The 72,089-nt window shown below is 41.1% G+C and overlaps 3 protein-coding genes across 5 annotated transcripts; all 3 read left to right on the plus strand.

Annotated features, from left to right (window-relative positions):
* The first annotated feature begins 17,271 nt into the window (after positions 1-17,271).
* LOC125695270 (uncharacterized) lies at positions 17,272-19,033 on the plus strand. The gene has a single exon (XM_048949485.1). It carries the CDS (start codon positions 17,486-17,488, stop codon positions 19,031-19,033), a length of 1,548 nt encoding a protein of 515 aa, XP_048805442.1. The 5' UTR covers positions 17,272-17,485.
* Positions 19,034-36,232: 17,199 nt separating this feature from the next.
* On the plus strand, positions 36,233-38,612 carry LOC125695232 (uncharacterized). The gene is made up of 2 exons (XM_048949426.1): positions 36,233-37,414; positions 37,595-38,612. The coding sequence occupies exons 1-2, from the start codon at positions 36,856-36,858 to the stop codon at positions 37,750-37,752; spliced, it is 717 nt and encodes a 238-aa protein (XP_048805383.1). The 5' UTR covers positions 36,233-36,855; the 3' UTR covers positions 37,753-38,612.
* Positions 38,613-38,631: 19 nt separating this feature from the next.
* LOC125695231 (uncharacterized) lies at positions 38,632-44,625 on the plus strand. Of its 3 annotated transcripts, XR_007377880.1 has the most exons (4): positions 38,632-39,496; positions 41,767-43,482; positions 43,597-43,669; positions 43,855-44,625. XR_007377880.1 is itself a non-coding variant. In XM_048949425.1 (3 exons), the coding sequence occupies exons 1-3, from the start codon at positions 38,938-38,940 to the stop codon at positions 44,010-44,012; spliced, it is 603 nt and encodes a 200-aa protein (XP_048805382.1). In that variant the 5' UTR covers positions 38,632-38,937; the 3' UTR covers positions 44,013-44,625. The 3 variants fall into 3 exon arrangements, 2 of the variants coding, with proteins under 2 accessions (XP_048805382.1, XP_048805381.1); XM_048949425.1 differs by lacking the exon at positions 41,767-43,482 and having other exon boundaries at positions 38,632-39,309; XM_048949424.1 differs by lacking the exons at positions 41,767-43,482; positions 43,597-43,669; positions 43,855-44,625 and adding an exon at positions 39,681-40,362.
* Positions 44,626-72,089: the final 27,464 nt, after the last annotated feature.

The following is a 72,089-nucleotide window of genomic DNA, read 5'->3' on the forward strand; positions in this document are numbered from 1 at the left end:
TCAAGTAAGTTACAAAAAGCTTTAATTATACTTCTGATTAATGGAGTAGTTCTGTTTCTCAAAATTGCATTCTCCTAAATTAAAAGCAGCAATGTTGTATTCTAATAACGTCCATAGGATTTTCAAAGTAAAAAAAGGTATTTATTAGCCAACAGCCCCTTTAGTCTTACAGTTTCTTAATGCAGCTTCCAACGTTTATTATACTCTTTGCTGACACTTCTCCATCTCGCTATATCTCTAGCATGAAATCCTTTTAGAAAATGAATTCCATTTAAATCAGCCATTAAGAAGTCACCAAAACTTTCACTTCCACAGCGGAGATATCATGTATAGTTAACTTGAAAAATATATCAGTTAATGAGTTGTATTTTGTTTAGATGTACCTAAGTCCTACATCTGTCCAGCAGCTGTATTTGGTAGAATCATAAAATCACCAATATTGGAAAAGACACACACAATCGTCTAGTCCAACCATCAACTTACCACAAATATTTCCACGCTATATCATGTCCCTCAGTACAACATCTAAATGCTTCTTGAACACTTCCAGGGGATGACTGGGCCCATTCCAGGATCTCATCACTCCTTCAGAGAATAAATTTTTCCTAGTACATAACTTTTTCCTAGTATGTAACTTATTTTTTCCTCTGTAACTTGATGCTATTCCCTCTAGTCCTGTTGCTACTTACACAGGAGAAGAGGATAATATCTCCCTCGCCACATCCCTCTTTCAGGTATTTATAGAGTGATATGGTTTCCTCCTCTTCCACAAACAAAAAAATCCCAGTTCCATCAGCAGTTCCTCACAAGACTTCCAGCTGTAAACACCTGAAGAATCCCAGAGACTATAAAGTAGATTTTTAATGAATGCACTTGAAATTATTTATGAAAGTTCCACTCCATCTGCATGTCCTTCATCACAGTCAGTTCTTCCCTACTTTTGCCCTTTTTGAAACAGTGAAAAATTAGACAGGATCCTTCTACCAGCTCATGGTCATGGTCTGAAGTTACTTTACAGGTAAATTTTAACTGGCCACACATGACTCCATTTGAACAGCTACATATTGCTGTTTCTAAAATATGCTGCACTTATAGAACACCTAAAACATGAAAGAGAGGTGTACTTTTTCTCTCTATAAAGGAATGCAACAGTATGCCATAGTTTTTTTTTTATCAAGCTATGCCACTGCACCATCTAACTAACCTTGATTTTTTTTCCTGTGCACAACAAACTGGGGTACCTTATGTTCTAAATCAGTATTTCAGTATTTAGACATAAACATTCTTGCTTTTCAAACATATAAAGAGAAATCAATGTGTTTTGATTTTTTTCTTGTTTTAAGGCCTCAATGGTTTAAATTTCTGCCTGCAATCGTCTGAGAAATAGGTGAGAAAGCACAGTATATAGCAATGCCAATCCACAGACTCATTTACAAATAAATTAAAGATATTTTTAGCTACCTAATAAACACTGCTTACCTACATCCACCAGCTCATTACTCTTGCTTTCAGATATAACTGAGATGCAGTTTACATTCAGCAAGTACATTCCTTTATTGTACGCCCATCTAGGGCTTCAAAACAATAAAAACAAAGACAAGTTCAAGAGTCCTAATGAAAACCATTTACAACAGACAACATTTCTGTAACACTCTTTCATCCTTTTCCCTTATGATAAGCTAACATTCTCTTTTCCAATACAGATACAAGATATTTTCATTCATCTAGATTCCAGGACCTACAACTCTGGAAAAGCACGGGCTTATCGCTTGGAGAATAAATCAGTGAAGTTTCACAGGCACCTTCTGTAATCAATACGAACGGAGTTTTGTGGATAACTGGGCCATTGTGTAGTACTTTATGACACTAAGCATTGACATACTTCAGGTCAGCACTCCAAAAAGCCCCAAAAATCATCAACAGAAATGCTAAAATAGTTCTCAATTACCACATATTTTACAGAGCTGGTGTATATGAATATTCTGCATTCAATAAAATCCATAAGCAGTACTGAAGGCAACTCAGATGAACCTCTACCAGGGAATGAGCAAGACTTGGCTCACAGTTTATTTTGGAATGTTGTGGGAGGAAAATATCAAAACAAAATAAGTTTGCCTTAAGATTGATAAAGATTAAATGTTTCAATGCTCTGATAAATCGTCTTTCTTTTTCCCTCCCAACTATTTAGCAGATACAACTGAAATTCACAAGTAATATTAAATGAAACTGAAATTTACTATTTGCCTCAGAAATTTTGTCCGGATCCAGTTACGTAACTATTCAGAAAATTCATAACTATATTGATGTAGAAAATTTTAACATGTTAAAGTGACATTTCTTGCAGAGTATTAGCCTGAATACTCACACCATTTTGTATATATTTCACTTATCTATTTAGCAGTTTTAGCATCCGCACATATCTGCCGCAAGAACAATTCAAGATTGGAAAGAAGTCCTAATGCCAGTTGTGAAAGATTTTTCACTCTCATGCATATGAAACAATGAACCTGGAACCCTGCTGCAGAAGTGCTGTATTATAATCTGGGATGGTGGAGGAGCTAGAGTTAGGTAAATTAATGTTGGAACTGACTCAGTTAACTACTGAAACAGTGTGTCTTGGATGAAGGCCAGCTGTCTTCTAAAAACCAACTGGAGTTGAAATCATGGCTAAATACTTCAAGGAGAATGTATTTGAATACATAATTTAGCCCAAGTTGTTAGTACTCTGAGTACATACTTTGCTGGGTTTTTTGATCTTTTATTAGCTCTTTTTCTATGCTTCCATCCCCTTCACAGCTCTCCTACAGTGTGGATTATTATCTCTGAAGTTTCCTACATGACTTATGTCACCTATAGCTTTTATATGGTATTCTATCCCCTGAAAAACAGACATTATTAATGAATGCTGACCTACCAAAGATGAAGTTTTAAATTAGATTATTTTCAGCATAAAAGAAGAGAATATTTGCTAAAAACAAAGCCTACTGTAAGTTAGAACAATGTGTAATGGGTTGAGACTTTAAGTGCTACAAAGGCATCAGCATGAACTTCAGTGAAACAAAGCATACACATACCAGTTTCTCATATTTCTTTGACTTCAAATTCAGTACTGCATTAAAAACCATTAACAATTGCTTTTCAAAGGAAAAAATTAGAACTATTTTTCCTGAAACTCTTTTATTGTTCTTAAATGTATATGGGAAAAGAGGTCCTCAATTGCACTAACTTAAGACTGTCATATATGTCATATATGAAGTTTCTTTTCATATAGTTAACTTGAACTGGTCAGTTTAAAGAAGCTTTACACATGTAGAAAGTTTAAAAAGTTGTTTATTAAATACTTCAGCTGTAATTCATTTTAAAATCCTATTAAGTTTGGTTACACAAGACTGCATTTAATATACTTAAAGATGCAGTACTCCTTAGCTGTGACATATTTATGGACTGAACATTAAAAAGTTTATAAAATAAGGCAATATATTCTCAGTGTCAAACAGCTCTCAATGAAGACAATTATTCAGTCTGTCTGTTTGTAATTAGGTATGAAATAATTTATGATTATAAAGATATGTGAGCTATTTTTTTAGAATATTGTATTTTCTTACAGAAAGGTTTCCAAAAATATAACAAAGCCTCATAAATTACTCATCTTAGACTTTAGGCAGATTTCTTGTGGAATTAAAAAAAACATATGGATTCAATCTCAACAGCATGTCTCAAAAAATAATAAATAGGATAAACGCTGTCAAACTTGAAAGTAAATCTAGGTCTGGGAATTGGTGCAATGGAAATCATTTGAACCCCTTAGAAACGTAATGAGAACCTCAAGATTTACTTCAGATAAGGATTCAAAGGTTGAATGTTTATTTGTTGCGTAGCCAGTTTTATCTGCTAATCTAGAAACTGGACTGGAAACCTTGCATGATCAGATTCTCTAATCAGATTTCTATTGAAATTTCATGTTCTGTATGTTCTATGATATTATAAACCTTTGGTGACAATGAAAATACGCTTAGTAAAAGGTTTTATTTTGACTGTAAGAAAAAAAAAAAAAAATCAAACTTAAAGAAATCTGCAGCTTAAGTAGCATTTTAGTTTATTCAATGCTTGTCCTAGTTTGCCTTTCTCCATATCCACAGAAAAACTCAATCAAGGACACTTTAGCTATGTTTCACAGCCATTCACAAGCAAGGGAGACTGAAACACCATTTCAGCTTCTGTGCTCTACCTGTCTTTCCAGACAATTCCAGCCAGAGCTACTTGTGCAACAGTAGTCAGAATAGCACAAACAAGGAGGAAAGAAAGAGAACGTGGATACTAAAAAGCTCTGCAGAAAGTTGTCATGCTGTTAAAATATACAATAAATAACTTAAATTCTGTAGAGGTCTTCATTTTACATGATGATTAAAATTCCAATAATGTGATTATAATGAAGCCATTTGTTTTTCATGTACAAAAAAATAATATGGAATAATTACTTTTTTTTTTCTTCTTTCTTGCTACTCAAAAAATGCCTAGAAGTAAAGGTATAATAGTAACCATGCTGGAAAAAGTCACATCTGATGTTGAAGTTTCAGAAATTTTACCTAAAACTGCAACTTTTTTTTTTGCTTATAATATTACCTGTTTCAAAGAAGAGGGATACACTGATAATGAATGTGCTTCTTCAACCATGACAATAGTATTGCTACTTCTTTCTCATAATGTTATGGGACTCCAGGCAGTCCAAAACTTCATCCTGAAATGATGGCATATTTCATGATTATGTCCAACTCCGGCAGATAAGAGCATTTATATGCTAATAACGGCAATATGGGTAACTCTGGAATTTTACCATATGTGATGAAGCTTTTAATCACAATAAGCCTCATGGGCTCAATATATCTACTTCCCCACAAAAATTCATAATAGCTACATAGGTGATCCAAAACGTATTTCCTTTAAATCAACTTTTAGGACTCTGTAAAATATGAAATGAATGTGAAAAGAGAATATTTGGTACCTTGAAGAACTGAGTTACTAATACGATGTGGATTATGCATAGCTTTTATTTTCTCTAGTGATTTGAAGTTATGTCATGGTGAATGGGTGCTGTTTGGGAAAAAGAAGAATCAAATGTAATCTAAAAAGCCACTAAACCATCTTCCCACAGGAAGCATTAGTTTACAGTTCACAATTGGAACTTATTCTGACTTTAAAGGAATGAAACTCTGCTTAACACTAGCCATGCTTCCTGTAAAAGTTGCTTGACCTGTTTATACCAGCAACCATTAGGAATGTGCCTTTTTATAGTTGACAGCATTGTGTATCCAGGTGGTCTCAGTGTTTCCATTATACGTTCAGTTCGTTCCTATCTGGAACAGAAACTTTCTTGTAATTCTAGGATCACTTCATTGAAGTCTGACTTAACAACACAATAGCAAGTCAACCTTCCTATCACCGGGGTTGAGGACAATGGTTTGCATTGGGGGGAAAAATACTGGATCTGTGTTTACATTATTTATTACAAATAAACTTAATTTCAGCAAATTTACATCATTTCACCTGTCTCCATTAACTAAGGATGATGCCTCCAACATCCCCCCATGTAAAGATGCAAATTACTCAGTTTTCTGTAACTGTTCTGACATGAGAAAGTGCAGTCCATGGTGCTACTAAATGGATTTGAGGCAGAAGATTTTTCACACGGATGTATGGAGGAAAAACATCTATTTTGGTAATAAAGAAGTGTTGTAGGACTCATTCTTTTCAAACTTTTAATAGACCAGATTTTCTCTTTTTTTGCCCCCCTTGTTTAATAATACAACGTCAAGTCTGCCGATGAAATAATTATCTGCATAGCATATATTCTTTCTAACAAATTCTGCTTCCACTTTAAAGTAGTAGGTTTCTTCCAGATGTCAATTTTTGTTAAATTCTTTCACATACATCAGTGATTAATAACTAAAACATATGCATAATTCCAAAGAGGCTGTTGATTCTCCATACCAAGAATTGAATAAATGTAACAAGTGAAAATGCACATTAAGATTTCTTTTCCAAGTCAGGCTACAGATTCCTGGGAAACTTAGGAGAATATTCCTTCTTTAGAAGTAAATCCAATATTTGTAAGAAGTTTTCAAAGTATATAAACGTATCCAAGTTGTTTTCATGACAATATTTAAGCAGGGTGTCTAACCTGATCTAACCATGCAATGATCCTGCTTGGAGGAACAAGCTGGAATACACACCTCCTGAAATCCCTTCAAACCTGAACTATTCTGTGATGTGACACCATAGTGCTCATCTCTGCCTTCTAGACAGCCATCACTTACACTCCACCTCATACAATAATTTTTGCAACCTGTCCTCTTGTTGCTCTAGGGTTTGATATAGACAGAAAGAGGAGTTGATGGAAAACATTGGGTTCACAGACTCTGGCAGCTGGTATGAGAAAACTGCGGGAGGGTGGCTCACTCTGGGAGTAAAGCAAGCTCTTGCATTGCGTACTGAAATGGTTTAAGAGAACTCAGAGTATAATACAAAACAGTTTTGCAGACTTCATTCACTCTCACAGCCTCCCAGCCAGTTATTGAAACAGATCTATTTCAACTTCAATGTTCACAGTTGCAACAGTAGTCATTGTAGTACCTTTAATTTTCTTTGCAACACTCACGCTTGTAGTAGCTCCCTCTCCTGGCCAAAGAAGTTCATGAAATTTATCTCTGATAAGGCTGTTAATATTTGTTCGTTGTTTGTGGTGTTGTTTAATTCAAACTCTAATCTTATTAATCTTACTAAAAGTTTAGTAAAAGTTTCTGACATGAAAAAAAGTAGTATGGAAAGCAAACACTGAAAGAGAAAGAAGTGACTTTCTCTGAAATGTCCATTTAAAAATGCGATTTAAAAACAGTTCCTGAGCAGTATTCAGATTTTTCTTTTCAGGCCTCTTTACCTGCCTTTCTTCACAGAATATTTTGGATATGCTTTAAAAGTACCCAGTATGTGTGAGAAAAGTTCCAGCAAGAACAGTTTAGTATTGCCTATACAGTGTTAGTATCACATGAAGAATAAAATAAATTCCAAATTCTTTATTTCTAACTTCTGAAGCAAATGATGAATACCCTGTAATTAAATTCCCAAAGAGCACCGTAGACAGCAAACATTGAGAGTTCATCACTTTCATTATATAGATACTAATTCCAGTCTCCTCTAGGAAAGATAATATACAGTAGAGAAAACTAAAACCATAATCAAGATCTTCTGAGGCAAGACAGGGTTTTCTCAGACTCTCATCAGTTTGACTTCCTCCATTAAAAGCTGTTGAAAATTCAGCACTGTATTCCAAATTGTAATTGAAAGAACAGGGTGTTAGTACTTTATCCTTTTACTTCAGGAGATAAAGAACATTAAAAGTGGACTCAAACTACTTCAACCAGCTACGTCCTGAATACAGGCCTGAAGGTTGGGTCTGGAACATCAAGGTGCATTTCCCACCTAACTGTGCAGTTCCTCACAGTAAAAGCAGTAGCAGTACCTAGAGTCTGGCCAAATTTTGAACCAGAACACAGCTGCCTTGTTAGAAGGGCTTCCACTCCATGAATTCCACCAAAGACAAACTGAAATTAGCCTCTTCTAAAATATTAAGCCACCATCCGTTATCTCCAGACTCTAAGGTTTTCAGCTACCATAATAACTGCCACATTACAAGAATCTGGAGAGAATGAAAAGGTTTAGTGTTTACTTTCCAGCTGAACAGCAGCAGGAGTAGCAGAGAGAACTACACACAACAGATGTTCAGCAGGTCATTAATAAAATTCTGAAAGATACTCAGGTATTACAGTGATGTAAGATCTACAGACTTCAGCATCATACAAGGTAAGACAAAACTCTTACTATATGCCCTAGACAATTTTATCTTTATAATATCCTTCAGTGTTCATATATCATGAGTGAGAATTTGATCTTTTTGGTTGCTGTTACTTGGAGGATCATTCCACTTTAAATCAGGCAACAACTGTATAATGTACACAGTTGAACTTCGGTTATCCTTATTAAATAATCTACTAGCAGTCGATGAGAATTTAAAATTAAAATCTTCTGCCTTTTAAATGCATAATTAGAAAACATTTGAAGCAATATTCTCCACGATGAAAGCTACAAAAAAAAAAAGACTTTATTATTTTGAGGAGATAAAAATATGAAAAAGATAAAAGCTCAGAATAAACCAGAGTCAGTTTACTTTTATCCTTTTTTCCCCTGACAGAAGGCATTTCACTAGCAGTACTAGAAATGAACTGAGCTTGTCATAGTCTACAGGTGGCTTTGTTTTAGTTGTCCTTTTTGATGTATTTTAGCCAGAATAAAAATTTATTCTAAATTCCTTTTTGACATAATGGTCTTGTAAACTGAATTCCTATGTAACTAAATGCTTGCAAAGATACATCACAACAAAACACTAACAAAGGTGAAAAGATCGATTTTTTTCAATGCACTTCTCACATGTATAGCCTGCAACTTAACTGTATGTAAATCAACTATAATACAGAATTAATATATCATATTTACTCTGTTATTTTCATTTCCAAATATGAAAATTTCAGTCTTTTTCCTCAGAAACCCCCTCCACAGCCTCTCCCAAAGCCTCTATAGCTAAATTCCTCTGCCCAAGCTAGCTTTCCTGTACTGTTGTTGTACTGCAGTCTTACACATCACTTCATATCTTCCATGTCCATTCCTTTGATTCAATGGAATTTATCCTGAATGCAAGTTATCGGAGGATACTTTAGGCAGAAGTACAACTTCAAAATGAATGCGAGTCAGATGTAACATATATCACACACATACAATATGTTATGAGTCCTGAAGATTCATATTTTTCAATGGAAAAATGGAAAAGTTGTTCCAGCTCACGGATCTATCTAGCAGAAGGCTCGCTCAGAATCATAGAATTCTAATATAGGTAAGGTTGAAACAAAAAAACAATGCTAAGATCATCTAGTCCAACCATCAGCCCCTCACCACCATAAACTGAACCACATCACTCAATGCAACATCTATTCTTTGCTTGAAAACCTCCAGGGTGAAGGCATGCTTTGATCTAGCCAAGCAGTGTGGCCTGAAAGACCTTCAAAGGGTTTTTAAAGGTCTCAGATGATTAATTAATAAAAGCTATTGTGCAGACAAAGGAGAACTGGAGGACATCAGCAAAAGGTAGAGAAATAGAATGATGTAAAAGAATGAAGATTTTTGACACAAATTGAGTGTACAACTTCAAGGTACATATTTTACTCATAGGGTTGCATAAAATAATGTGTACTTGTATTTTTTCTTCAAAAGCACTATTTATTTTTCTCATATCCAAGAACAAATAATTATGCTTCCAGCAATGCTAAAGCATGAAAATTTTAACATAAAATTTCCCACTATTAAGTGAGCAAATTTGAAGTGTTAGAATAAAAATAGTTCTACAAAATTACCTGAAGTGACCACTTCTGCTCCATTAATGAGGAGGTGAATGATAACCCAGTAAATCCCAAATAACTTCTGCTTGTATAGATTAGCAGAAGTATGCACAGCCATGCCTCAGTTGCATGAATGTCACAGATTATCCTGTTCAAGTGATAGATATGTTAGATCTGACATTGCCTTTCCTCAAAGCAAGGCTTAGGGAAAGGTTTGAATCCTTACTACTCTTCACTTTTTTTTTCCCCTTTTGCAAATGATTCAACACTTTCGGAGTCTTTTTGTAGTATTCCAAGCAAGAGAGTATGACTTATGTTTTTTTTCCTAGCTAATACTTTATTGGATGATAACATTTCAAACCCAAGAATTATGGATCTGGCAGGAAAAAAATGTTTATCCTGGAGTCGGCTATTTATTTTATATTTTAGGAGATTGCAGTCCTTAGGAACTACAGTTCTGTGCTTACCCTCTCTGAAGCACATGTCTGAATGAAAACAGGATGGAATCAGCCAAACTGTAGGAAAGAAGAGCCAGATTTTTCTTTGATTTAGAACAGTTTTTAGTGATCTATATTGATATATAGCAGATTATGGTTTGACTTGTGCACTTCTAAAAAAGAAAAATCAATATTTTCATTCTCTGGTTTTACTCTGTGGTGATATAGTGGTATCTGAGGATCTTTATTATAAGCATCTTGTAATTGCCTTTGATACAATTAGTACGTAAAATAAAAATGAAAAATAAATCTACTGGCTTCTTTATTGAAGCAAAACTTCACCTGCCAAATAGCTCACAGAGACCTAGACTGTGCTTCAGGGCCTTTATATCCCTGAGGTTATAGATGGGAAGTTTACTGCTTTTAAACAGAAGTTCCATTGTGGTTTATGGTAAATCAACACCTCCATCTTATAAAACGTGTAAAAGCAGAAAGTGGCTTTTCCTGAAAAAGTGTTTTTCAGCACCATTCTAGCTGATAATCTAAGTCATCAAGCTCACCCATTTTGTAAGTAACATTTCTGTCATGCAGCTTTTCCTTTCAACACAGCTAAAGTGTCTGTCCAAATTCTTGGACAATCAAATCAAGAAGCATCATAATCTCTTGCCTTCTTAAAGACAGTCTTTCTTCTTTTAAATGCACTCATGACTCATCCACAAAGAGTTTCTCCAGATATATCATTTCTTTTTGGTCATTTTTCTACTAATCCTCTTTAATCTACAAAGACATGCCTTCTTACAGTCAATTTTTTCCTCTAACCTTTCTTGTGGCATAACAGAATTGTGCTCAGTGTGTCATACTTTTAATGTTCACCTGTATGCACTGTTTGTTTCTCTTCCACACACCCCCTCCTAGGTCAGGCAGAATCTACCTACCTCTGCAGAAAAGGAGAGTGTTCTTCAAATCCTTCAGCATTTACTGTTCTACCTTGGATCAATGAAGTTTTTTTTTTTAATGACATGTACTTATTATCTGAATTGACTTTCTGGATTTCTTTCCTATATGATGCTAAAGACAGGTTGCTCAGCTTTGTGATTTCAGGAATTTTTTTAGTATGTAATTTTCTTTCCTGATCATCCTGCAATATTAAGTTGTCCTTTAATGGAAGAATGAGTCACCAAAAAACTAAAAAATTTTACTAAAAAAGGTTACATTTAAGGTAAAGACTTCTCTACTTTTTTTTTTTTGAATGTAAACAGTAACTTTGAAAATTGTATTTCTTTATATCTGTTTGTCTATGAAACAGAGAGAAAACAAAAGGAAAGAAAGAACTGAACTTCCAAACTGGCAACTGATGCTAATGCTGCAGCATACTTTGTGCTTCCACTCACCAAGGCAGATTAACACAAATTAAATTTTGCACTAGCTTTGCAAAGCTGTGACTGCTCCATTTGATTTTAGGGGATTTGATTAATTTGAATTATTTTCTGCATGAGTAATACCAAACTAGCTGATTGCACTTTTGATTGAGTTACAGTAAATTTGTATGAGTATATGAAGCCAGTGTTATTATTCTTATATTAAGGCTAAATAAATGTGCCCTTTCATTAGGAAATGTTTTCTATGGTCTTTCATTTGTATCATGTTATTAAATTTTTTTTCTTAGAATACAGTGCTAAAGGGGAAAAAAATAGAGTTTGCTGAGCACCAGTGCTTCAATTAATTAAATTCTGTTTCTGTAAATAGCCTTAAGTGAAAGAATCAAGCTATTATGTTTTGTAGATGAATGATCAGCAAATGCTCAAACTCATCTGTCATGGTCTAGTTTTGTAAACTGACAAGAAAAATGAAGCCAGCATTTTCTGAATTCATAAAAAGTTTGAATTGCAGACTACATAAAATCCACATTTAATTACAACGGATCTAAAGCATAGACTGAATCTCTCATCTATTCGGAAGCAGGGTAAGAAGCTTATCACCTGTCCTTCACAGACATAAAGGTTAATACAAAGTGTATACATGTTTTCATGTCATCTAACCCCTAGATTGATCACGTTCTCAATTTAGTGTAGTGAATCAACATTTCTGCGGTCAGAACATTTCATGAGGGACACATTATTATCCCAAGGGTTTAAATGTTCACTCCGGCCAGTTATTCTGCCAGGATATCCTTTGCCAAATGAGACTGTCAAAATGGAACAGGCAATATGCTAGTGAAGTGAGAATTCATTCTTCCTCTTGGTCTTACTTTTCTTCAAGAGGAAGAAAAATTATTCCGTGGTATTAGATAACTGTGAGTCATTGGGGATTTTTGTAACAGGTGGAATTTTTTCTTGTCTACACTGCTTACAGCACTGTAGCAACATCGTAACTACACTTCCATGAAGCAGCTGTGCTTATCAGCAGATGGATGAGTTCCTTACTTAGATATGATACTCATGAGCAATAGTTTTTTTTTTTTTTAAACAGACCCAGAGCATTCACAAAAGGAGGAAGAAGTGTGAGATCTCAGAATGAGGCTGAAAGTCTGTTATGTCAACAAATCAAACAATCATACATACAGGAATAGCCACTTGTACAGCTTTTGAGGCTAGAATTGTGTTCCTCTGTTCTAATTGTACCCCTACCACCTCTAGTTCTTAAATAGATGCATGTAGTTACATCTTATCTAACAATATGATTATTTACATATACAATTAATGCAATGTATTACAGTATAATACACAAATGACACATGCAATACTTACAAGTATATGCAATATATATTAAAAGACACTATTACTCAATCTCAAGAGTCTTTAAGTAGAACCTTTAAGTTAATAGACAATGGATTTTCAAACCATTCAAAACTTCAAAGAACATTTTCTAAACAGTTAAATATTTCATTAAATTTGTGCTGATGTTTCAGACATCAATGGTAAAAAAAAAAAAGTCCTTCAAGTACTTCAAGATGTAATGCATATACACTAGACTTGGGAATTTTTTTATACTTCTTTAGTTACTTCAAGGGCTGCAAAGTAGTATCTTTAGCTCAGGCAGGAAAGTGAGACAGTTAAGAGTGGGACTAAAGCTTTTTAACCACAAGATAATAGTAACATATATTACAATGCAGGGAGTCAAAGAGAAAAATCAACATCAGTGTTAGAGAGAAACTGCTGAATCCTGATATAAATACAAACACACCAATTTGAATCTCTTTTTCTTTACTCCTTTCAAACTTGATATGGACATTTAACACTAATTGTTCTAAAGTGCAGGAAAAATAAAGCTTCGCTTATATTCCCTCTGTATTCAGTCAACAAATTTTTCACTTCTCTCTGTAGGGCCTATGTCAAGACGTTCAATACCATATACCTGGTCAGGCATTGTCCCAAAATAAAAACTCTTTCCTAAACTTCATGGACTAAATGACTTTGAAATACACTTCTCAATCATAATGATTTTTGTCCTTAAAAAATCCTTTAGGGTCTGTTATAAGCAGCAGTATTGCCTGAAATCCAGCTGCATCAAAAACAGCATGCCTATTCATTTAGAAGATGTAAACATTTTGAGGAAGCATGTCATTGAGAAATTACTGCAGAAGAAACATTTGAGGAAGTAAACATTTGGTAACTGTACTCATTTTTAAATCTACAAAGAGCTGGCTTCACAGAATGTTAAAGCATTCTCATCTAATAGAAAGCCTATGCTTTAAATAAGAGGTAAAATTGAAATAGCATTCAAAGGTTATGTGCCAGATCATAAAAATTCTGGAAATCATATTTTTATAAAAAAGAAAATAATCGTGGGTAGAAGAGGTTAGTTTCTCTCTGATCTCTTGGTCTTTAATACTTAGTTGCACATATTGCAACAAGGAAAAAAAAAAAATCAAACTGCTTTGAATGAAAGGTAACAAAATAGCTACTGGCTTCAGTAATTTCAAAAAGCCCTTGAGGCTCTCCTTTATTCCAGTAACATCATATTTTAACATTTTCCTTGTACATGTAGGCTGGAAGCTCACGTGTTCTGAGTGGTGGCTGAAATTCTCAGACCAGAACCTACCAATTCAGCAGTGTAGTGCCAAGTATCATGAAATTCAGAATAAAATCAAGGGAGCCAGAAACCTTGTTGAGATCTTCATTACTTCGCTTAATCAAATCTCCCATAATCCCCTTCTGCAGCTATAAATGCACCAGTTCTAACAGCAAAGGTGACTTATTCTGGTATTTATTCCACATTGTCTTGAAAGTGCAATGTGGTAAAGGAGATCAATAAATGACAATTCCTGCCCTCCAATGTCTGTCTTCATATTTATGTGTGTAAAGTAGAGATAACAGTAACATGCCCTAATAGTTAGAGAAGATGATGGTTATGATTTTTAAATATTAATCAAAATGGATAGTCCAACAAAAACCTAGCAAACTGGGAGACAAATGGGATAAGATACTGGAATAATCCACAAAATTAAATTTGAAAGCTATCAGTCTGAAAGGAGAGCATCAGTCAGCCTAGAAGAAGGAAATTTTTCTTGGTACACAGTGCTACTGAATTCTACAGGCAGAGATATCAGTTTTTGTGATAGCAACAAGTTGAGGTACTGAGTGGAAAAAAGGGAATAAAGTTCTCTTTCAATAAAAGTGAGTCCATCTTTGTCAAAGCAGATAAAGATCATTAAAAATGAGACAGTTGGATCACAATGTACTGATGACACCACTAGAATTTGTCTTTAGAGAGATGTTTTCAGTAGCTATTTTTTGCCCCATCTGAAGCAGTCAGATGCAATCTGATGGAAGTTTTATTTGCTCAAAGTGATAGACAAACTACTGCAAATTAAAGTATGGCTTGAACACAGTAGGTTGTGTGAAAGTTAACTGGAATCAGTGACATCAACAGTAGTGTCTTGTTATAGGATACTATACTGAAAGAATAATTTGTGTATCTCAAGAGAAAAAACAAAGCTTGGAAATATTCTCTGTTGTCCACTGGATGATTTTGCTAGGTAATAAATTAACTGTAGAATCATAAGTAGAACTACAAAATTAGGAAGAAGGCAATGTTCTAATGCTAAGATCACTTAATGGAAATGACTGTGGAAACCACAGGTTGACTTAAAGTGTACCTTTTCCTTCTTTCATGCAATTCAAGCCATTTTAGGATTGTATAATTCTAGCATTGCCATTCCTCTTTAAGAAGCTGTAACTCCACCATCAGAAGATATCAGTAAAGTTCCGGCACACTCAAATTACAAGGGATGCTCTAAAAGTTACACCTCCTGCGCCTCCAGTATTAGAGGTGGATATCAGTGATAATAGCAGTAACCAATATTCCATTAGTTTTTTGTCACTTTCTGCCAGTACCAATTCAGTTAGCTTTAGGCTCACAAGAATAATTATACAGGCCAAGTGCTTGATGCTCACACTTATAATGGATACTTCCACTGAGCAGAATTTTCCACCAATGAAAATCAAGACAACATACCACAAACAAGCTACCTGTGATCATTATATCTTAAGATTAAAAAAAAAAATCTGTCTTTGCTTCCATACAATTTGAAGCTAATTACAGCACATGTATTCAGATTCTGATCCTGAGAAGCTTAGATAACAGATAGACCATGGTCTCCATACTCACATAAAACAATTACATTTTATAAGCAGCGTTGTAAGAGACTATACTGTTAACTTCTGTGTCTCAAAGCTTGCTGGGGACACAGATGGACTTGTTCAAGTCCGGAGCAAGGATTGTGAAATCCTTTGTTTGAAGGACACAGATGAACAAGTTCAGGCAAGTCCTGGGCAAAGGTTGTGAGATCCTTTGTCTGGGGGAACGCTGATGGACAAGGCCAGGGGCGACGAGAGCGAGATGAACTGCAGCTGAATAGCTGTGAAGTGCTCCTTTGTGTGGGCTTATCTCCGGATGATGGCCATCTCAGGAGGTACTCAATGACTCTTGCTCGAGGCCCATCCTTGTCACGTAGGCAGGAGAACAAGGAGGATAAAAGAGGAACTGAAAACCATGAGGAGAGGTTTTTCTGGCAACAGATTCCTCATGAAGAACGGGAGGTTTTCTGGCAACAGATTCCTCATGAAGAACGGGAGGTTTTCTGGCAACAGATTCCTCATGAAGAACGGGAGGTTTTCTGGCAACAGATTCCTCATGAAGAACGGGAGGTTTCTGACAACAGATTCCTCATGAAGAACGGGAGGTTTCTGACAACAGATTCCTCATGACGAACGTGGGGTTTTTCTGACAAGAGATTCCTCCTGAAGAAGAAGAGGGATTCCTGACGATCAGATTCCTCGTGAGGTGACTCCTGCATGCTGCTGAACTCTCCTGAGCCTGCTGCCTGACCGCTGTTGCTGCTTCAAGACTTGGCTTCTCGACTTCTTCGTCTACCTGCCTGCTGCCCAAGGCCGGCCACGCTGCTGCTCCCCGTCTTCTGCTGCGTTCTGCCTGGGACCTTCAAACACCGTGCAACGGGACCGCTGCTGGATCCTGCTGGTGACTATCCCCGCTTTACGCAACTCCTGCTTCTTTTCCACCTTTTCTATCGCACTCCTTCCCTTCCCTGTCTCCCTGATTAGGTCTTAGTAATAAACTGGATGCAACAACATATGAACCGTTGTTTCTTAATCTCACGCCGGGTATATAGATAATAAAAGAACCTCCTCTCCCTCCTATAAATTGGAGCGAGACATTTTTTATTGGCGTAGTCGGCAGGATACCCGCTGTGAGAGTGTTGTCCTTCCAGATATAGTTTGAAACTTTTTTTTTCTGTGTGCACCTCCTGGAGTTGCAAGGAGCGATAGTTTTGAAAATTTAGACGTGCGTCCTTCTCCAGGAAGACCGCTCCATATTCTGAAACTTTACCTTTTATGTGTGTACCTCTCGGGGACGTATTTTGACTATTTGCATTTTGTTTAATACGTGTGTGCCTCCTCGGGAAGACCTGTCTTGCTTTAGCTTTACATTTCTTGTGCTCCCCCCAAAGAAAGGGAGGAGTGGTTTGAGCTGTGTGCACCTCCTGGAGTTGCAAGGAGCGATAGTTCTGAAAATTTAGATGTGAGTCCTTCTCCAGGAAGACCGCTCCATATTCTGAAACTTTACCTTTTATGTGTGTACCTCTCGGGGATGTATTTTGACTATTTGCATTTTGATTAATACGTGTGTGCCTCCTCGGGAAGACCTCTCTGGTTATTTGGTAACTGGAGTGTGAAATTTGGTGTGTCTGCGTGCTTGCGCCTCTTGGGGAAGTGAGGAAGTGATATTTTGTGACTAAAACGTGTGTGCCTCTCCAAGAAGTTTTATTTACTCTATTGAAACCTAGAAAGTGTTGCTTTAGCTTCACATTTTTTGTGCTCCCCCCCAAAGAAAGGGAGGAGTGGTTTGAGTCGTGTGCACCTCCTGGAGTTGCAAGGAGTGAACTGTAACTTAGGTGTGGTGTTTACAGTTTGTTCTAGCTTCTTGTCTTTGTGTGTTCCTGTCAACAAAAGGGAGGAGTGATTGGAGCATTTGCATTTGTTTAGGTGTGGTGTATCTCCCTGGGAGGAGCGGTGAAGAGTAACTGAGCTTTTGAACACGTGTACCTCCTCCTCCCTTAGTGTAGATCTTTCATTGTATTAAGAAATGAGTAACAGTATTGCCAGTATGAAAAGTGAAGATGTGTTATTTGACCTTTTAGAAAAGCATGGTGCTCGTCCCTCTTTGTCAGGGGTGGACTGGGCACGCCAAAATTGGCATAATTTGCAGAGTGTTTCGGACCGCATTAGTGTCTTACAGAATGAGGCTCGTTCACGAGCTGGGAAAGGAAAGTCGTTTATTTGTGCCATTCTCGGGGCTGCTTTAAAAGCTGCCGTGGAGTTCCGAAATGAAAAGCATTCGGCAGAACTCCAAACCATAGAAGCATTACAGGAGTCGGTTAGAGTTACACAAGAATTCGTAAAAACTCTGCAGAATCAAATAGTTAATCTCGAGGAACAACTGGAAAGAGAGAAACATAATTCGGCCTTGTTGCAGATGGCTTTCAAGGAACTGTTAACACGTAAAGATACTGGCGATACTGTCACCCATAGGTTGCCTCAAGAAAAAACTTTTCCTCAGGAGGAATTACAAGAAATAAAGGAAAGACTAGACAAATTAGAAATCCCAATAGCCCCACTGCGTCCCTTGATAAAAACAGAATATACGTTCGATAACAGTGAGGATCTAGATCCTCAAATGAATGTTAAGGAAATTCCGTTCTCGGCCACCGAACTAGCAAAACTCAAAAAGGACTTTAGCCGCTCTCCAAAGGAATCAGAAGCAGAATATGTATGGAGGGTGAGTCTCACTGGTGGTGATCAGATTCGGTTAACAGAAAAGGAAGCAGAAGGTTATTGGGGACCAGGAGTATTTTTAACTACTGGTAACAATCGTTCTCCCTGGTCATTAACGCAAAGGGCTGCCTATTGGGCAGGTGGTCTCAACCCTTTAGAAAGGGGAGACCCTCTTGCCATTACTGGAACTACTGACCAATTAGTAGAAAGCGTTCAAAAGGCTGCTTGTCTCCAACTGATGTATGATAGAAAGCTGCAGCCACATCATGAATCGCCCATGATGATGCCCGTTGATCCTGAGAGAATGACCCCTTTAATTAGAGGGCTTCCAGAATCACTGAAACCCATAGGCATACAATTACAAGCAAGGATACAAGCTATGTCACAGGGAGAAAGAACCCGGGCAGTGTTAGAAGAAACTGTAACCCCCAACCATCTGCAGTCAGGATGCAAAGTATGGACGTGGGGGGAGGTAGCCCAAGAGTTAATTAATTATGGAAGAAAATATGGGCCGGTGGTTTCTTTTCCCAGTAAATCTGAGCCAAGAGGTGTAAGGCTTGCAACAGCCAGTCTTGCCCCCAGGCCACCTAGCCCAAAACTTAATGGAGCTGAAAAGGGTTTGCCCCCAATAAAAACAGGTAGACGGAGTATTGATCATAAACGTAATGGACTTTGGACTCTGGGCTGGAAAAGGGGTATTCCACGAAATTTGATGGATGGATTGACAACAGATAGGTTAGAGAAATTAGTTAACTGGTGGCCACAACAAAATCTTCAGAATCTCGAAGAGAGCAAAACCCCAGGTCCTAGGGCCTTTCTCAGGGAACCTGAAGGGCTCTCCAAGCCATTAGTAAACTGATGTTTCCGCCCCTCCCAAGTGAGCGGGGTGGGGGTGGTGAAGGGTGGATGTATTAGAAAGCTCACAACAAAGGGGAAACACTTATCGCCTGGGCCAGCCTGTGTTTGGCTCAACTAACCTGAGGCTTGTTTCCCTAACCTTAACGGGATACCTTAACAAATATCCTTGGAAGGCCAAGGACACCACGAAAAAGGAATGTAAAATTAACACTTGCTGGATTGTTCCCTCATTCTTTTTTTTTTTTTTTTTTTTGTTAACCATATTAACAAAGACCCCCCCCTAAAAAGGGGCAAGTCGGTGTCTCGTTTTATTTTTTCAGAATACTCCTATGGACCTTGACTGAACACAGAAAGAACTCTAATGTTTTGTGACAGAAATATTGAAAATGTGATCATGTTAGACATTTTGTATTTTGGTAGCAAAAGTACTATGTTTTGTGTTGTTGTGGGTAGTAATGTTGTATCTCTATTTGTTATATTTATTTGTTATTGGTTATTGCCAAATGTATGGTTGCCTCTTTTCACTTTCTACTTTTTATTCACCATGTAACATTCGTGTCACCACTCCCGAGGTATCACCGAGTGGTGTCTGTGGCAAATTGATATTGTGAGCTGTTGCAACTCTTATGTTTGTTAATTGTATGGTTCCGTGTTTTATAAGATGTGTTGTATCACCTATGTAGATTGTAACCTCCTCTATTGATGGGAAAGTCAAGCACATCAGGGCCCACCCTGATGAATCTCTTGTAATGATTGTATGAAACTTTTGATTCCCTACCCCCCTTCTCCCCCCTTCTTTACCCCTATGCTTGCTATCTTTTTCTCTCACCATCATGGATCATCTGTGTCCCATTTTAAAGCAACCTTTGAGTCACGGGGTGGTGTAAGAGACTATACTGTTAACTTCTGTGTCTCAAAGCTTGCTGGGGACACAGATGGACTTGTTCAAGTCCGGAGCAAGGATTGTGAAATCCTTTGTTTGAAGGACACAGATGAACAAGTTCAGGCAAGTCCTGGGCAAAGGTTGTGAGATCCTTTGTCTGGGGGAACGCTGATGGACAAGGCCAGGGGCGACGAGAGCGAGATGAACTGCAGCTGAATAGCTGTGAAGTGCTCCTTTGTGTGGGCTTATCTCCGGATGATGGCCATCTCAGGAGGTACTCAATGACTCTTGCTCGAGGCCCATCCTTGTCACGTAGGCAGGAGAACAAGGAGGATAAAAGAGGAACTGAAAACCATGAGGAGAGGTTTTTCTGGCAACAGATTCCTCATGAAGAACGGGAGGTTTTCTGGCAACAGATTCCTCATGAAGAACGGGAGGTTTTCTGGCAACAGATTCCTCATGAAGAACGGGAGGTTTTCTGGCAACAGATTCCTCATGAAGAACGGGAGGTTTCTGACAACAGATTCCTCATGAAGAACGGGAGGTTTCTGACAACAGATTCCTCATGACGAACGTGGGGTTTTTCTGACAAGAGATTCCTCCTGAAGAAGAAGAGGGATTCCTGACGATCAGATTCCTCGTGAGGTGACTCCTGCATGCTGCTGAACTCTCCTGAGCCTGCTGCCTGACCGCTGTTGCTGCTTCAAGACTTGGCTTCTCGACTTCTTCGTCTACCTGCCTGCTGCCCAAGGCCGGCCACGCTGCTGCTCCCCGTCTTCTGCTGCGTTCTGCCTGGGACCTTCAAACACCGTGCAACGGGACCGCTGCTGGATCCTGCTGGTGACTATCCCCGCTTTACGCAACTCCTGCTTCTTTTCCACCTTTTCTATCGCACTCCTTCCCTTCCCTGTCTCCCTGATTAGGTCTTAGTAATAAACTGGATGCAACAACATATGAACCGTTGTTTCTTAATCTCACGCCGGGTATATAGATAATAAAAGAACCTCCTCTCCCTCCTATAAATTGGAGCGAGACAAGCGTAGTAGCTACTAATCAGAACATTCAGTCAGAAATCACAGACCACTGTAAATGTTTTCTACACCTGATTACTGAAAGATGAGTATAATAAAGCAAAATTGAAGAGAAGTATAAGGTCCCATTACTGAGTAAAACATAGGAAAAAAGTCTATTTCAGAGTAAGCCAGTATTCCCACCTCCCTTTTTTCTAAAGGAAAGCCAATTGCCATCCAAAATATTCCTGCATGTTCTGGAAAGCTATCCATCACATCAAAACTGCAGTCCTGAACTAAAGTCTCTCTGAGAAACATTAGAAATCTTAACTCAGGAATATATGAAGAAAATAATGAAGACAAAATAATAAAAACATTATCAGGTACCATCACTTTTTGTTGAAAGATACAGTAATTTGTTGCAAAAAGAACTAGATAACTTATCATACACCACTATGCCTACAAGCAAGCATTTTGGGATAATTTTATTTATTTTTCATATCCTTTCATGATTGCTCTAGGCAGGAAAGCACTAGGACAAGTTAGGTTTATTAAGATGAAGTACCCACACCCCAAGCTGAAAAAAAAAAAAAAACTAAAACAAAAAGCAATACTGACCTAAATTTACTTTTTCAGAAATGTGTTCCAATTTACACCATGGTTTTTAATGTTTTGACCTATACTAGACTTACACAAAAATAACCAGAGTAAAAGAATGGAGCTATATCAACCAGGGATAAGATTCATAGAATTACAAGGTTGGAAACTACCTACAAGATCATCCAGTCCAACCATCTCCTCATCACCATTGCCACCACTAGCACTAATCCATATCACACAGCACGTCATCCAGATGCCTCTTGAACACTTCCAGGGGCAGTGACTCCACCACCTCCCGGAGTAGCCATTCCAGTGCCTGACCACTCTCTGAGAGAAAAAGTTCTTCCTTATATCTAATCTAAACCTCCTCTGATACAACTTGCAGCCATTATGTACATGCATTTGAGACAGAAAATATATAATACAGTAGAACTATCAGCCAAACACTCAAGTTGTTCCTAAAGTCAGGTCTCCTGTTTGACAAGTGGCAGATACAACTGAGCAAGGAGATCATGAAAGTTCTTCAACACGTAACACAGAATGTTTCAGTCAGAATTCAATCATATTCAGCAAAATACCAGCCCCAAGAAGCATTTTTTACAGCTGATAACTCCCTTTTTTTCTTCAGTTTGAACTTGTCCTAAGGCTAATAGGTTCTGAGTTTGCAAACCTGAGTCACGCTTCTGGCTTTAGTGAAGCAATTAGGTAGCCTGTTAGTGTCAGTTACACAGCTCTAAAAAAACAAAAAAAAAACAAAAAAAAAAAACAAGAAAACAACCAACATAGTTCTTAAGACAGAAGTATTGCATAGTCAACAAATGTACAGTTAGAAGAGAAGTGCAGTTAGGATAGTACTTCACATATGTTAAAACTGGAAAGACTACCATAGTGTAAAAAAGACAAAAAAAAACCCAAAAAACTCACCCATACCCAAGGATCTAGGCTCACAGTGAAAAACTCCAAGAAGAAGAGATTTCTGGAAAGAGATTTTACTTTACCCAACAGTCAGCCTTTAAATGGGATCTAGGAGCCTGGCTCCACCCCTTCCCATCACACAAGTGATTTGCTTCACCTGTGCTCCCACAGCTGACTCAGTCCTTTTCCTTAAGTATCAATCAGTGGTTCAGGTGGTGACTCAACAGTTACTGTACAGGTATATAGAGAAAAAAAAAAAAAAAAAATAAAAAAACCCCACAAAAAATAGCATATATACTCTCCAAGATAGCTGTTTGAAAAGCAGCAGAAGCACAGACAAGTTTCAAGCAAGTATCCTTAGCAACGGAAAGAACAAAAACGTAAGTATGTAGAAATCAGAGTAGAAGCATAGGCAGCTATTCCAAATATCCTTTAGGCAGCAAGCCAGCAGTAGAAGTGCAGGGAAAAAAAAAACAACCAAATACCTGGAATATGTATTCTGCTGCACCTACTTCAGCTCCATCCTCTATAAATACCTCCTCTTTCGTACTCCATTTTCTTGGAAAAAAGTTCCCTGGCTCTTACTGGGAAAGGGTTAGACCACAAGGCATAGCTACACTCCGCACAAATTAGCATAGGTAGATGTCTGTGGCATTAAAGAGGGCTGAGTGTCCAAAAGCTATAAGATATTTCCAACTATAGCAGTTGGTCTAATATAATATGTCACTCCTTCTACAAATTAATGTGTCTAAGATCACACCCACATGTACTGCCTGCAGTCAGAAAGTCAAGTTAACCTACGCAAAGGTCTTTACAATGGCTTGCTATTAGAGAAAGAAAAAGCAAGATATTTGTACTACCTCTGGAATTGCTGCCTGTTGTAATTTAAGCAACTTTACATACAGTTTTTCCGTTTCATCATCATTTTCATTATATTTCTAAATGGAAGGTAACAACAGCACCTGCCTCTCATAAGTTATTGGTAAGGCAGCAGGGTTATATGAAAGCAATTTGTCAGTGACATTTTGCAGAGACAACCTTAACTTCTTGTGTGTTGATATGACGTATGAAAGGGATAGGGAATGTGGGTTTTTTTGTTTTCTAACTCCCACATCATTTAAAAAAACCAAAACAAAACAAAAAACACAAAAAAACAGAAGATGTTCTTAGAGTATATTTTAAAGAAAAGTTTATCCTATGTTCTTTCACTGAGCATCCATATTCTGTTGCACTTGTAAAGAAACAAGATAGAGTCAGAAATCTCTGCTGCCATCTTCTATTGTTACTTATGCAATCATTGATCAAAAGACAGAAATATTAAAATTCCATTATTTCTGAAAGTGAGTGTAACAAATGAAAGGCTATAAATCAAGAATTAGAGGCACATCACAGAATCACAGAATTTTGGATAGAAAATATCTATTTGAATCATGCTCCACCACTTTCACAGCACAGATTTATCAACTGAGGAAGTTATCTCTCATTACAAGTTTTAAATTCTCCACAAAATCTTCTTTCTCCCTTTATTCCTTTCAAAGCCAGTCTGTTGTCCTGTCATAGGGTAGAGACACATTCTCTAAGTACCTCAACTTATTTTAATGGTATACTAATCCACTTGATCCAAGTCCTTGAAACAAGGACAATATACAATATAGATCCTGAGGCACACTCATCCTCACCTTGTTTTAACAGAAGATTATTTCTCCTCTTCACTAGAAATCTCCTCTAAGATCATTATTACACCTTCATTTTATATGTATTTGGTCAAAGGTCAAACACAGAGAAAAATGTTCTTTACTGAAATACGTAGTTTGTTTTTCTTCCACTGTCCTAATCTATCTTATTAATAATTCTTTCCCTTTAGTGACCTCCCATAAGTTCCTTATCTCTTTAAAACATCAGTCTCACTCACTTTTTGGCTCAAAAAAAGACTCAATACTCTGTTATTGATAGTATTCGGTTGCTTTTGCTAATATCCACATAAAGCAGTGAGATTAATAATGGATTCCAATATCTGAAACTTCATGTTTTTCAAAAGTTGGCTGGAATTACTATTTCCCTATAGGTTAAATTTGTAGTTTATTTGAGTGCAGAAGATACATCATCACATGCTTTTTTAAATCAGAAAGAAAAAAAGGGGGAAAGTATTCACGTTTAAAACATTCCTCTCCATTCAATGGAAGAAATATTTAAAATAAAAACATAATGAGAATAAAATAACAATGAGGAATAAGAAAAAGACTTCACCATTTGATTTTTTTTTTACTTAGTGTCACCATAAGTATCTCAGTGGCATCTCTGGATGTATATGAGTCCTTCTTCAAAATTAATGGCTCCTATTTTATTATGTTGACCCACGATGTTAGAGGTGTATGTTGGTGGTATGACAGTGGAAGTTGAACCTTCCCACCAATATTCTGTTACTTTTTTTTTTTTCTTTTTTTTCTTTTTTTTGTATTATGGATGTTTGCAGAGGGGCAAAATATCTGACATTGAAGTACCTATGAAGCAAAGATGTGTCATTGCATTCTTCCACCCAGAAAAAAAAAAAAGCGTTCACTCAGTAGTGCAAAAACATTCATCAGTGCTTGCTGAACCTTTGTGGGGACCAAACAGTGGATGTTAGCACACTGAGGCAGTGAGTGGTGCATTCAGCAATGATGCTGGCATGGCAGCTGTGAAACTGTGGATCATCCCTTCTGATGGAGGTATTTACAATCATGCCACGCATGATTTTGGTCATTGCTGGTAAAAATGCTTAGCTAATTCTTGTGACTATATTGATTTGTTCATATGGAAATAAATAAAAGGCATTACTTTTGGAATGTCTTAAGTCATTCTTTTCTTAGTCTTCCTTTCTATATAGTTGTAATTTCTTACTATCATTCCTGACATCATCAATAAACATGAATTTCATTCTTTAAGTTTTCATTTGGATGCTTCATCAGGTATCTTGAACTGATTGCCCTGATGACCTAGAAGAAAAAAAATCATCATTGGCACATTGACATCAGATTTTGATGACTTCCTAAAAGACTTCTACTCTCTTCAACGAAAACAACCTTTCTAAAAATAACATCTTTTTTTTTTTTTTTTTTTTTTTTTTTTTTTTTTTTGTATCTGTATTTGTATCTGTTCTTCCTACCAAGACACCTGATGGTTCTTGAAGAATCAATGCTCATCAAATATTTTTAACCGGCTGTTGTGTTCTTGGTCAGAGTTTTTAGCTTTCCTGCAGAATCTGCAGAATTCAGATTTAAACAACTTTTTCCACAAATGTTATAAAGCCTTACAAATACACCTTTAAAAATACAAATATAATATTCAATAGTCTTAGTCATCAAGCATGAAAAAGATCTGCATAAAGAAACACAAGAATATGAGTAGTCAAACATGACTTTATTGTATGTATATTTCAATGTATCTTTCACAGAAGATGACTCAGGTAAATGAAATAGATTTGTAGTCCAATCAGCTAATTTTCTGTCACCTCAGAACCATGAAGCAAAAATCTACCTCTATAACTCTTGGTGTCTGAAAATGTCTTCCAGTTCTTTCAGTCTTATGTTCAGCATCGTTCTGCTTCACTGGAACAACAAAATGCCTTTGGAAAATACATGAGCTTTTCTTGCTTGTTCTCTATTTATCTCTTTTTTAGCTGAAATCTCTAATGATTGAGTCTATTCTACATGAGGAGATATTATTCAGTGGGAACAACCTGTTTTATTTTTAAGCAGGACAGTTTGAGAGACAGACTGATATGAGGCAGGAAAGACTTCTTTAGTCAGCAGGAAGGCAACCAGTTTTGTCCTTTATTTCTGTTGCAGTTTCTACAAAATAGAGTGCATATCATTCTTTCAGATGTGTTTCTACACCATAAGACGACAGACAGCACTGTACCCAATGTAGTATAATATGCAATGAGAAAGGAAGTAAATGAATAACAACAATAACAACAAAAAAAACACAATGTGCACAATTTCTGAGCATCTGTTAAATACAATTCATTTCTTCTATGTAAAAGAAATTGTAAGATATTATTCTGTTAACATCAGTGTCTCAAAGTTTGCTGGGGACACAGATGGACTTGTACAAGTTCAGGCAAATCCTGGGCAAAGGTTGTGAGATCCTTTGTCTGGGGGACACAGATGGACAAGACCAGGGGCAAGGAGAGAGAGATGAGCTGCAGCTAAATAGCCATTAAGTGCTCTTTTGTGTGGACTTATCTCAGGATGATGGCCATCTCAGGGGGGCTCAATGACTCTTGCTCAAGACCCTTCCTTATGACATAGGCAGGAGAACAAGTAGGATAAAAGGGGAATCGAAAACCATGACAAGAGTTTTCTGGCAACAGATTCCTCATGAAGAAGAACTAGGATTTCTGACAACAGATTCCTCATGAAGTGATGCCTGCATGCTGATGTACTCTCCTGGGCCTGCTGCCTGAGTGCTGCTGTTCCCCCCCCCCCCCCCCCCCCGCTGCTTCTGCCTCGTGCCTCGTGCCTCGGACCTTCAAAGCCATTGAATCCCGCTGCTGGATCCTGGTGGTGACTCTCCCCGCTTTACGCAATTCTTGCTTCTTTCCTATCTTTTCTATCGCTCTCCTTCCCTTCCCTGTCTCCCTGATTAGAATTTGTAATAAACTGGTTGGACTAAAATATGAACCATTGTTTCTTAATCTCATGCCGGGTATACAGATAATAAAAGAACCTCATCTCCCTCCTATAAATTGGAGTGAGACAGAAATAAACATAGGAGTTGAAGTATAAGAGCTTACGCAACCTTCAGTAATCAGGGACTTCACAAACATGATTCATTAGGGTTTCTCTGACTTAGATACAATACATTGAAGATCTCTTGTGTGAGCATATCTTGCAGTCATAATGCCACATATCTGAGAACTCTGTCCTCACAAGCAAGCTAGGTTCTTAAAACTGGAGTCTTGTAGAAGCACTTCAGATTTTTTGTCTTGAAATATGTAGGTTAAAAATCATTAATAAAAATGAAGCATTGATATGAATGAAAAAGGAATACATTACAGGTGTGTAATAATTGACTTTTATGTCAGACAAGTGGTCAATTCTTGATTGTCTGAAGAACAAGTAAAACTGTAATTTATGCAGAACAAACAAGCTGAATTTTACTATGAATGAGTATCAGAACATAAATATCCGTGCCACTAGTTTTACCAATTCATTTATTTCTTTCTGCATTAGATGGTAACAAACAGACACGGCTGTTTATCAATAGCAGATTATGAGCACACTCCTTTAGCTGTGCTTATCCTTAGACTTCCTGCCAATAGGCGTTGCCAAACAACATTGGTGGAGTCAGTTACACTCATCTGATTGAACACTGCATATCTCTGTATAAATGCACATCTAGGTGCAGCTTCTCTTTTACTTCTAGTAGTGCTGATTAGTGCCTCAGTAACCACAGTAGTTCCTTTGCCCAATCCAGAGCTGTGAAAAGGTTTACAAGACTTTCCCTTTAAACCACATAATATCTTGCTTTCCCATGGTGATACTATGATTTTGTGATGAACTCTAGATCAGATTCATGCATTTGCTCCAAATAGATTAGAGGAATGCATGAATATTAATTTGTAGTATGTTTTGTAGACTGTTTACAATAATTCTGTGATTACTTTCTGGTAATTGTGTATTACTAATTCTAGTTGTATAGATACAACTTCAAAAACAAACAAGAAAGAGGTTCATTAGTAATGGACTCTTGAGAGTGATTTCATAACAGAAATAAATTTCCTCTATTTAATATGGAGAAGTTGCATATATTTTCAGATACAGTCAGATGTAGCAGCACTAAGACAGCCAGGCAAATAGAGTCAAAAACTCACAAGTATTTTTAACTGCATTAACATCCACCATTGCTTGTGCATTCAACAGAGGTATGTAAGTTAGACACATGGATGTGTTCCACAGTCAGCAGAGATTTGGGCTACAGGAGTTTGGAGAGTGGCACTGAAATCAGAGAGCAGAAATGAAATTAAGGAATCAGGATACAAATCAAAGTTTTTCTGGAAGATCTGAAAGGGGCTTATAACAGCTTTTAATGTATTTCAACAAAAGGAACACTAAAAATTCTTAAGATTAGCATGAATGTCAGTCTTCAGAAGGAAACCACAACAGTCATTCTGAATACAATGCACCTCTCTCTGCATCACTGCACTAGTATATCTGACCAGAAGTGACTCATAAAACTGCATCTTGGAAAAAGGTTCGTGAATGATCCCCAAAAAGAGTGGGGATACTTTCACATGACCAAAACCATCTTAGAATGACACGTGCACTCCTTCACTTACTGTTTGCTTTCTACTTTTTCATGGCTATGCAGCATATTCTTTGCTTTGTGCACCAATCTGATTGCTACTAAGCAGTTGCTCTGCTGTGAGCAATTAAATAGCTGTCTAGGGTGGCAAAATGTGGTGATGGATTAGGCAGTCTCTATCTGTTTACAATTTTGGTCAGTGAAATTTGGAAAGAACTTCAGAATCTTTGGCTGAATGTCCCTCTGCTAATGCCAGTGATTAATTATTAACAAATGTGCTGTTATTATTTTAATAAGCTTCTCAGTATGCTTATGGAGCTGTGGAAATCTTCCATGCTCTGAAGGTAATGCCTCATATTTATTTTCGTGTAACATAGAAAAAGAACCAATAACACTGTTTGATAAAGCAAATTTTCAGCTATAAAACACTGTTTTTCAATATCGTCACCACCATTAGCCAATTTGCACAGCTGAGCAGATCAAGACACATTTCATTTCATGGTATGACAGCTTTGCATGGCTGTCCAGAACATGGCTTGTGGGGGTTAGGGAAATGTTTGGCACTGGAAGGTGGTGGGCATGGAACAGAACCTCCCACTAATGGCAGTGGGCACAGACCCAAGATTTTGTAGCTCAAGTACTGTTTGGACACTGCTCCCAGACCTGGGCTTGGGTGTGTTGTGTGGAGCCAAGAATTGGACTTGGTGATCTCTATGGGTCCCTTCCAGCTTGGGATATTCTTTGATCCTCTGTTTTTAGAAGAAAGTCTCACTGCTTGGCTGTTGGCATGAGGATGGGCTTATAGAATCACGGAATCATTAAGGTAAAATTTATCCTGGAATAAAATAGAAGCGAGTACACGTCTAAGGCTTTGAATAAATTCAAAGGCGTTCTTTCAATGCCTCTGAATTTCCCAAGCCATCAGACAATTTCCTCCTTTATGAAAGTATTTATAATAGATCACCTCCTTTGTCAGCTAAATTCACAATAAAAGTGTCCCATATTCCTATAATCAATGATGTCTGAATATAAATTAACCTCTGAATAGAAATTAATCAAATTTGTTGAAACACTATGGGCATCCATGACAACATAATGAAGAACTGCTGCAGCACAGTTTTACATAGCTCCAGGTCTGGCTCTCCTGTTGCTTGAAGAGTGGCTGTTCCAAACTAAACTCAGTCAGAAGCAGTCCCAAATGCCTGTGCTCCATCTAAATATTAGATGTGATATGTGTTTACCTTCTTCATTACAAGGAACTCAGTTTGAAAGCTTCCTGAAGAAAGAAAAATAGAATAGTATTTCTTGGGTGTTTGTACTGTGAAATGATCTACAGAAAGCTGAAGTGACATGTAAGAAAGAGTTCAGTGTGTGTTTACATGTTCTACCAAACCCTGCTCAGTACCTTACAGAATTAGAGACAGTTAAGGGTTAAAAATTTGTTTAGGGAGAAGAGATTTGAAAGTTTTTCAGCTCCAATCATTGTAATATTAACCAATGAGGGCCTACTGCTTGATCTTGAGTTTTCTGGTAGCATCAGTAAGGATATTTCAATATGCTTTTGGTCAGGTGTTTAAGGTCTCTGAATTAAGTAGAGAGCAGAGCAACAGGCAAGTGGAAATGGTGGTTGTAAAGAATCTGCGTCCAATTTCTGAAAACTAAAGTAATTTATTTGCAGCCATGTATCAAGCTAAGTAATATCAACCAATTTAAATCACAACCAGTAAGGAATAATTTCTGGAGCACAATTTCCTCTATCCTACTCAGACAACAACAGTGATAAAATAGTAATTATGATGATAAGGCTCAAAATTCATTTGAGTTTGTTTGAGTTGTGGTTATTTGTTTTTTGATGGAGTTCTGAGGATGGAACAATCTCCCCTTGTTTACATAATCAAATCATCAAAGTCTTTAGAACAGGACATGCTATTAGCAGCTGGCTATATCATGTGTTGTTGAATCCTTTTATTTTTACAGCTTTTGTTGAATTCAGTTTGGGTATCTATTGGCCCTTAGTGAAAATCTACTGTCTTCTAGTACTTAATTTATATTAATATATGGAGTTGAGTGTGTGTGTTACATCAGCTGCAGAGGCCCATTCAGTCACAGCTCTTTGCCTCTGCAGCAGCCAGGTGGGTTCTGCTGGGGTCAGGACTGCTCTCTGCAAGCACTGCTGGCTCGTATGCATGCAAGATACAGATGGAAAGGACAATTGGAATAACAGTTTTGTCAAAAGCCGGTGAGAAATTGCATTAAAAAAAATAATTTCAATTTTCAGAAAAAAACAAAAACAAAAACAGACAACAAACCAACAACCACCAAACAAATCTGTAGACATTTTCCCTGGTTGGTGCGTTTGAGCAGCCAGGTAGTTGTGCAGACCTCACCTGGGGGACGTGCACTTTGCAGGTGCAAAACTTCTACATGGAAGCTTACAATTATTCTCTCAATTATTCCTATAAAACTTTTTAAATTATTTGTGTTTCTCATGACAAAGACACAGTTAAAAATACTCATTTTCATAACAACTTCAACGTGAAATGTACTTTACTATGTTCATGAACCTATGAACTGGTGAAAGAGGAGCAGCTGCACCCAGATCCCACCTGTGTGCTGTTACCCAGTGAAGCTGCTTGGGCATTGCAGTGTGGTCAAAGAAGTGGAAACTGAAAATTAAATTCCTAAAACAAAAGACTACAATAAGATACAATCTGTCTGCTAAGTTTTAAACCATGTGAGATGGGAGTTTGAAAGAAGAGGTGAAGTAACAGGTGTCAGCTGTTTCCACATTTTTCTCTCTGTAACAATATTTCTAAATTCAGAAGGGATTTTCTCTACAGAGGTAGAGACCTGAGAAGACAGTGTAACACCGAAGCAAACAAACACCGAAGTCCCGCACCAGCTGGGACTGGGTGCTGGGTTTATGAAGTGAGACCACCTGTGAGGCAGCCCTGCGCTGAGGGGATAGGCGGTAACGCCTCAGAAAGGCTCGTGCCCATGAGATGACCTCTGCCCACCGCATCCAAGTAGAAAAGGCGGGAGCGGTGCAACGGGATGCAACAAAGGCGAAAACCAAGAGCAGCATTCTTTGCTCCTATTGGCTGACGGGCGGTGGGGACACCTATATAAGGCGCGCTAGACGGGTACTTGAGTGACAGGTGTTCTTCTCAGGTTGCGGCGGGAAAGAGAGCGCTCTGAGCGGGAAGCCAGAACGAAGCCTTCTGGGCTGAGGTAAGGGGACAAGCATCATCCTTACTGGGCTCGAAGGGATGGAGGCTATGGGACAGGACGACATCGAGCAGGGAAGTTCGAGTTGGCATCGCAGAGGGTGGATGGTGGATTGAGGGGCGGCAGAGCCAAATTTTACGGGCTTAAAGGAGGCTAAGGAGTGCTGAAGCAGGTGCTGTTGCTGGGCTGTGGGAAGGGTGCAGAGGTAGGCGCTGTTGTGAAGTAAGGGGGGGTGGGGGGTGTTGGGAGGTAAGGAGTGGTGGGGGGGGGGGGGGGGGGGTGAGGTGTTGCGAAGGCATGCACCGTTCCCAGGCTGGGAGTGCGTGAGGGGAGGAAGAGAAATGCTGATCCCGTGCTGAGGGGCGGGGGAGAGGAGCGGAGAGGAGTGAGAAAAATGTGGCTCTGACACTGAGGAGCGAAACGGGACCGCATGAAGACAGGGAGAAAAACACGGTTATCCCGATGGCGGAACGCATGAGGGGAAGGAGAGATGCCGCTCCCGGGATGAGGGGCGCCTCTTGTGGGGGGAGGAGGGGGGGAGAAATGTTCCCTCGCTGGGGGGCGGCGCGAGACAGGGATGCGTGAGGGGAGCGAGAAAAATGTGGTTCCCGCGCTGAGGAGGCTAAAGGGGAGGGAGAGAAATGCCGCGTTCTGGTGCTGGCGGAGGCGGGCAAGGGCCGTGGCCGGACCCCGTGACGAGAGAAAGATGTTGTTTTCACGATGGAGGAGCGCATCAAGAGGAAGAGAAATGCCGTTCTCGAGTTCTTTCGGGGGTGGGGGGAAAGAGAGAAATGCCGTTCCCGCGCTGAAGGGCGGCGCGAGACAAGAGGCGCGTGAGCGAAGTGAGGATCCCGCGCTGAGGAGCGCGTGAGAGGAGGCGCTGACGGGATGCACGAGGAGGGCGGGGGAAGGGAGGGGCCGGTGTCGGGAGAAAAGGGGGGAGGGAAACACCACACAACAACAACACCAACACCCACACCACACAACAACAACAACACCAACACCCACACCACACAACAACAACAACAACAACACCCACACCACACAACAACAACAACAACACCCACACCACACAACAACAACAACAACAACAACACCCACACCACACCACACAACAACAACACCCACACCACACAACAACAACAACAACAACAACAACACCCACACCACACAACAACAACAACAACAACACCCACACCACACAACAACAACAACAACACCCACACCACACAACAACAACAACAACACCCACACCACACAACAACAACAACAACACCCACACCACACAACAACAACAACAACACCCACACCACACAACAACAACAACAACAACACCCACACCACACAACAACAACAACAACAACACCCACACCACACAACAACAACAACAACACCCACACCCACACCCACACCACACAACAACAACACCCACACCACACAACAACACCCACACCCACACCACACCCACACCACACAACAACAACAACACCAACAACACCCACACCACACAACAACAACAACACCCACACCCACACCACACAACAACAACAACAACAACACCCACACCCACACCACACAACAACACCAACAACACCCACACCACACCCACACCACACAACAACAACAACACCAACAACACCCACACCACACAACAACAACAACACCCACACCACACAACAACAACAACACCCACACCACACAACAACAACACCCACACCACACAACAACACCCACACCACACAACAACACCCACACCCACACCACACAACAACAACAACACCCACACCACACCCACACCACACCCACACCACACAACAACAACACCAACAAAACCCACACCACACCCACACCACACAACAACAACACCAACAACAACACCCACACCACACCCACACCACACAACAACAACAACAACAACAACACCCACACCACACCCACACCACACAACAACAACAACAACAACAACACCCACACCACACCCACACCACACAACAACACCAACAACAACACCCACACCACACCCACACCACACAACAACACCAACAACACCCACACCACACCCACACCACACAACAACACCAACAACACCCACACCACACCCACACCACACAACAACAACAACAACAACACCCACACCACACCCACACCACACAACAACAACAACAACAACACCCACACCACACCCACACCACACAACAACAACAACAACAACACCCACACCACACCCACACCACACAACAACAACAACAACAACACCCACACCACACCCACACCACACAACAACAACAACAACACCCACACCACACCCACACCACACAACAACACCCACACCACACCCACACCACACAACAACACCCACACCACACCCACACCACACAACAACAACACCAACAACACCCACACCACACCCACACCACACAACAACAACACCAACAACACCCACACCACACCCACACCACACAACAACAACACCAACAACACCCACACCACACCCACACCACACAACAACAACACCAACAACACCCACACCACACCCACACCACACAACAACAACACCAACAACACCCACACCACACCCACACCACACAACAACAACACCAACAACACCCACACCACACCCACACCACACAACAACAACACCAACAACACCCACACCACACCCACACCACACAACAACAACACCAACAACACCCACACCACACCCACACCACACAACAACAACACCAACAACACCCACACCACACCCACACCACACAACAACAACACCAACAACACCCACACCACACAACAACAACACCAACAACACCCACACCACACCCACACCACACAACAACAACAACAACACCCACACCACACCCACACCACCCACACCACACCACCACCCCACCACCAACAACACCACCATCACCACACCAACAACACCCACACCACCAACAACACCCACACCACACAACACCACCAACAACACCGCCACCACCACCCACACACACCAACAACAACACCCCCACCCGCACCCCCACCCACACCCCCACCCACACCCCCCTCCACGAACACCCCCCGCACCCACACCCCCCGCACCCACACCAAGAAGGGGGAGAGAGAAAGGCTGTTCTTTGGCTGCGGGATTGCATGTAAGGTGCCGTTCCTGCACATAAACAAGGGCGGGGGGGGGTAAGAGAAGGAGGAGGAAGTGAGTCTGCCTCAAGAGCAGAAAAAAATGAAAGTTACTGGTGCGCTGAGCAGAGCCTAAGCAGACAGAGAAAAATACAGTTCCTGTGCTGATATGACGTAGAGAAAGTGTCCTGAAACAGAAGTGATAAAAATACGGTAACCATGCTAAGGAGTATATGAAGAAAAAGACAGAAATTCCATACCCATGCCAACAGAGTGGGGCTGCGGGGACAGAGAGAAATGCTGCACCTATGCTGAGGAGGCCAATAAAAGGAAATCATGTTAAAAAAAAAAAAAAGCTACCAGAAAAAAAAGTTAAATTCCAGACAAATTCAGAGGGGGAATTGGTGGTCCTCGGGTCTGACGGGGTCCTCCTTCACCTTCAGGACCTGCTGGTGAAGAAAGAAGCAGCGGGATGTGGAGCTCCGAGGCAAGCGTGAGGAAGAAGAGGAAGGAAGACGACGACTACGGAGGGGCAAAGGGAGAGGCTCCCTGGGCAAAAGCATGTCACATAACTGTAGAGCGCTGCCGGCCCCTTGGGTAACCAGGCCGGCTTTGTGCTGGGCGACCTCCCTGCAACCAGGGCTCGGGTCTTTTCTTTTGCTGTAGTTGGCCTTTTGCCTTGTTGCTCCTTTTGGCTGCCCGGGGAGTGTGGCCCCCTGTACGGAGGGCGAGAGCCACTTCTCCGCACCTGAGTGGGAAACGGAGCTCGCTGGACCCCGAGGGCCCCCTGTAAGCAGGGTAGCGCCCTTTCCCTGCCACTCTCGGTCCCGCCGCTCGGCACGGTTGCCTGCTGGTGACCTCCAGCGTGACGGCCCTGTACTCGGGGCTGTGTGTCACCGCCACTTGTCCCTTGGCCACCTGGGAAGCCCCTTGGCACGTTGAGGCCCGTGGCCTCCGTGCAGCCTGGGGGCGGGTCAGAGGCTCTTGTCTGCTGCTCGTGGGTTTTTAGTTTTTTTGCCCGGGTTTTTTTTCTGCGCAGCGTTCTCCTTCCCTTCTGGAAAGTTGTACCTGTGTGTTTGCGTCCCCTTCCTTTCCTTGCTTGCGTTTGCGTGGGTGACAAGAGAGAGTGAGCTTTTCCTTCAGGCCTCCCTGAAAATAGCTGCAGCCAAGCTTAGGCTTCCCAGGGGGGAACGGAGGACTCGATGCGTGCAGCAAGCGGGGTGTTCCCGCTCAGTCCCACGAGTGGAGCGAGTGTCCTCGTGTCTTGCCCCTTTTTATTTTTTTATTTCTGAGGGCAGAGCAGAGCTAGCGCGGTAGTTCTGAGGCTGAGGCCGCCCTGTAGCCAGGGCTTGGGTCCGTGCCTGCGCGGCCGCCTGTCCTGCTGGCGATGTGTCAGCGTGGCAGCCCTGTACTCGGGGTGTGTGTCACGATCCCTGGGAAGCTCCCTGTCTGTCCCCAGAGCAGCCCGCCCTCCTGTAAGCAGGTCTGGGGAGGCTGCAGTGTTGCAGTCGGCTGCTTTAGCCAGCTTGTGGGAATGACCCCTCCCTGGCCCGTTAGAGGGTGCAGGTTGAGGTGCTGCTTGAAGGTGGGGTGACCTCCCCGCTGTGTGGGTCGAGGTTGCTCCCTGGGTTCCCGAAGATGTGGTGTCGTGGTGCAGCCGGGCGGGCCGGCCCGTCCCTCGGGCGCTGGCGGGAGCTGTGTGCTCCGTGGGGCATTTTTGGAGATGGTGAGGCGTGGGGTGCCGTCCTGTAGGCAGGGCTGCGTGTGCCCCCTGTTCTTGGGGAGATGTGTTCTGAGGAACCCCCTGTACTCAGGTGGGTATCTCTGGCCCCGTCCTTTCAGAGGCGTTGGGCTGTGAGGTGTGGGGCTGGGCTTGGTCCCTTTGTGGACTCGGGGCTTGGATCCCGAGCGCGGCCTTTGGCCGTGCTGCCCCGCTGCCTGGCTGCTGAGAGTCGTTCCCGCTGCTGTGGGGGAAACCGAGCTCCGTGGCTCCGTGGGTGTCGTCGGCCCGCCTGTAATCAGGGTCAGGGTGTGGGAGCCTTTGTGCTCTGGTGGCAGCCTGTGTGGGGTGACCGCCCTGTTAGCGGGGTGCAGGTCAAGGTGCCCCCGACCGGGAGTGAAGGAGCCTCCCTCAGCCTTTGGGACCACGGCTGCCCTGTAAGTAAGGGCCTGGCGCTGGAGTCCCAGGCGCTTTGCAATGGAAGCGGCGGCTGGGGCCCCCCTGTAAGCGGGGGTGGAGCCGACTCTTTGTCCGCCGCTTTGCGTGCCCAGCTCCCTTTGCCCAGGCAGCCCGACTCTGCGCCCTGCTGCAGCGCCGGATGGACCTCTGCGGCGTGTCGGTGTGGTGAGGAAGAGCTGCTTGAAGTTGGTTCTTGGTGGGACCAAGATGTGGGGGTGGGGGATGCGGGGTCGTCCTGGGCTGGGTGGCGATGTGCGGAGGGCCCCTGGGGGGCTTGGCCCCTTCTTGCAGGTGGTGGGGGAATTGGTGGTCCTCGGGTCTGACGGGGTCCTCCTTCACCTTCAGGACCTGCTGGTGAAGAAAGAAGCAGCGGGATGTGGAGCTCCGAGGCAAGCGTGAGGAAGAAGAGGAAGGAAGACGACGACTACGGAGGGGCAAAGGGAGAGGCTCCCTGGGCAAAAGCATGTCACATAACTGTAGAGCGCTGCCGGCCCCTTGGGTAACCAGGCCGGCTTTGTGCTGGGCGACCTCCCTGCAACCAGGGCTCGGGTCTTTTCTTTTGCTGTAGTTGGCCTTTTGCCTTGTTGCTCCTTTTGGCTGCCCGGGGAGTGTGGCCCCCTGTACGGAGGGCGAGAGCCACTTCTCCGCACCTGAGTGGGAAACGGAGCTCGCTGGACCCCGAGGGCCCCCTGTAAGCAGGGTAGCGCCCTTTCCCTGCCACTCTTGGTCCCGCCGCTCGGCACGGTTGCCTGCTGGTGACCTCCAGCGTGACGGCCCTGTACTCGGGGCTGTGTGTCACCGCCACTTGTCCCTTGGCCACCTGGGAAGCCCCTTGGCACGTTGAGGCCCGTGGCCTCCGTGCAGCCTGGGGGCGGGTCAGAGGCTCTTGTCTGCTGCTCGTGGGTTTTTAGTTTTTTTGCCCGGGTTTTTTTTTCTGCGCAGCGTTCTCCTTCCCTTCTGGAAAGTTGTACCTGTGTGTTTGCGTCCCCTTCCTTTCCTTGCTTGCGTTTGCGTGGGTGACAAGAGAGAGTGAGCTTTTCCTTCAGGCCTCCCTGAAAATAGCTGCAGCCAAGCTTAGGCTTCCCAGGGGGGAACGGAGGACTCGATGCGTGCAGCAAGCGGGGTGTTCCCGCTCAGTCCCACGAGTGGAGCGAGTGTCCTCGTGTCTTGCCCCTTTTTATTTTTTTATTTCTGAGGGCAGAGCAGAGCTAGCGCGGTAGTTCTGAGGCTGAGGCCGCCCTGTAGCCAGGGCTTGGGTCCGTGCCTGCGCGGCCGCCTGTCCTGCTGGCGATGTGTCAGCGTGGCAGCCCTGTACTCGGGGTGTGTGTCACGATCCCTGGGAAGCTCCCTGTCTGTCCCCAGAGCAGCCCACCCTCCTGTAAGCAGGTCTGGGGAGGCTGCAGTGTTGCAGTCGGCTGCTTTAGCCAGCTTGTGGGAATGACCCCTCCCTGGCCCGTTAGAGGGTGCAGGTTGAGGTGCTGCTTGAAGGTGGGGTGACCTCCCCGCTGTGTGGGTCGAGGTTGCTCCCTGGGTTCCCGAAGATGTGGTGTCGTGGTGCAGCCGGGCGGGCCGGCCCGTCCCTCGGGCGCTGGCGGGAGCTGTGTGCTCCGTGGGGCATTTTTGGAGATGGTGAGGCGTGGGGTGCCGTCCTGTAGGCAGGGCTGCGTGTGCCCCCTGTTCTTGGGGAGATGTGTTCTGAGGAACCCCCTGTACTCAGGTGGGTATCTCTGGCCCCGTCCTTTCAGAGGCGTTGGGCTGTGAGGTGTGGGGCTGGGCTTGGTCCCTTTGTGGACTCGGGGCTTGGATCCCGAGCGCGGCCTTTGGCCGTGCTGCCCCGCTGCCTGGCTGCTGAGAGTCGTTCCCGCTGCTGTGGGGGAAACCGAGCTCCGTGGCTCCGTGGGTGTCGTCGGCCCGCCTGTAATCAGGGTCAGGGTGTGGGAGCCTTTGTGCTCTGGTGGCAGCCTGTGTGGGGTGACCGCCCTGTTAGCGGGGTGCAGGTCAAGGTGCCCCCGACCGGGAGTGAAGGAGCCTCCCTCAGCCTTTGGGACCACGGCTGCCCTGTAAGTAAGGGCCTGGCGCTGGAGTCCCAGGCGCTTTGCAATGGAAGCGGCGGCTGGGGCCCCCCTGTAAGCGGGGGTGGAGCCGACTCTTTGTCCGCCGCTTTGCGTGCCCAGCTCCCTTTGCCCAGGCAGCCCGACTCTGCGCCCTGCTGCAGCGCCGGATGGACCTCTGCGGCGTGTCGGTGTGGTGAGGAAGAGCTGCTTGAAGTTGGTTCTTGGTGGGACCAAGATGTGGGGGTGGGGGATGCGGGGTCGTCCTGGGCTGGGTGGCGATGTGCGGAGGGCCCCTGGGGAGTTGGCTTGGCCCCTTCTTGCAGGTGGTGGGGGAATTGGTGGTCCTCGGGTCTGACGGGGTCCTCCTTCACCTTCAGGACCTGCTGGTGAAGAAAGAAGCAGCGGGATGTGGAGCTCCGAGGCAAGCGTGAGGAAGAAGAGGAAGGAAGACGACGACTACGGAGGGGGCAAAGGGAGAGGCTCCCTGGGCAAAAGCATGTCACATAACTGTAGAGCGCTGCCGGCCCCTTGGGTAACCAGGCCGGCTTTGTGCTGGGCGACCTCCCTGCAACCAGGGCTCGGGTCTTTTCTTTTGCTGTAGTTGGCCTTTTGCCTTGTTGCTCCTTTTGGCTGCCCGGGGAGTGTGGCCCCCTGTACGGAGGGCGAGAGCCACTTCTCCGCACCTGAGTGGGAAACGGAGCTCGCTGGACCCCGAGGGCCCCCTGTAAGCAGGGTAGCGCCCTTTCCCTGCCACTCTCGGTCCCGCCGCTCGGCACGGTTGCCTGCTGGTGACCTCCAGCGTGACGGCCCTGTACTCGGGGCTGTGTGTCACCGCCACTTGTCCCTTGGCCACCTGGGAAGCCCCTTGGCACGTTGAGGCCCGTGGCCTCCGTGCAGCCTGGGGGCGGGTCAGAGGCTCTTGTCTGCTGCTCGTGGGTTTTTAGTTTTTTTGCCCGGGTTTTTTTTCTGCGCAGCGTTCTCCTTCCCTTCTGGAAAGTTGTACCTGTGTGTTTGCGTCCCCTTCCTTTCCTTGCTTGCGTTTGCGTGGGTGACAAGAGAGAGTGAGCTTTTCCTTCAGGCCTCCCTGAAAATAGCTGCAGCCAAGCTTAGGCTTCCCAGGGGGGAACGGAGGACTCGATGCGTGCAGCAAGCGGGGTGTTCCCGCTCAGTCCCACGAGTGGAGCGAGTGTCCTCGTGTCTTGCCCCTTTTTATTTTTTTATTTCTGAGGGCAGAGCAGAGCTAGCGCGGTAGTTCTGAGGCTGAGGCCGCCCTGTAGCCAGGGCTTGGGTCCGTGCCTGCGCGGCCGCCTGTCCTGCTGGCGATGTGTCAGCGTGGCAGCCCTGTACTCGGGGTGTGTGTCACGATCCCTGGGAAGCTCCCTGTCTGTCCCCAGAGCAGCCCGCCCTCCTGTAAGCAGGTCTGGGGAGGCTGCAGTGTTGCAGTCGGCTGCTTTAGCCAGCTTGTGGGAATGACCCCTCCCTGGCCCGTTAGAGGGTGCAGGTTGAGGTGCTGCTTGAAGGTGGGGTGACCTCCCCGCTGTGTGGGTCGAGGTTGCTCCCTGGGTTCCCGAAGATGTGGTGTCGTGGTGCAGCCGGGCGGGCCGGCCCGTCCCTCGGGCGCTGGCGGGAGCTGTGTGCTCCGTGGGGCATTTTTGGAGATGGTGAGGCGTGGGGTGCCGTCCTGTAGGCAGGGCTGCGTGTGCCCCCTGTTCTTGGGGAGATGTGTTCTGAGGAACCCCCTGTACTCAGGTGGGTATCTCTGGCCCCGTCCTTTCAGAGGCGTTGGGCTGTGAGGTGTGGGGCTGGGCTTGGTCCCTTTGTGGACTCGGGGCTTGGATCCCGAGCGCGGCCTTTGGCCGTGCTGCCCCGCTGCCTGGCTGCTGAGAGTCGTTCCCGCTGCTGTGGGGGAAACCGAGCTCCGTGGCTCCGTGGGTGTCGTCGGCCCGCCTGTAATCAGGGTCAGGGTGTGGGAGCCTTTGTGCTCTGGTGGCAGCCTGTGTGGGGTGACCGCCCTGTTAGCGGGGTGCAGGTCAAGGTGCCCCCGACCGGGAGTGAAGGAGCCTCCCTCAGCCTTTGGGACCACGGCTGCCCTGTAAGTAAGGGCCTGGCGCTGGAGTCCCAGGCGCTTTGCAATGGAAGCGGCGGCTGGGGCCCCCCTGTAAGCGGGGGTGGAGCCGACTCTTTGTCCGCCGCTTTGCGTGCCCAGCTCCCTTTGCCCAGGCAGCCCGACTCTGCGCCCTGCTGCAGCGCCGGATGGACCTCTGCGGCGTGTCGGTGTGGTGAGGAAGAGCTGCTTGAAGTTGGTTCTTGGTGGGACCAAGATGTGGGGGTGGGGGATGCGGGGTCGTCCTGGGCTGGGTGGCGATGTGCGGAGGGCCCCTGGGGAGTTGGCTTGGCCCCTTCTTGCAGGTGGTGGGGGAATTGGTGGTCCTCGGGTCTGACGGGGTCCTCCTTCACCTTCAGGACCTGCTGGTGAAGAAAGAAGCAGCGGGATGTGGAGCTCCGAGGCAAGCGTGAGGAAGAAGAGGAAGGAAGACGACGACTACGGAGGGGGCAAAGGGAGAGGCTCCCTGGGCAAAAGCATGTCACATAACTGTAGAGCGCTGCCGGCCCCTTGGGTAACCAGGCCGGCTTTGTGCTGGGCGACCTCCCTGCAACCAGGGCTCGGGTCTTTTCTTTTGCTGTAGTTGGCCTTTTGCCTTGTTGCTCCTTTTGGCTGCCCGGGGAGTGTGGCCCCCTGTACGGAGGGCGAGAGCCACTTCTCCGCACCTGAGTGGGAAACGGAGCTCGCTGGACCCCGAGGGCCCCCTGTAAGCAGGGTAGCGCCCTTTCCCTGCCACTCTCGGTCCCGCCGCTCGGCACGGTTGCCTGCTGGTGACCTCCAGCGTGACGGCCCTGTACTCGGGGCTGTGTGTCACCGCCACTTGTCCCTTGGCCACCTGGGAAGCCCCTTGGCACGTTGAGGCCCGTGGCCTCCGTGCAGCCTGGGGGCGGGTCAGAGGCTCTTGTCTGCTGCTCGTGGGTTTTTAGTTTTTTTGCCCGGGTTTTTTTTTCTGCGCAGCGTTCTCCTTCCCTTCTGGAAAGTTGTACCTGTGTGTTTGCGTCCCCTTCCTTTCCTTGCTTGCGTTTGCGTGGGTGACAAGAGAGAGTGAGCTTTTCCTTCAGGCCTCCCTGAAAATAGCTGCAGCCAAGCTTAGGCTTCCCAGGGGGGAACGGAGGACTCGATGCGTGCAGCAAGCGGGGTGTTCCCGCTCAGTCCCACGAGTGGAGCGAGTGTCCTCGTGTCTTGCCCCTTTTTATTTTTTTATTTCTGAGGGCAGAGCAGAGCTAGCGCGGTAGTTCTGAGGCTGAGGCCGCCCTGTAGCCAGGGCTTGGGTCCGTGCCTGCGCGGCCGCCTGTCCTGCTGGCGATGTGTCAGCGTGGCAGCCCTGTACTCGGGGTGTGTGTCACGATCCCTGGGAAGCTCCCTGTCTGTCCCCAGAGCAGCCCGCCCTCCTGTAAGCAGGTCTGGGGAGGCTGCAGTGTTGCAGTCGGCTGCTTTAGCCAGCTTGTGGGAATGACCCCTCCCTGGCCCGTTAGAGGGTGCAGGTTGAGGTGCTGCTTGAAGGTGGGGTGACCTCCCCGCTGTGTGGGTCGAGGTTGCTCCCTGGGTTCCCGAAGATGTGGTGTCGTGGTGCAGCCGGGCGGGCCGGCCCGTCCCTCGGGCGCTGGCGGGAGCTGTGTGCTCCGTGGGGCATTTTTGGAGATGGTGAGGCGTGGGGTGCCGTCCTGTAGGCAGGGCTGCGTGTGCCCCCTGTTCTTGGGGAGGTGTGTTCTGAGGAACCCCCTGTACTCAGGTGGGTATCTCTGGCCCCGTCCTTTCAGAGGCGTTGGGCTGTGAGGTGTGGGGCTGGGCTTGGTCCCTTTGTGGACTCGGGGCTTGGATCCCGAGCGCGGCCTTTGGCCGTGCTGCCCCGCTGCCTGGCTGCTGAGAGTCGTTCCCGCTGCTGTGGGGGAAACCGAGCTCCGTGGCTCCGTGGGTGTCGTCGGCCCGCCTGTAATCAGGGTCAGGGTGTGGGAGCCTTTGTGCTCTGGTGGCAGCCTGTGTGGGGTGACCGCCCTGTTAGCGGGGTGCAGGTCAAGGTGCCCCCGACCGGGAGTGAAGGAGCCTCCCTCAGCCTTTGGGACCACGGCTGCCCTGTAAGTAAGGGCCTGGCGCTGGAGTCCCAGGCGCTTTGCAATGGAAGCGGCGGCTGGGGCCCCCCTGTAAGCGGGGGTGGAGCCAACTCTTTGTCCGCCGCTTTGCGTGCCCAGCTCCCTTTGCCCAGGCAGCCCGACTCTGCGCCCTGCTGCAGCGCCGGATGGACCTCTGCGGCGTGTCGGTGTGGTGAGGAAGAGCTGCTTGAAGTTGGTTCTTGGTGGGACCAAGATGTGGGGGTGGGGGATGCGGGGTCGTCCTGGGCTGGGGTGGCGATGTGCGGAGGGCCCCTGGGGAGTTGGCTTGGCCCCTTCTTGCAGGTGGTGGGGGAATTGGTGGTCCTCGGGTCTGACGGGGTCCTCCTTCACCTTCAGGACCTGCTGGTGAAGAAAGAAGCAGCGGGATGTGGAGCTCCGAGGCAAGCGTGAGGAAGAAGAGGAAGGAAGATGACGACTACGGAGGGGCAAAGGGAGAGGCTCCCTGGGCAAAAGCATGTCACATAACTGTAGAGCGCTGCCGGCCCCTTGGGTAACCAGGCCGGCTTTGTGCTGGGCGACCTCCCTGCAACCAGGGCTCGGGTCTTTTCTTTTGCTGTAGTTGGCCTTTTGCCTTGTTGCTCCTTTTGGCTGCCCGGGGAGTGTGGCCCCCTGTACGGAGGGCGAGAGCCACTTCTCCGCACCTGAGTGGGAAACGGAGCTCGCTGGACCCCGAGGGCCCCCTGTAAGCAGGGTAGCGCCCTTTCCCTGCCACTCTCGGTCCTGCCGCTCGGCACGGTTGCCTGCTGGTGACCTCCAGCGTGACGGCCCTGTACTCGGGGCTGTGTGTCACCGCCACTTGTCCCTTGGCCACCTGGGAGAACCACTTCTTCGCTCCTGAGTAGGAAACAGCTGACTGGAGGCGTGTAGCGAGCTGGTTGTTTCTGCTCTATCTCTCGGTATGTGGATCTGTGTTGCATGGTTCAGTGTGGAGGGGGTGTAGACATTTGTTATCAATTTTTCTTTTCCATATTTTCGATTGCATGTATTTTCTCCAGGTGTGTAATTCTCCAAAACCATGCGGCTGCTTTGCAGCTGTTATTTATCTGCTTTCTTTAATTTATGTGTTGTATGTTTTTGGCTTTTATCTAGAGCTTGTGAGTGTTGAGTCTGTGTTTATGCTTAAGTTTATTAAAGTTGCTTTGTTCTGTTTTGCTGTGATTCTTTCTTTTTTTCTTTTTTTTTCTTCTTGTATTCTCTGGCTTTTTTTGGCTGAAAATGCTGATGTGGGGGCAATGCTTATACCTCAGTCTGTTCTTCTCTTGTTAAAAGCAGGTTTAGCTGCACCATTTCTCAGCAGATCGTGGTTTATCTGCAGGATTTTATTGGTGTCTTCTCATGGTTTTTTGTCTCAGATATGTTGCCTCTATTGTGGACATGCATCTGTAGATACAGGATTATTTGGTTGGGGCTTCTGCCGAACAGGTGCTGTTTCAATTGTGGCTTTATCTGCTTGTGTTTTTATTATGCCTGTTCCTGTTATGCATCTGATTTCTAGTACCCATTATTGGGACATGTTGTTTAGTTATTTTGCTTTTCAGAAATGCTTATGTTTAGTCCTGCAGGTAGCTCTGCAAGATTATAGTCATTTTCTTGTTCCTCACCTTCCTGGTATGCTGAGGGTGATAACTGGGCTGTGGGATCCAACTTCAACTTGGGATGTTGATGTGTAGTATTGCTGTACAGGGATTTAATCTACATGTTTTCACTGCTGACTAGTGCTTTCTCCTTCAGGGCAAGTTTTTCTATCATCTTTTATTCATTATATCTTATGGTATGGAATATTTTTTTTGGACAACTTAATTCAGCTATGTGGGTTCTGTACTGTCACAGCTCTTTAAGCCTAGCCCTCTTCCAGCCAGGACAGTAGCAGAAGTTGAGGAAATGAAGACTTTGTTGACTGTACAGAACTTTTTAGCAACACCTGGAAACATTGGTATTGTGTCTCAGTTATTTTTCTTGTTAAACTGAAATCTGCCATCACGCTTGGGCCTATAAGGAAAAACAGCTCTCACAGTTCAACCTAAAATACACATCAGCCACATCATGCTGATTCATGAACATGTCGTAATGTGCATCACAGTTGGATTTGATTTACAGATGAGGATCTAGTTATTCATTGTGACAGCTTGATCAGTACAGATGCACTTAATCTCAATTATTTGTCCAGTGACAGAAGAAGAAATGTTTCCATGAAGATTAAAATTCCTTAAGTTACCGTTTATCTTGTTCCACTTCTGGAATACTTAACCAGTAACTCCTGTTGTTCGTTATGATTTAGTCCTTTCTTGTATCCATGTGTTCTCACTACAACTGCAATGTGTCTTTCTCACTGTCCTTTTTGGGATGAGTTTTTTCCCCTTTTTTATAACAGTTTGCTGAACAATCTAATTGGACTATTTTGCATCTTGACTGAAGCTATTTACCATCTTTAAAAACAGTATAAATACTCTTGAGGGATGCTGGGATCTGTTTACCAAGTGTATCTGTTCACAGGCATTATCTGTAAGTGTGCACACAGTTATTAGCCTTTCAATTTCATAGTCAACTTTTTCACGTGTTCTTGTGGCTTACAGGTTTGTTTTGTCGTGAGCTTAGGAAGTTTTAGCTTCTATGAATGCTTTTCCATCTCTAATCTTCTATCATTCTAGTATTTCTGTTTGATCTTCTATCCACATTTTAGCAGATGCTCTCACAGCAGGAGTCTCCTAGGTTATTCAGACAGTGAAATGTGCACTGTAGGGTTTATTGGGCTTCTAAACACTTAGTCTTCAGACGAAATGTTTGACCTCTTTTCTTCCCAATCTACCAGTTAAAAACCTGACTTCCAACTGAAGCAGGCATTAAAAAAAAATGTAATGTGTTTCTGCATTGATTTTTAGATCAGTTAGATATGTAGAATTTGGTCAGTTTCTTGGTGAAATGCCCGTGGAGCCACAAGAAGTACTGTGCATCAAAAATAATCAAGGTCAAGATGAAAATGAGAGAAGATTTATAACTAGTGCATCATTTTTGCTCAGAAGTAGAATTTCATGAGTTATGTCTATTCCAAAATCTCTGCCACTTATTTTAAATCTAATTTGTTTTCACACCACAGTTCTATTTGTGTCACTGTTTTTATGAGCTAATAAGTTTGTAATGTCATTACTTTGCTTTAACTGTTTTATGATATAAGCAGCGTAAAAGAAAGTGTTTGAGTTTGGAGCTGGAATCAACATGTCTAAACTAGGCTATGCATTAAAAAATGCAAGGAATCATCTACTTTTGTTTTTGAAACAAAGCTATTTCGCAATTTAATCATTTTAAGTAGTTTTTAAATTCTTTGACTGTTGGGTGTTGATCCCCATTCTTGATAGTATTCTCTATAACAAATGCACAGGTTCTTAGATTTATTAAAATACAAAATAATAATAAATCAGTCTCTTGATATACATGTTTTTCAATTCATAGTCGAGCTTCCCATGGAAAAAAGAAGTCACTAACAAAGACACATTTCAAGAAAGATATTGAGAACTGTTGCTCAAAGCTCTCCCCTGAAAGGACACTTTATCTCAAAGCAGGAACTGTTTGCTCGAGCTGAGAGAATTCTACAACAATGTGATAAGATCTATTACCAACTAAGAAAAAGGGTGTCAGTACCTTCTGTGCTCTTTGTTTTGACATTCAGATAAAGAGGACAGTCACTTGGCAGCTTCAAAAGAAATCTTTTTTTCCATTCTGTATATTCTTTTAACAGTAGACACTTTTACCAATTGAATCATATTTGCATTTGATGTGATTTAATAAGGAGATAAAAAAAAAGTTCCCTTTCTATTGACCTTTGGTGCATCTGCAGGTAAATCCTTTCACCGCTCTCTAGTCTTAGCTTATGCAACCATAAACAGTATATTTTCAAGGCATAGTCTGTTGATCTGCTTAATTAGTCAATATTTGTAAATGGAATCTAAATCCTTGGATTACGAAGGGGGAGCTTTGCAGATCACTGCTGAATGCAGGTGCGCACTGTTCTGTGGTAGAGTAGTGTTATCTTCCTTTGTGCGCTATAAAATCTCAGAAATAAATGCCAATTGTAATTTTAAAAGTACTAAGAACAAGCATAAGGGGCTGTGCTCAAGTAATTCATTCTTCTGAGACCCAGATGACAGGGACAAATTTTCTGTATCTTCATGAACCACATGAATGTGGTCACTTTAGAGATGTGAAAAAAGACTTGTTTGTTTATTTGTAAAACTGCACAGCATTTATTATTTCAAAATATATTTGAATATTTGATAGTCCTTACTTCATTCTGAATACTCTGGTAATTCTTTCTTCAACAGATGACACTGATCTGTATATGCAATATTTCTCTGTCGAATGAGGAATTTGTTCACTCACCATTCAGGCAAAAAGTATCTGAGGCAGAGCAAGGCACTTTACTGCATCAGGAAAGTTCCCAGATGTGGGTGTAGACTAATAAAGACCTCTGCTGGATGTGCAGGTGTTGCTAGACCTGAGGGTCACTAGTTCCATGTCTGTATTCATTTGTGAGCCTTGCCACTCACAGCACTGTCATCATTGGGAATGAGTGTCTATCCAGCTCTGTGTTCACTGGACAACTGAAAAGGTGGCTTAACATTACCTTTCAAGTACTTTGCAGCCATTAACCAATTAGTCATTAGTTAATCAATCAATCAATTAAATATCCAGAACTACTTGAAGGACATCTCAAACTTGTTTCTGTTTACATCCAACAACAATAACCAAGGAAATAAACTTAGATATAGTCACTTTTATTTTGAAAATTGAAGTAATTTTTTTTGCTCTTCCTTTTTTTCCTGCTTTTGACAGCAACGTCCCTTTAAGTAAATAAAAAATAAAGTGAGGAGTGCAAACTGAATAAAGTAATGGTCAAAGCTATAAACCTGAACTACAAGGTTTTCATCTTTTTCCCTACCCGATGAGATGGATGAATTATCTCTGAAGTTCAGAAGCAGATAACAGGGAAGAATGAATATTACTAAATGTCTACCACCTGCAGCAACAAACTGGATTGCCTAGAATACACAATTTTAACCTAACAAATGAACCTTGTTAAATGCACAAGAGAGAAGTCAAAATGACAGCGTGTTCTTTGTTTGCTTCAGTTTCTACATCCTAAATGCTAGTTCTGTAAATTTTGCTTGCTCTTTTAGAGAAGTCACTAGATATCCCATTCAGTAAATATTTCTGCTGCATGCTACTACTTACTTGTAGGATTAAAAGGTATGCACAAATTTCACTGAAAATACTGGCAAAGCCTTTATTTTAAAACAAGCTCTGCTTCTCTACTTCCTACATGAATGGGAGCAGAATCTCACTCGTGCTTGAGAATAAACACATACTAGCCTGAGAAGTGCTTGAAGAGATTTTGTTTAAAAAAATTAAAAAAGGAGAAACGATAAGCATTAGCTCTAGAAATCAGCCAACAAAAGGGTCTAAAGATTTTGAAATTTTAAACAGATGAAGAATGTGTTTTTATTCCACACTGAATCCTTTTGAGTAACGGAAAGAGTTTCCTGTGCAGCCTCCAAGCCTGATGTTGGAAATATCTTTGGGCATTAGTGCTAGTGAGGAGCTGTGCTATTTCTTTTCTTGAGGTCTTTTTCTACCCTTGTTTATGTTTTGCCCTAACAATTTACTGTTTGAAATAGAGCTTTCAATTAATTTCAGCAGCACATGCGGTTTAATCAAAGTGTGTCTTTGAGGTACACCTCTCAAATTTCATTTCAGATTTGGGATGTGACTCCCTTGTAATGCCTCTGTAACATTATCTCTATCCTGAAGAAACTAAGTGGTGAAAACTCACCTTATTCATTGAAAGAAAGTTCAGAGCTTATTGCTACTTCGTATTTGCTCACTGCTAACACCCTTCCTACCTTTCAGAGCACATAACACACTGCCTGGTCTCCACCCAATTACTTGAATGACAGAGCAAGAGAAAGTTTCCAAGACAGCACTGAAGCTACTTTCTGAGAAAAATGTCTCTTAGGTGGCCCACCCCCCAAGGAGTCCCATTGAAAGTAACCCTTGCCACCTGCAGTCTTAACAGGTGATCATTTTCCTGAGCCCTATCTGGTGCCAGAGCCCTGACATGCAAGTGAGACACGTTCTGCTCAGTGGGACAGAAAAGCACTGAGGTCCCTCCCAACTCTGACCATTCTGTGATATATGTAATGTAGCTGCTATACTGGTTCTAATACAATGCTTCTAATTTCTCTGTCCTGTATCATAAGAGCAGGCAAAAGTGCAGTCAAGGAAATTGAAAGGAAATTGAAAAGATCAAGATTGGAAAATACATTTTTTTCCTTCACAAACACTGTTACAGGGAAAACACATGGCAGAAACACGGTTCACCACCAAATATTTTTTGCTATATATTCAACTGTGTCTTAGAACTTTCATCTCTTTCTTGATATGTATAAAGGAGCAGCTAACCTCTCAGTACTGTTGGTGAGTTCTGAGGAAGGTGACCAAAATTTCAACTCATTCCACTGCATGTGTTTCTGGACTTCTATTAGATTCTCACAGTAAGGTAGCAGCACAGTGTAATTCATATGCCACTTATATTACTTGCCTCCAGGCCGTGACGATATAGGCAGAGTAACAATAAAACTTTATGGCAGAAAATGCTTTATCTAGCAGAATCTATCCCATTTTGTTAATACAATTTTCCCCTCTTTTTCAGAATTCCCAAGTTCATTGTCCTTGGGAATCTTACACAAAGCTCTATATTTGAATGGCTAATTTCTTTCTGTTATCTAGGAACTTTAATTTAAAGCTGAACTTGGATGTATCCCTTCTGTACTGCAATCTGCAGTATAGATGCATTATAAAATTTGACTATAATAAGCAGTCAGAACAAAAGTGTCCTCTCTCCCTATTACTCTATGCCTTTGTCAGCTAAATTCTAATTAGCAGAGGACAGATAACACTAGACAAACTCCACAAATACGCAGACGCAGCTCCATAAGTAGTCTGTTGTACTCATAATATTATTAATAATGACAATATTCCCTACTGTTACCATGGGACAGCATCTCTGATAAAGCTAAACTGAATTACTGCATGGAGTGGATGTTCATGCTGAGTAAACAGAAGAAGGAAGAGATGGGAAAAATTTCAACTCAAAAAAATGAGAAGAACTCAAGGTTGTAAAAAATGGAATAATAAAATCATATTTGCTCCAGGGATAAATCAATCTGGCAAATATTAAAGATGGTGAAGTCATGTAGTGAGGATGGCAGGCAAGAATGGTAGAATTTTAAAGTATAGTTTTTCCCCTAGACACTTATAATCATGATGAATAACATTTTTCTTGCTTTTTTTTGTTATATAGTGAACATTTTCTTTACGATACAATTTTCTAATGCCTGAACTAGAACATTTTTAAAATTGGTGCAGACAGCCCAGTGCTTAGATATCTTTATAGTGTACTGCAGCATCCAGTATAAGTTCTAAAGCTCAGACAATCCTGATAGGGCTTGAGGAATCACTTGCAGATTTAATGAATGACCAAAAGTTCCTACATACTTTTTACGGTAAAGTGGGATGAACCATATCTTTTGTCACCTATTACATTGTGCTTACTGAACGAGCTGAAACCTCTTAATTTAACCAGAGCATCCCAAGAGGATACAATGGTTTTCAAATTATGTTTGGCACTAGGTAGCACTCTCCCCTTAAAATCCCACCTATTCACAACAACAGAGAGAAACCCAGCTGCTCTCTGAATTAGCATGCATGTGGATCCAGCTGTTCTGGAAAATCCATAGCCAGCACTTGAATACATTAGATTTTAAAGTTATTATATACACACATCATTAACTTTTAATAGTAAAGTAAATGAAGTATTTTCATTATGCCTGCCAGTCTATGACGTTTATTTGAACCAGCCACAATTTTTTTCCTTTATAAATACAGATATTGTTTTCTGATCACTGAAACAGGATCCTAAACTTCCAAAAGATTAAACAAAAAAATAATCCTAACTATCTCAATGAAAAGTCATGGGGTAATTGATTATATGATGATACTCCTTCGCTAATGCATTTTTGAACTATTAATTAAAATGTCTAACTAAATCAGCCTCATCAGCTCTCCATTATCCAATGGAAGTCTGTGGTATTTACCAAATGAATAGTCTGAATTACATTTGTGTAAGTAAATAGTTGAGTTTATACAGAGTGACAGTAGGCTGTCATGTGAATGTTGCAACACAGATGGGCTTTTCTACTAGCATGCAAGTGCAACTGGTCTGTTTTTGGACCATTTCTGTTTGTTTGGTTTTGCATCCTGTAAATAGCAGAAGAGCATTTTCTGCTTTAACTCTATCTTCTGCAAAATCTGCTAGGCAGTGGAGTACTAAGCCCATACTAAAAATAACATAACTTAATGATAAATCGGCATGTAAATCTCAGTCTGATTCCTTTCCAATTCTTTGGTTCTGTAAACCAGCTCCTGTGGCTTCAGCAACAGCCAAACCAAACCCAACCCAGACAGAGATTGTTTCCAGGACCCAGATGTCTCTGATAATGCCTTGAATGGAAACCTGAAATCTGATCTGCCAGAAATCTCAACTTTACTGCAAAACCATGGCTGAAAACTCAACAGTGAAACTCCTAAAGCAACCTTGGATAAATGATACCAGCAGTTTCTTGGTCATTTGTTTTTGGCCCTTTGCCACTTTCCTCCTTACCCAATGCAGCTCATCATGCAGCAGCTAATACAAGCGTTCCTGCCAAACCAGCCCAGTTTGTTGTTCCGAGGATAAGAATGAATGGCATAGGGAGGCAGTGACTAGTTTTGCTCCCACTGTCTCTGAAAAGTTGATTGTTGAATTTTTCCCTTTAGGGTAGTTTCAATTCCCATCCAGATTCTCGTGAGGACTTTAACATATACAAGCACTGCTGCAAAGAGTCGTCATCACTGAAGACTCTGATTTCTGCCAGCACAACAGCAACTCCAGGTAATACAAGAGTCCATAGACAGAGTCAGTGCAAAAAAAGTAAGATGTACAAGACCTTTTAGCTACAAGAAAAAGAAAATGAGACACATGAGAAATGTATTAAAGTATTTTATTTCTGTTCCTTTGTAGAGGAATGCCACCAAGTAGCAATATTGTTCTGTGGATGCAAACTGTAAAAGAACAGAGAAGTATATCAAATCAGTGTTCATTATGTATTTTATCTTCAAGCACTGGTAAAACTGGAATGAACTGGAAAAGGAAATGCTTGGTAATTCTTCATAATTGAATGACCATAGATCAACCCCTGAAATTTAAAAACAAACCAAAAGGTTTGTGTAGCTTAGGGCAAGTAATTGAAATAATATTTTATGCTCCATTTCCATGCTGGAAACCTTACAATGCACAAAGATCAATACTCAGCATGATAGATGGATGGCTTTGAAAGCTTCAAAAGTCAGCTGGCTGACTTCAAGTTCATGAGATATGAGAAATGTATCAACCATTGCACAAATGTGCCATTAATTTTGCAAACTCATGTACTATGTGTTTGTGAAGAAGAACAAAAGGATTTGTGACTTGCCTGTGTAATAACTTTCAAAACATGGGGAGGCAGCTCAGCCGTTTTCTAACTCCTCAAACTTTCAGACCTAGGAAGGCCTAAATTGCAGAACATTTTTATTCTACACACAGAGTTTAGTTTGTGAAAAGAAGTTGTAAAAAGAATAACAGGGTAAAAAAAAAAAAAAAAAAAAAAAAAAAGGAGGCCCACTTTGACAGAGGGCCTTACTCTGTTCTGAAGGTTATCTGCAATGTACAAGCTGAGGGAAGGGTGGTCTGGTGCTATCAGAGTGCATAGGAAACACGTGGAAGTAGAAGGAAAGAACAGTCTATTAATTTGACTTTCTCATTGGCTATCCCAGAGAAAGCCTCAGTGAAAGAACAGAGCTAACTTCTCAACGTCATATAAGGTTTTTAGGATTTAGCATTTTGCCAGTGAAGACTTCTGCACTGTTTGTTCATCATAGTAGAACTTACAAATTAATACTGCTATCCAGAAACTTAGTATTTGACTCAAAGGGTGTGTAGTTGGATACAAAACTTGATAAATGGTCTTCTTCCTGGTGAGGTGTAACTTTTGAAGATGATAGACAAGGTTTGATTTAGTTTGGTGTAGAAACAGGGTAGCATGCCTACACTCCACAGTGAGCAAAAGCATATGAAACTATCAGAGCTGCCTCTCAAAGCAGAGATATAACCAATAAGCCCTATACTGCGTATAGAATGTAATGGTGCGTAGGAAGATTTTATAACATGGTCTACAGAATTTCTTTCTCCCATTCTCCATTTAAGTCTTCACTGAAGCATAGGCCAGAATCAGATCTTTCAGTGACTTAGATGAAAGCATTACACAAGCAATTAACTACTGAGCAAATGAAAACCTCTTGATAAGTGGATGTTAATAGTTCCTGGTATCATTCAAGATGACTCATTTACCTTCCTAAGATGCAAGGAGTTGAACCATTCCAGCTGCTGATGATCAAGGTTACATGAATACCATCAACATATCCCACTTTGTCATTACACACTTCATCTATTCTCACACTGGAGATTACCCTTTACATTTCTCCTCTTGTACTATCTGCCTGTTTAGCTATGCTCCTGTTTGCTCCCACAGTCCTGGAAAGTAAACTGATGGAAAGGAGAGAACAGGAAGGGAGATTGACAATCACAGCATTGTCTTGTAAAGCAGAAGAGCCTCCCTGCTGGTGAGATGTATCAACTTCCAACACATGTTTTTTCATCACATAGCACTTCTACCACAAGTATTTAACAGATGCACAAACATAGGAGTCTAAATTCTACATTATCTACCAATCTTCTACAATTTGTAAATAGCAACACATTTGATGGTTTCTTTAGGTTTATAAAACACTCTCTGGAACACTGAAAGTTATCTTTACAAAAGATCTGAACAGTTAACAAAGTACAGTTAGAAAGAGCATTGTAGGGAGATAGGAAAGAAACAAACAGAAGGAAAGCTCACCCATATCTGAAGATTTAGGCTTGCAGTGAACAGCTCTACAAAGGAGAGATCTGCAGAAGATCTTTCCCCAAAGGCTGTCAGCCCTTAAATGGGGGTCTAGGAGGGATGGAACCTGGCTCCGCCCCTTCTGGTCACACAGCTGAATTGCCTTCACCTGTGCTCCCACAGCTGACCCAGTCCTTTCCTCAAGTGATCAATCAGTGGCTCAGGCCATGACTCAACATTTCCCATACAATCTACTGATTATCTACTGAAGTAGGTAAGGCTGGAACATTCACCTGCATCAGTAGGTCCATAGAAGTGATTCCAATTCCAGTCTTAATGAATTTCCATACTCCTATTCTCTTACTGTTTCAGCACCTGTATGATGGTTGGAAGTAAAACTGCCCATAACAAAACCTTCCCACATAATATTTGGAGCAGTTCTTGTGGCTTATCTTCAATACATGTTACTTCCATACAGAACTTGTTGTGGGAAGAAGCATTGAGTAGTGCACCCAGACTGCTTTGCTGTGCAATAGGGCAACACAGACCTCTCAGTGGGAGGCATCTGCATTCATTTCAACATCTTGTTTTAAAGAAAAATATAGCAGGCCTATGAAAACATAGGTAAAATAGTATTTTGTTAAGTTGAAGTAATCTCTTGAAATACCTCTTTCTTTTAAATTTCAAGGAACCTAGTAATGAGGATTATAAATGACATTATTTCGAGGAAAGAAAAATATATGTGGAGAAAACTGGTAGAATATTTTCAAGATCAATCACCTATATTTTTCATTCTGAAACAATTTTACCTTCTTACTTTGTTTTGTATTGTTAATTAAATTATAGTTCTAAGTTCTAACTCACATCATACAATTGACTTCAGCAGATGGGAGTATTCCAAAGGACAAGGCTGTCAAGAGTTTCTCAGCTACATAGCAACAAGAACTTTTAGCAAAAGCAAAACTGTTTGTTTTCCTCTAACTTGTTCTGAGTAACAATTAAATTGGAAGGCACAAAAAGAGAAGAGATGCCTTAGGGAAGCACTTCAACCTAACTGGTTGAACTGCTTATTAACATCTGTAAACAAGCTCCTATAATGAGAAGTGTCATAGAAGTGACACAGTTGTCATCGGCAGAGAGATATGAGAAGCAGTTAAGACTAAACATTCTTACCCATATCCTTTGTACTTCTGGAAAATAATAACTGGAAATCACCATGAGTTTTACTTGTGGTATTGTTAGATGCAGTCTAGATTTTTTTAAAATTTCTATTTATACAGATTGAAATGTGTCTTTTCCTGGCCACCTTCAATCCATCACTATGAAAGAAGATAGACAAATGCTAAGTATCAATTCTTTTAATTTCAGTCTTGACAATTTTCTAAATAAAAATTCATCTGGAATGTATGGGTTTGTCAAGGCAACCAGGAGAATGTTTCTTCACAAAATTAGGCATTTGGAAAAGAAAAAATATGAATTAATATATACTGTTATCTTTATGACTGGAAAAGTATATCTGATTTACTGTTTAATTTTTATTACTTACATGAAAGGTGATGTGCTCTAAAATTCCTGATAGCTAAGAGCTTTGTCTTGTGTTTCATCATTCCTCAGTCCAGTGAATTTCACAGGAATTTGCTGCTTTTGTCACACCTATATCCTTCTACAATGGAAGAGAATTGTGGAGGATGGGAAAGGGAGTTTTAACATTGGCTTCTGGATGTAAATCCCTTTCATATGACTTTAAAATTTAACTGCAGTGAGTTTTGAACCATATGCATACAGAATTTACTCTGTTCAGCAGTAGTAATAGTGATATGTGCAAAGCAGATACAGTCTCTTCTTAAAAATTTCTGGCACTTGACCCTTAAATATGGAAAAATAACTGCTAAAATTCCAAATTTTAGGAAGCTGTAAATTGGCTACTCTGCAGCTGCTAGTTATAAACTAGAAGACAGACCAACATCTCCCATCTGGTGAGCAGGATTAAATCCTTTTCTGATTTTGCTTTATTTGCTTGCAAAGAAAATGTCTCTGTAGTCCTTATATTAAAAAAAGAGTACATATAAGATTATTTCGTTTGCTTTTGAGATTTGACGGAAGCTGCTCCACATCCCAGCTATTAGCTAAAATGAGAATTGGTGCAGCTGGTAGCTACACCATCAGAACTTTCATGAAGACAAGCTTAAATGTCAGGTGTGAGTCTTTGTAGTGGAGTCTGTTCTAAATCTGAAGAAAGGTTAACTGATCTTCTGTATTGTAGTTGCTCATCCAGACATATTCAGATATTCCCTTGTTCTGGCAATCCTGCTTGTTTCTTTTTTTGTAAATTTGTCTTACTCCTCTTTCAACATCTATCACAAACTCTGTGACCTTTTTCTTCTTTAAAAATATTCTTCCATTGAGCCAGGTTTACCTTCCTTCATAAAAAAGTTATCAGCAGTTCCTTCCTATTTTTAACTGGGCAGCTGTAGATCTTACTCTTTATTAAACAGTTTACATTAATTTTCTGGAGAAACATAGCTTATTGAACCACTGATGCAGACCTAGGGAACTGATTACAGAAATAAGTTTTCAGCTTTTCAAGGCTGTACCACAACTTCATTCACAGAAGTAAACAGAGAAAGAGCTAGCTTCCAAATGAAAGCATGACCTATATAAAAAAAAAATATATTCTAAGAGGTCATTAGTACTCACACTCAACAAGGCTCAACAGAGTGAATTTTAGCAGTTACTTGGAGTGGTAGCTAGCTTGCCAATATAATATTACTTATACAATAGCCAAGAGCCCTGACAGAGACCTTGATGAATGACTTACTCAAATGGTAACTCCACTCCCCATCTACTAAATGTAATAATAACACTTCTTCCTTAGATGATTTTTTCTTGATCTTTGTGAAAGAATGTGTGTTTCTATAAATCCATCCACATAAAAACATGGGATCTCTTTTGAAGGCCAGATACTGCTACTGTTGACAAAGAACAGTGTTAGTAATGCATATATAGATCATGAGTGGGATATAAGCACCTTAATAGAAGAGAGGAAACAGTTTTGATTGTTTTAATGAGAAAAATAATCTTTCCTTTGAAATTTGAATTTTGTTATGTTTTATGTTGTGAATTAGTTATCTATTTCTAACAATTCTTACCAAGACAGTAAAGGTACACTCAGTGTCTACTGTTTAAAAGGAATAGGTGGAGTATGTAAGAGATTATTTATGTAAAATATTGGCAAAAGTACAAATTACAAGTTCAGCCACATTTGAAGGCAGATATTCTATTGGTTTTTCAAAAGAAGGAATTATGTACCTGTTTACAGAGAGCAATACATTTCTTTCTAAAAAACAAAGTAATTTCTGAGCTCTTCAGTATAAGAATTATGCTTAATTCATGATTAAAGTGACAGCACCAATAGTAACATTTAATGTTCCCAATATTGTCATGTTAGAATAAATCAAACTCTTAGAAGCTGTAAGAGTCTATTTTTCTTTCTGAAAAGAGTTGGAGTGCTTTAATTTGAATGAAAGGTAGCTCATGATTAAGAAGCAGCTTACTGATAGCAAATTGTATGAATTTGTGTCTCTTCTCTCGCAGAGAACTGCATGCATATTTTATAAAACATGCAATGCATTTATCTGCCAGTGCACCAGTTACATTCTGGGACTTATTATTATGATAGAAGATAGGCTAAGTTTACAGGTAGAAATAATGATTTAATGACTGTTTGGAATATGTCTGCTATCTTGCTTCAAAGTGGTATATTTTTTCTTGTTAGTGCATGGAGCTTTCAATTATAAAGGTAAAGAAGGAATTTAAAATCAAAAGATAACATACCTGGCAGTACTCACTCTTTGCATATAACTGCTTTTTTGCACCTGCAAAGTATTGAAAAGGAAACGTTGAAGGTCCCTTCCTATGACTCCCACTGCTGAAGAATTCATAAGTAAAGACATAATGCTTATGATAACAGTGTTTATATTTCATATAATGGGATCCAAAAAGCAGGACTAGTACTATTCAAGAATAATTTGGAGCATAAAACTATAATTTGTTTCCAAAGGAATGGATGGATGGATGTGCTTCTGTGTACACATCTTGGTGTATGCATTGAATACTAGTGAAATTATGAAATCATGTCATTTATTTAAGATTAGTTACAAATGAAGCTTCCCTCATGCTGAATACTTTGCAAGTATTAAATAATAGTTATCATTTGCTAAAGAGGAAGTAGTCCTTCTGAAATAAACAGGTCAAGGATAAGAGAAAGAGATAAAATAGGATAATGCTTTGGCAATAAATAATTTTTAAAAAAAATTGAGTGCAGTTCTGAGAAGTATTTGGGGGTGTTGATTGATGAAAGATTCAACATGAGCCAGCATTGTGCACTTGCAGCCCAGAAGGCCAGTTGTATCATGTGCTGCATCAAGAGTGAGACAGCAGGTCAAGGGAGGTGACTCTGCCCCTCCATTCTGCTCTCATGAAATCCACCTGAAGTACTGCACGCAGTTTTGGAGCCCCCCACACAAGACATACATGGAGTTATAGAAACTGGTCCAGAGGAGGGCCACAAAGATTATCAGAGGGCTGGAGAACTTCCCTGACAAAGACAGGCTGAGAGAGCTGGGGTTCTTCAGCCTGGAGTAGAGAAGGCTTCTTAGGAGATATTATAGAGGTCTTCCAGTACCTGAAGGGAGCCTATAGGAAAGCAGGGGAGGAACTTTTTATAAGGGAATGCAGCAACAGATTGAAGGGAAAATAATTTTAACAGGAAGAGGGTAGATTTAGGGTAGATATTAGAAAGAAACTCTTTACTGCGAAAGTGATGAGATACTGGAACAGGTTGCCTAGTGAGGCTGCAAATACCCCCTCCCTGGAAACATTCAAAACTAGGCTGGATGGGACTTTGAGCAACCTGGTCCAGGTGGAGGTGTCTCTGCCTGGAGCAGGGGAGTTGGAACTAGATGATGTTAAATGTCACTTTCAACCCAAATTGTATGATTCCAGGAGAAACTGCAATAATATTTTTCAATTATAATTGACAAGATTACAAGCATGATTTATCTAATTCTCCTAGAATTATATTGGGAAATTAAGACATTAATGGAGAAGATCAGGTAAAAATTCCTTCTAAGTTCCTTAGGAAAAAAATACCTTGGATTAATATCTCAAGTCTCAGGTTGGCCTCCATCAATCTTTCCTGTCCCACTAGGTACTTAATTATTCATTGAAATATAGGAAAGGGAAATATAGGTTCTGAAATCCAAAGATTAAGGTGATAAATGGAAAGAATGAAACTCATTTGGTCTTTTTTGGGGAAAGAATTGACTTACCCAAGATTTTAATAAATATTTTTCCAGCTTCGAGCAACTTTGTGAGGCAGGGACTCTCTCTTAAGACTTTCTTAATAGTACCTACTCACATTCCTGCATGATTTGTGAGTCTTGTTCATAGGTGCTTTCGTAGACTTCTGACTGAACATTGAATACTCTGCCAGTTGATGGCATGGTGGACAAATGAAGTGCAGCTGATGTTGCACTTTGGGTTGGGGCAATCTCAGATATGTATACAAACTGGGAGAAGAACTCATTGAGAAAAGCCCTGCAGAACAGGATTTGGGGATCCTGGTGGATGAAAAGCTTGTTGTAGCCAGTAGTGTGTGCTTCTGGCCCAGATGGTCAACAGTAACCTGGGCTGCATCAAAAGAATTGTGGCCAGCAGGGAGAGGGAAGTAATTATTACCCTCTGCTCTGCCCTCATGAGGCCCCATTTGGAATACTATGTTCAGTCTGGGGACACCCAGTACAAGAAGGATGTAAAGCTAATTAAACAGGTCTAGAGGACATGAAAATGTCTGGAGAACCTCTCTTACAAAGAAAGGTTGAGGAAGATAGGCTTGTTTATCTTGGAAAAAAGAAGGCTGAAGTGAGACCTCATTGTGGTCTTGCAGTGCTTGAGAGGAGCTTATAATCAGTAGGAAAACAGACTTTTTACCCAAGTTGATAGTGACAGAACAAGGAGGCACAGTTTTAAACTGAAAGAGGGAGATTCAGATTAAATATTAGGAGGAAAGTTTTTACTCAGAGGGTGGTGAGGTTCTGGCACTGCCTGCCCACAGAAGCTGTGGATATCCCATCCCTGGAGGGCAAGGCCATGTTGGCTGTGGCTCTGGACTGTGTGATCAGGTGGAGGGGGCAACCAACCCACAGCAGGTAGCTGAAAGTAGATGATCTTTAAGATCCCTTCCAATCCAAGCCATTCTGTGATGCTATGTAGGACAAAATCCATTTAAGGATTTAGCTACTATAAAAAGGAGAATCAGATAACCTCTGACTGAGACAGGAATTCATACTGGCCATTATTCATGAGCATTTCATCTTGAGAAGCTGAATTATAGTGGATCACCCTACAACTCATGACCATACAAGATTGTGACATTTATCCCTGTACTCCTTCCTCCTCCTTAGGAGAATAGTGATTTTAGATATTTGTGATCTTAGGTAGCTTCAGAAAGGAGGTCCCACAGCCTGACTAATTTAATCTGATGTTTGCAGGGACTGTTCTCCAGTTTTGCAACACTATATTATGTCTAAATTGCCATGTCCTCTCCTCTTTTACTTCAATATTTTTCAATTTTTTAACAGTCAAGATCAAAAGATTACTTAATAATAGCTGTCTAAATGAAGGAAAACAGATTGAGAGCAAGAGAAATTGGAAGAAAAGCCAATGAATGTAGCAGTTGCTAGTATTTCTTAATCTCAGATCAACCCATTTCTGTCTTCAACGGATCTTTTAACAACCATGGTGTTCCACATCCATTTGTCAAGTTCCAAAATATAGTTTGATTCATTTTTGCAGCCCCACACCACTTCTGCCAGGTAGTCTTATCATACTATCTTATACAAGCAGATGTCAAGTATAAAGAGGCCTAATGCTTTGTGCCTGGTCACATTGAATAATCAGGAAATGTTTTAGAATTAAGGTCAGCTCTTCATACTTTCTGTCCTCTGCATTAAGATTTATCAATGCAGATGGGAAAAAATGTAGAAAAGGCTGTTGTGCATAACAACTTGCATATTTTCTATATGATTTTATACCATTAAATACCTGTTTCATATCTTATATTAGAAGCTCTTTGTGTTGGAATGGGAAGAAGAACTTCTAATGAGAAAATTTTCTGCCAGCCTAACCTACTCATAACTTCCAAAGCAACATTTTGGCTACGTGTGAGACTGGATTTTGTCAATTATGCACATGTAAATTTTTATTTAAAAAAAATCCTTCTTTCCTCTTAACTTCACCTTCCCCATGCTCACAACCTAACTATGATTTACAGAGCACCAAAATATTTTATCAAACCTGAACTGGAATACAGCAGCTTTGTCACATGAACAAACTTGTTAGCAAAGAATAAATCAACATGTCAGAAAGAAATACAGTGGAGATAACATAAATGGTAAATGTGGAAGGCCTCTCAAATGAGAGGGGCTGGTTTTTGTAGGGGGACATTGATGATCCATCATGTAAAAAAGAAAAAGTTTCCTTTGTGATGATGTTACATTGCCTTTAAATAGAGTAGTACGGCGAGGGAAGAAGGAAGAGAGAAGCAAGGGGGAAAAAAAAAAAAGTGATTTAGTTCTAAGACACACGATATACAAAGTTGTGCTTTTTGAACTGCTTTGCCACTAGGATTTTATTCAGATAATTATTTTTCACTGATGTTTATGCAGGCAAAGGAATAGTCTGAAGAACTTTCTAACATGTTTATGAATTGCTAGTATGCTTGAAATAGGAAGGCTAGATCACAGCATTTGTTAATGAAAATTGGACTATTCACATACTAAGACAACTACTAGCAGGCAATTGAATTAAGGAAGTCAGAAGTGCAAACCAAACCTAAAACTCTTTAAGAAAATACTTTCAGCTTAAGGTAGGCATGAACTAGGTATTTTACATATCCAAATAACTACAAGCACAGCAACTGCTACTTAATGCTCAGCAATAGATTAGAGAATCCAAAATTGAGAATAGTTTCTGCCCTGCTCTCAGACCTTTGAACTCCTGCAGATGGATCAGCTACTGATACAGGAGTATGATACCATCAAGTCCAGGTCATGAACTAAAATCACAGGTATTGATGAAACTAGACTCTTCCCAGGTTGTCTTCTGTTTCTTAATCCATAATTACCATGAGATTGTTACTTTGCTTTAATTTCACTGTGTATGCGGAGTACTCAAAGTAAGGCAGTGCCCCAACACTGTCAACACAATCAAAAGAGTGTTGACAATAAATGCCTTTACTGGAGGGACAGTCTACACTTCTTGTATCTAATTAAAAAGTTTGAATTAGTACATGGCCTTCATACAGGCTACACACACGATAATCTGCAATGCTTCAGATATTCCGCCAAGACTCAGCTCATAATACAGAGAGGTGAAATTCCGAGTGTGAGCATCTTCTTTAAATGTGCAACCTACCTCACAGGCTCTTTACTGTGAACAGGAGCTAGAAGGAAAATTCAAGTGTTTTGCTTTTCCACAGCAAAGACTATTCACGTAAGTTTATTCTGGGAGCATAACAGTGACTGCACTGAGCCAGACCAAAACTTCATTAAACTATTACTCTTAGGGAAAAGTGACAGACACCCAGAGAGTTCTTAGTGCATAACAAGATGATGAGAAGACTGTGATAAACCCCATGCCTTCAATATATGCCCCCAGGTCTCCAGTATATTATTTTATTATGTTCTTGGGGGAGGGGAGAAGGAAAGCAAGAGAGTACTTCCTTTTAGCAGCAGCATTCCTGTCAGAATATTATGAAACAAGGATGAAAACACCTTTTTTTGTTTTAATCATCTGGGTTTACTTACAAAAATCTTCTATTTCAATTGCTTGTAATAAAATTATAGAGCAGGAGTTAAGGTGCAAAAATATTATTATTACTCTGATCAAATCACTCATCAGAGAATATCACTTTCTCTATAACACTGCTGCTGTTCTTAAAAAGAATGGACAGTATTTGAATGTATTTTTCAATCACTTTTCTCTCACTGGAGGAGCTACAAATATCCATTCCTATTATAAAAGGCAATTTAAAAAATAATGTGTTGCTCTCTTCCCCTCTACAACTACATGCCAAAAGACAGAGGGGGTAAAGGTAGTAAGTACTAAAGCGTGAATAATAAGTAGGTAAGAATTAACAAAATTGTGCTAGAAAGTGTCAACAACTAAGTAAGAAAGATGTAATTTAAAGATAGATTGAAACAAAACAAAAAAAAAACACATGAAGGAATGTTTGTGAGAAAGGATGATTGAATGCAGCAATAAAGAGAGAGTAGAGACAATAACTAGAGCTGTATAGTTGGACACATTTAAAACAAAAATTGAGTCTTTCTCAGTATGAACATAAAAGTGGGAGTGGAGGGTGTAAGAGTCCATTGCAGCAAACGTCCAATATAAATTCTGTAATAAAAGAATGGCATCTGGATTTTACAGTGCAAACATCAAACTGTAAAGGTCTGACTGGGGCAGTCCTGGATTTCAATGCCAGCCTGCTGTTTCAAAAACCCTCTGCATATGTGATACTTATAAAACCCAGAAAACATTGCTAAAAAACAAATGGGGAATAACTCAGATAAATGTAGCCCTAGATAAGTCATCTCATGTTTTACGCAAATGGCCCAGTGAATACTGGGGCTTGTTTCCAGAAGTTGCAGTTCATTATTGATGGACATTAGGGTCGAATGAACAAGTCCTTATTTCCAGCAATTTCTGACTAATGGTAGGTTAACTTTTGATCTCTTTGGAGCAACTTCACTAATTTGAAGCTTTTGCTGTTCAGTTGCATCTTTGCAGTTTATGTGTTTACTTATTAAAAATGTAGCACAAGAATTCTGTGCTACAAAATCTTATCTATTAATCTAACAAGAAGATAAACATGTCACACTTCATATGGAATATATTTAACTTTTTAAAACCAGTCTCCAGGTCAAAATTTGAATTTTATTTTTGCTTTTTTCACAGCATTTGTGAGAACAAATGATCATTCTAAGAAATGCCTCTTATTAGGATTAGAGTATTATGGGTTATAAATTCTCAGGTAGTAGAAACAGAGTTGCAGCATGTTTAATAAAAACATATGAAATATTTAGAGAAAATAAGGGGAAGGATTTGCCTGCCTCTTTCACACATCCAGATGGATGGACTTGGTCCTTGAAAAATGTTCTGTTCTACTTCACATGCAAGTTCAATCCATCTTCCTTCACACTGTCTTTGACCAGCTTTCTCCTTGAGCATTTCTCATTTTGTTTTTTGTACTTAGTATGTGGTGTCATGCAGACTTCCTTTTCTCCTCTCATGCCTCTTTCTATTTTGGAAAATTCTGTACACCCTTCATAAAGAAAGGCTTAACTATCTAAGAACACTACAAAACTTTACTACTGAAGTCTAATCATCTGTGCTATCACATGGTAGCCTCTGATTAGAAAGATGAGAAATCTAGAAAATTAATGGTTCACAATGACCATTCAATAAAACTATCGAAGCACTGGAACAAAACTAAGGGATGTGGTAGATTCTCTGACTTGAATATTTAAATCAAGGTCAGCCACAACACATGATGTCAGTGCAAGAGTTACAGGGTCCTCTTCCACCCAGGATATAGGGTTATCTAGAGACAGATTCTTCTGCCTTTAAAAAGTTTTCCAATCATAGAATCATAGAATGGCCCGGGTTTGAAAGGACCTCAAAGATCATCTGGTTTCAACCCCCCTGCCATGGGCAGCGTTGCCAACCACTAGGGCAGGCTGCACAGATCCACATCCAGCCTTGAATGCCGCCAGGGATGGGGCATCCACAGCCTCTGTGGGCAACCTGTTCCAGTGTGTCACCACCCTCTGTGTGAGAAACCTCCTCCTAATATCCAACCTAAATCTCCCCTGTCTTAGTTCAAAACCATTCCCTCTTGTCCTGTCACTATCAAGCCATGTAAACAGTCGTTAAATCCTCCTCCTAATTAGGTTTATTTGCATTTAAATGGAAGAGTGAGCAGAAGCAGGTAAATCTGGATTACTGTGGTGGTGAGCTCAGCTTTAGAAGTTCTTCCTCTTCTAAATTCTTCCCTCTGTCCCCAGTTCTTTGATCATTTCAGTGATTAGGTATACAATATAGTTACCCTAGCACTGCAGAAATGTGAGAGGCACATCCTAATGGCCTAGAGGGAAAGAACAAGCAAAATAGACTTCTTAAACAGCAGTACCAGCTTCATTACCCAAACTAGTAGGTAACACAACAAAATAAGAGAGAAAGAGAGGGAGAAGTGGTAATGGCATATACTCCCAAAAGTGGGATGGTATCATGGTGTCTCTGTCAAACATTTGACAGACAGATTTGACAGATGCAGCAGAGGGAGGTCTCTGGCAGATATGTCACTTGGAATGTTGGATTCTTTATAGGAAGATTAGAGGATTTGGGTGACAGATGCTGAAGCACACAGGAAGGTATCTCGCCATTAAGGATATGATTAATATGCTGAGTGACTTATTCCTTATATTCTTATTTTCATTTTTGCATATGATTTTATTTATTTGATCTTTTTGTTATTAAGGCTCTCAGTTTTGTAGTGGGTTCAGGTACACAAAGTTAAGCTGATCTCCAAAAATATAAAAATGAAGGAGCACATATGATGAAATGTGAGGAATCAGCATCACCAACCCCATAATTTCTAATTGACTGTTGTATTTCTCAATAAAAGTAGCTGAACTTGATAGTTATTTTCATACTCCCTGAGCTCTTTACTGTGAGCTTTTCCTTCTGTATTACAAAATATATATTTGTCTAGTTAAATTCAAGATATATGTCTTATGTTGATCCAGTTTGTTGTCAGGGAATGCTATTCCTAAAGTTTCTAAAGAACGAGATTCATGTTATGATTCTTCATGAGGAAAAAGCAAACAATATACTGTCTTTTGGCCTCCTGAGGTATTGTAACAGGATTTTTGAATTTTACATTATTGACCCATCAATAACCATTCAATGCTAGCTCCAGCAGAAACATGCTGGAGAGAGAGATGACCGTGTCTCCTGCCATAAAGTTCCAGTTTGAGGCATGTTTGATTACTGTAGCATTAAAAATGAAAAAGGAGGTGTATAAAGAATACTTCCTTACCTTTTACACCTTCCGTCAACAAGCAGTTCAAGATCATCAGCTGCTCAAATAAGGAAAACCACATCAAAAAGGACAAGTTTTAAAAAAAACAAAACAAAAAAAAAAAAAAACAACTCAGCTTTCACTTTTGCTGTCAGCCTGCAGCTATTATAAATGAGTCATTTATAACTATGTAATTTACCAAATGTGTATAGAAGCACATTTAATGCTGCTATAAAGGCAGCTTGGATGTTTAATGAGGTTTTTATAGCACATTGTGCTAAGTTTAATGCAGGTGTGTAGGTATAGCCTCCTCAGCAATCACTAAAGATTGGTTAAAGGTGTTTTCTTTCTTTTGATTGTAAGTCTGAAAAAAGTGCATTTAAACAGGGCCCTGGGTAAATTTACATAATTATTTCAAATCTGTCAATGTCTGTTTTTTAGACATGATCATTTTATTAATTTTATTATTATATAGAAGCTACATTAGTTATGATGGGTTTTTGGAGTAGGTTTTTTTTTTTTTTTTTTAAAGGTATGATGCTTCCAAGATGAATGAACAAATACTGTGGTTAATGTATTGCTAAGTCTTTCAGGAAAATGATGAGAGACATCCTAGGGAGAAGTATTTACTTGCCATAAAATACATTTTCAGTTTTATTTTAAAAGCACATTTACGTGAAAACCATATCCCTGGCTAATGAAATCCATTCTCTGCAAACCTCCCCTCCCCACCACAACCACCTTGGTATTTTAAAATCCTCTTGTATTGACTAGGGTCCAAATCCTGTCAACACATAGACACATTCTTAATCTTTCAAACAAACACATTGATTTCTGTGAAGAAATCTGCTGCAGCATAGTGCAGCACATGCATAAGTGTTTGCAAGGCTGGGGCCCAGATGATCATTTCCAGATGAGTATGTACTGTAAAGAAAGTGGTGGAAGCAGGAGCTGGAACCCAAGGTTACATCATCAAGCAGTATCTTTTCCTGAAAGAGAGTACAAAACAACTTTTGCCACTGGATCTCAGGAAGAGCTACTGCTACAATGTATCAGAGGAACCTGAGAGATACAAGAGTAGCGGTCTTACCTAATACCCTAAAAGGATACTGCTGATCAAGATGAAAAACAGCAATAAATTATGCCCATCTGTTACCAGCTGTCAGTCCTATCTTTATTGAAGAGCTCATTTTTATCTGAATCCACACACTAGATTTTAGTACTGTGGGGGAAAGTGAAGACCACTATAGTTATTGGATCAAAATCATCAGCTTTTGAAGTGTGCTTTCTTTATGATCACAATAACAGAGGAAAGTGCAAGTGTAAAACCAAATGCTGTTAAGGAGCATTAAATAGATTAAATAGATTTTACATCTATTTCCTCTTCATTCAGAAGTAACTTTTGCTGATGATCCTGATCAAAATCACATATGTTCACATTTTATTATGAGTGAGGGGAGATAGGTGGTTTTCACACACGTCTGAGCAAGAATTCTAGAAATGGGCTGGCAGACACTCAATGCAGTTCCACATGGTGGTGTATTTTATCTTCTTAATTGAAGGTACCTAATCCTGGTGCAAATCTTCCTGTCTGGAATGGTCATAATCATTAAGAAAGCATTTCCTGGGTTACCAAGGACAACAGAAACATGGAAAAACAAAGAAAAGAAGGACCAGGCTAACATTACTGGAAAGAGAAAATAAAATATCAAGTTTGAAAAGGAGACAGTTGTATTCCTGTGAGATGTAGTTCTTGTTTGGAATTTTATCACCAGAAGAAGTAGCCATTTTTGGCCTTGGAACAGACATACAAATAATCCTGATAGCCAGACTTTTCTCCAGATTATGCATAAATCTGGAAAGAATAACATGAAACCTGGCAGTTTTATTGCATAATGCTCACAAAGCTTTTTCTGAATTCTAGCCTATCATTGAATGTCAAAAGAACTCAAAACCTCCAAGTAAAATTTTCTTAAACCATTGCGTTTTAAATGGCTCTGAGTTTGCTTGTTCTTTTTTTTCTCTTTTTTTTTTTTTTTTTTTTAATACAGTTCCAAGCTAGATTCAGAAGTTAGATCATAATTTCTCAACTAAACTTTTCCCAAGGGCCCCAGAATCTCAGTGAATCTTTAAATAGACACTGACCTGCAATTCAGCCTTACTGTGCAATGTTGAATCAAGTGAATTTCCATTGTGTTTTGGGCTTGTGTTGAGGATCCTTCACATCATGCTTCCTGCATGTGCATACCTTCCTAATTCTGTTGTTTGCAGAATTCTAGATAAAAGACAATAAATACAAAAATTATCTTATGAAAATTAGACAGTGCTGTCTTCCTTCATGTCCTTATTACTATCAGGTAGCATGCAGCCTGCTGTCATACTGTTGCTGACCACTGCAAATAGAATTTACAGGAGCAATGTAGAAAAAAAAAGAAAAGCAAAATATGAGAAAGAATGGATTTTTATTGGATACTGAAACTAAGTAAACATGACATGTCATTTATCAAAAGCATAAATACAAGCAATGCCAACATGTCTTGTTCCTCTAGAAGAATATATTTTACCAGAGGGATATTTTAGATTTTTCACTTTGTGCCAAGGTAAGTTTAATACCTCTCTAATCTACAACATATGGGTCTTATGACATTACACATTATTTGCATTACCAATAAAACAGCTCATTAATCAAACATGCCACCATAACCACCAACAAAATACACTGAAAAAATGTGGTTTTAAAAATATTTTTAAATGGGATTATTTGCTTGAAGTGCTCCCTTTTTGGTACAATAACCCTCTGTTAATTTTAATACTGGTCAAGCATACCAAAGATTATCATAAGTTTCTGTTTAACTGAAGACTACACTGAAAGGAAAAAAAAGCACTCTGTGGATACATTTTCTTCACAATTCTCTAGTGTGTTTTTACTTATTTTTTCATCAGTGTGCAAGTTCAGAACAGAATTGCTATGAAGTAATAAATATATAATCTCTGTGTAATTATATGCTATTTTACTCGTTAGATCAGTCTATTAGAAATGAAAACTGAATTTGTACAAATAAAAATCATTTTCTTTCATATTCTGTAACAAAATATTTGTGAAACAGGAAAATATAGGCAGTGTTCAGAACTATCAGTTGAGCTTTTGGCTTGAAACAGTTTCAGAGTCAGAAAGAAAGCAGGAAAATATTTCAGGTAGCATTTATCAGCATTTCATCATAAAACACATCAATATAAGACTATAGAAATGGCTTTTCTCTTAAAAAAGATAAGCAATTTGAACTTTGCTTTTATTATTGTGCTATAGAAAATGAATATTTAAATAAGCATTTTACATGCATCAGTCTGTCTGCCAGGTGTCAGTGCTCAGATGAGAATGGATTTTGGTGGTCTCCATTGAAAAAATGAAGCCTATCCCTTTTTCTACCACATTTCATCTCCATTATTCAAATAGAACCTGAATCAAAAAGCACTTGAACACAGGACTGGTTTTAGCACATATATTAAGTCCTGATTAGGACAATAAAAGCAAAACCGAATGAGCATTTTCTAACCAGAAATAGTTTGCAAAGTCAAAGGTTCTGCTGTCTTCATGACACTAATTCTTATCAGCCATAAAAGTGCATCTAAAGGAAAATGGCTAAAAGTACACAAGAAGAGACTGTGTGTGTTGTGTGAATGAGTCTGTGAATAGCCATTAGCTCTGTAGACCCTAGATGGGATTCTCAATTTCACAGCTCATTCTCAGTTTTACCCTCCTCTCTGTAAAACAAGCACGATACCATTACACTTCGGGTGATGTGAGACTAAAACATTATTGAAGCACTTTCAGAGCCTACAATGAAAGGCACTATAAAAATCACAAAGCATTACTGCTATATATTAGAAAACACATCCCATTAAAACTCCCTAACACCTTCCATTACAATTATTATTTTGAAAACAAAACACTGTTCTCATTAAAGAAGGCCAAGCTATATTCAGCTGAAATAAGAACTATGAAATTTCATCCAGTACTCACAGGGACTTTCAAAACTTCAGAAAAAAATGTTCAAGAAGATATTTTGCAGATTTAAGATGAGTCAGATATAACTAAACCAAGGGTTTATTCTACAAATGGTTTTACATGTACTCTGGCTTAAGAGGGTTTTCAGTGAGACTACTCACACGTATAAATTTAAACAAGTACATCATGGTTTGGAGACTTAAGAATCTAGGAAGAAGTTTTTTTTTACCATTGCTCTGAACCTGCTAATGATAACAAACTCACACTGACTTTAAAGTAAATATCAAATTTCCAGTACTGCAATTAATTATTTTCCTGCTGAAAAATACTTCAGAACTCCCTAAATATTTTAATTTCCTAAAAATACATTAAAAAATCATACTTCTTTTAAAAGCATTAGAGCAAGTACACAGAGGCAGCCAAGAAAAAATGAAAAGGACTGAATAAGCATGACATTTAAACTGGGTATCTGCTTAATGTAAATTTTCATTAGGTGTCCAATGGTATCCAATTATTGTGAAATAGTAAAGTATACTCAAGGAGTGCTATATTTTTACCTCTAGATTTTGATGACATGCACAAGTTGTTGGAGTAATATTGCCACCAGAAACCTTTGATAAAAAATAGCCACATTTAAAACAGTTGGGTGCAGCTCCCTCTCTCTCAGTTGGAAATATAATGTGGAACATCACATCAGTCACTAAATTACATAACTGAACATGCAAACCTGTACAATACACATAATGGCCCCCAGTAAATCTGAAATATTTTACTATTTTCCCTCCTTCTTAAGTATCCAGACATAGGTGTATTTCTTATCAAATGCTTTATTTAGTTGTACCGATCTGTTGTCAGTCAAATTACTGCTAGGGTAAAGGATCATAGAATCTTGGAATCATAGTATGGCTCAGGTTGAAAGGGGCCTTAAAGATTATTGAGCTCCAATCTCCCTGCTGTGGGCAGGGAAATGTTCATTGACAGTCACCGTGCATAGCAGGAAAGCAAAGCATGCAGATAGTGCTTGCCATCAGCAAGAGGTAGAGTTGAGCTGCCTGCTTCTTAATCTAAATAAGGCAAAAAGGATCAAGTACAATGTGAGAGAGAATCACTCTGTGGTAGCTTGGATTTAAATGCAAAGTGTGGGAAGCCAGAACTCTCAATAGAAAACATTCAAATTTTGCTAGTTCTAAGTAACAGAAAAACACAATAAAATCCCCACCATATATATATATATATATAAAAAAGTATTCTTCACAAGAGTGTATGGCACCTTAAAATTAATTATATTTTTCCCATCGTAAAATGCCAGTTGATGAAAACAATTCCAGAAATGTATCAATTTCCATGAACTTTGAGTAGAATGCACAGAAGCTTGCAGTGACTCAAAGGGAAGCAAAGGATGCTAAAG

The sequence above is a fragment of the Lagopus muta genome, chromosome 6, assembly GCF_023343835.1.
Source record: "Lagopus muta isolate bLagMut1 chromosome 6, bLagMut1 primary, whole genome shotgun sequence".
In the NCBI taxonomy this organism is placed as follows: domain Eukaryota; kingdom Metazoa; phylum Chordata; class Aves; order Galliformes; family Phasianidae; genus Lagopus; species Lagopus muta.

Coding starts and splice junctions, on each gene's coding strand:
- LOC125695270 (XM_048949485.1), top strand. CDS start 17,486: ATGAGTAACAGTATTGCCAGTATGAAAAGTGAAGATGTGTTATTTGAC.
- LOC125695232 (XM_048949426.1), top strand. CDS start 36,856: ATGTGTTCTGAGGAACCCCCTGTACTCAGGTGGGTATCTCTGGCCCCG. Junction 37,415..37,594: donor CTCTGCGGCGTGTCGGTGTG/GTGAGGAAGAGC, acceptor CTTCACCTTCAG/GACCTGCTGGTGAAGAAAGA.
- LOC125695231 (XM_048949424.1), top strand. CDS start 38,938: ATGTGTTCTGAGGAACCCCCTGTACTCAGGTGGGTATCTCTGGCCCCG. Junction 39,497..39,680: donor CTCTGCGGCGTGTCGGTGTG/GTGAGGAAGAGC, acceptor CTTCACCTTCAG/GACCTGCTGGTGAAGAAAGA.